General features: G+C 38.5%; 2 protein-coding genes across 7 annotated transcripts; both read right to left on the bottom strand.

Annotated features, from left to right (window-relative positions):
* Positions 1–4288: 4288 nt before the first annotated feature.
* LOC149836873 (putative inactive poly [ADP-ribose] polymerase SRO2) lies at positions 4289–8354 on the bottom strand. Of its 6 annotated transcripts, none has more exons than XM_090007166.1 (7): positions 8141–8354; positions 6706–7198; positions 6224–6465; positions 5991–6091; positions 5679–5843; positions 5496–5591; positions 4289–4979 (listed from the first exon to the last, which is right to left on the bottom strand). In XM_090007166.1, the coding sequence occupies exons 2-7, from the start codon at positions 7146–7148 to the stop codon at positions 4911–4913; spliced, it is 1116 nt and encodes a 371-aa protein (XP_089863292.1). In that variant the 5' UTR covers positions 7149–7198; positions 8141–8354; the 3' UTR covers positions 4289–4910. The 6 variants fall into 6 exon arrangements, 4 of the variants coding, with proteins under 4 accessions (XP_089863292.1, XP_089863293.1, XP_089863291.1 ...); XM_090007167.1 differs by having other exon boundaries at positions 5496–5555; positions 5679–5846; XM_090007165.1 differs by having other exon boundaries at positions 5679–5846.
* A 4361-nt stretch (positions 8355–12715) lies between these two features.
* On the bottom strand, positions 12716–38527 carry LOC149836874 (proline-rich receptor-like protein kinase PERK15). Its single transcript, XM_090005628.1, has 8 exons — positions 37201–38527; positions 36426–36887; positions 36231–36317; positions 36077–36147; positions 35887–35963; positions 35606–35753; positions 19637–19798; positions 12716–13369 (listed from the first exon to the last, which is right to left on the bottom strand). Exons 1-8 carry the CDS (start codon positions 38003–38005, stop codon positions 13040–13042), a joined length of 2142 nt encoding a protein of 713 aa, XP_089861754.1. The 5' UTR covers positions 38006–38527; the 3' UTR covers positions 12716–13039.
* Positions 38528–59104: the final 20577 nt, after the last annotated feature.

The following is a 59104-nucleotide window of genomic DNA, read 5'->3' on the forward strand; positions in this document are numbered from 1 at the left end:
GTTTAGGATTTAGCATTAGAGTTTAGGGTTTAGGGTTAGGGTTTTAGGCTTTAGGCTTTAGGTTTAGGGTATATGGGTTTAGGGTTTAGTAATATATTATAGGTTTAGTGTTTAGTGTTAAGGTTTAGTAAGATATTAAGGGTTTAGGGTTTAGGGTTAGAGTTTAGTAATATATTAAGGGTTTAGGGTATATGGTTAGGTATAGTAATATATTATGCGATATGTATATCGATTTGTAAAATATTAAGTATTTTTTAGTGTCGATTTGTTAGATATTTGTAGTATGTAATTGAAACCTGTGCGTGAGAAATTTACATTGTAGCGATATGAGGTGGTCATTTGCGTGTTCAAATCGTTGCTCATTTAGCGATTTCTATGAAAATTGCTTCAACGCGTCGTACCTGTAATTAAATAGTTGTCACGTGAATCACTATCGTCAACAAGTATAAATTGCTATTACATCAAACGTATAAACCGTTTTGCTTTAAACGTAAATAATAAATCATAATCTCAATGTTCATTATATTTTGGTACTTTACATAACCCTCATATATATCGGATTGGCGACGGGTGAGGTGGGAGAAAGAGAAACTTTGGGCTTGGGATAAGGGGTGGGAGGCACAACATCGACAAGAAGGGATGGTGGTGGTTGGAGGTTGAGGAGTTGGGAGGCATATGCGACTTGTGCGGTGGCGTTGCTGTTGTCCTCTCCATTTCAGACATCATTATCGTCGGAAAGAGAGAGAGAGAGAGAAAGCGTTTGGGGAGTGATAAGAGGAAATGTCTCTAAAAAAGCCAGTGCAATATAGCTGTTACAAACAGAAAATAAAATATTGTGGCTTTTCTCCCCTGTCAGTTTGAAATTTTAAATCAATATCCTATTCTCAACAGACAACACATAAATTTAACCGCATCATTATATCTTACAACCGCCTCCCAAAGTATATATTATTACAAATTATCACATTCGTTACACAATCACCAACATTACAAGTTGTCGCAATATTTGGCTTCATAAGTAAACATCGTAGTACGATTTAGCAAAATTAAGTACAAATCGAGGTAACTTCATAATTACAAATCGCTATTGTATCAAACGTATAAATCATTACTGCTTCAAACATACAAATCGTTATACAAATCGCACCCTTCATAAGTATATATCGTTGTAACGTTTTGACTTCATAACTAAACATCGTAGTACGATTTAGCAAACTTAAGTACAAATCGTGGTAACTTCGTGAATCATAAATACACATGACTATTGCTTCAAACATATAAATCGTTGTTGCATCGAACGTACAAATCACTGCTTTAAATATACAAATCATTGTATAAATCAAAGCATTCATAAGTATATATCGTTGTAAATCATAAATTGCTACTACATTAAATGTATAAATTGTTGTTGCTTTAAATGTATATATCATGAATCATAAACCGTAAATCGCTACTGCTTCAAACGTATAAATCGTTGCTGCATAGAATAAATCGCTACTACATTAAATATATAAATCATTGTTAAATTCAAACTTATAAATCGTTGTAAAAATTTAGCCTTCATAAGTACATATAATTGTAATGTTTGACCTTCATAAGAATAAATCGTGTGAACTATTTTTCGATGCTCAGAAGGTGGATATCTACAAATCGATTTGTTTCAGTATGAAAATAGGTGTTATTTAGCATGAATAGTACAACAAGTTGTAAGATTTAACATTCAGATTTACAAATCGATTTGTTTATATAAAACTCACTGAAAGGACACAAGTTTTACTAATTCGACAATGGAGGAGAAACACTTAGAAGGTAGATGCAACCAATGGTGGCAATGGTGCTCCGAAACTGCTTCGACGACAACAGACGACAAAAAGGGGTGCTCCGACAGCATCAGATGACAACAAAGTGGTACTCTGGCGGCAGCAGACGACATCAAAGGTTGCATCGTCAAAGGGAGCTCCTATTACAGCAGATGGTGCATCGTCAAAGGGTGATCCAGAACTATAAGGGATAACCCTATCTGGCAGGAGGACGTTTTTGTCCTTTACTCAAAACATCATTTTATGGCACCAATGGCGGGAAAGGGTACTTAGGTCTTTGAAAATGCACCAGACTCCGATGCTAAGTGATGTTGACACACATGGAGAAATGAGCCCCACGTGCTTATATACGTGGTGCTCATTCAGATCCGAGAATACGTACCTGCATGTTCCAGGGGGGAACATATAACCTGTTTCGCTAATTCCCCAGCTCTGTTATTGAAAAAAAAAACTAGCATGAGGAATCTGCCGTCAAGAGAGCGAGCGAGAGAGGAATTACTTCATCATCCTTCTCCTTGAAGTAAGTTGGCCCTTCTATTGGAAGGAATGAATTTGTTTATCATTGTACGAATCTTATTAAGTATCAACCCTCTTCCTCCAATGAAGTTGATAGATAGGATTAATCCCAATGCTTCAAGCCCTTGCATACAATGACAATTATGTGCCATTGTAGGAGGGGAACTTGATCCTCACGTTCTTTTAGGGCATGTTTGATATGTCGTTCCCAGTGGGATTCGACGAAAATCCCATTGGAAACAGCCAAATTCGACAAACGTTGGATGCGGCGGACGACATTCCGTGCGTCCGCAGCATCCATAAATGTTTGTAATTTTCAATACACCTCCCCCCTGTTACAAAAAAAAAATAGGAATGGAGGAGACGGAAAAAAATGCATTGACGGGCGTGCCACGCCTGTCGATGCGTGTCTCTCTATCTGTGCAAGGGCTCCATTGGAGTGGCGGGTGGCACCACCACCTCCGACACCAAGAGGGGGCGTCCCTTCGGCAGTGGGAGCAGTCGACCCTCTCTATCACGCCTAACCCTCTCTCTTAAAACTGTCTCTCTCCTATGTAGCAGCCGAAGGGGCGGAGCGCTCTCTCTCGACAAAGGGGCGCCAACAACCAGTGAAGGGGCGCCAGCTGCCGACGGAGGCAAGCCCGCTTGGCCCCCTTCCTCTTCTTCTTCTTCTCTTGTTCGTTCTTTTTCTTCTTTTGATTTTTGCTTAATTAGGGTTTTTTTCTAATTTCTTTGATGATGATCTTCTTCTTCATTATTCTTCTTTCTTTTTGTATTTTCTTCTTGATTAGTGCTTTCAAGAATCTCCATTGAAGCCTGTTTGGAAGAAGAATTTGTCAATTGTCTGTGGCTTCATTTTCAGGTGGGCTTTTGGAATTATCCCATCTAATACTTGCATTTCACCACAACTACCAGTGTTTGTGTATTTTACTAATAGGATAAAGGAAATGCTAATATTAAGCAAAGTGAGACTGATGATGGGATAGACTGAACTTTTGCTTGCATTATTTGTTATCTGCCACAATTTGCAGGTTTTACTGGTAGTAATAGGAAAACGATAGTATTTACCCAAAGTTTTCCCTCTCCCACATTTTTTGTTCCTTCCAAGACATATACTGGCAGTTTGGCATGACTGCTAGGGTAACTCTCTAAGGTGCGGGAAAAAAAAAAAGTGAAACCCATATATTTTTCTCCTCCACTGAGAAAAGTGAAATCCCTAGGATTTCTATGTTCTACCATTTTCCAATCGAGGGTATCCTTAAAGAAAAAGGATCCAATGGCCATGATTTGGTCCAGAAATAAATTTCTGGTCATGATTTTTTATGAGGCATTCAGAATCAGAGTTTATCAGCAACCACGGAAGTGGCAGTTTGTCTTCTGGTGGTTGTTTGATAACATGATTTCTAATAGAGGCATATGGCAAATACTGTGAGTTAGTTTTCGATGACTTTCATTGATAAATGTATTATTTTTGTGATTTTTATGAACTTATACAGGGATGTATCATAAATATTCATCAATTGAAGGTGAAAGTTTACTCTTTTGCGCCTAAACTTGTGCCCATTCCTGTCAAAACATTGCTAGATCATGAACCTGCTCTGAGCCTGTAACTTTTTGCAATTTCTGTTGCAATTTGTAACATAGCATCTGAGTACATCATCATCAAACAACGGACATTTGGAACATGGCATCCGAGTACAGTCCAAACAAATGTTGAACTTGGAACAGTTGTTACGGAACAAACATAACCAATGTTCAGTTCCATCTCTTTTGTTCATTTCCTCCAACCCTGGACAAGCCATCAAACATACCCTTATGGAAAAAAGAAAAAAGTATCAGCTCTATGCCTGCATTTGGTTTACATCCCAAAGTAGCCCTGTAAACAACTGGAAAGCGTAAACCTCAATCAGGGCGATATAAACCTTGGCATGGCTTAGCAGGAGATGGACAAATTTGATGAACCAGGCATCCATTAGCTTAGCTGGACCGTGCCTAATGGCCCCTGCCAAGCACCATTTGTTTTCAAGTAGGGGAAACCAAATGCCCATATATCTGCTCATTCTGCATCAATACAAAACATGACTAAACATTTGTACCTAAAATAGCAATACCTTCAGCAAATTTTTGCTGCAAAAAAACTACTAGTCAGCTAAGCAACTGATTCAGGAAAACTCTCAGAAAGTTTGGTAAGGAATAATTCCACACAATACAGGGAAATTTGAAGAATCAGTGACCTGTGTTGGTTGCAAGTCAAGGATCCTTCTGATTGGCTCGGCACAAGTCAGCTGGTGCTACTGAGTCGGGGAAACGACCGAGTCAACTAGCTCCTCAATCTTGTAAGCCTTTCCAATGACTAGACCAACTGGGTCCATTCAGAACTCTTAGTTTAAAACTCCACATAAGGTTATAATCCATGTTCCTGTCATTAATTCAGAAAAAAAAATGACACCATTCATTCCTGCAAATATGTACAGAGCTCCAGTCATTTCATGTATCTGCTAAGCTATTTGATTGTTCATGTTCAATGGCACTTGCATATTCAAAAGCTTTTCAACATCCAAATCATCAGAGATCTCAATTTGTCATGGAGTTTCTGGTGCAGACGCTTGTGCTGCTTGAAGAACTCTTTTCAGCTTTCACTTTCTGAAGATCAAACAAAAAAGGGTCATTATGGAGCAGCTTGTGTGTGTGTGTGAGGATGTGTGTTTGTGTGTGTGTTCTTGTGTGTGCAATGCCTAAATCAGAGCGTAAATCATAAACTTTGGCAAGTCATCTAAGTTGAGACACATCAAACAAGCGTGAAGCTGCATGCCAATGCTGTTCTCAAGTAACATGCACATTACCAACAAATTACAAGATGTTTAGTTGTGTGCTTGTGCATTTGCATGTGCATGTATGTCTGTGTGTGCGTGTGCTTGTTTTTCACAAGGCAACCCCCGACAGTGGACCTCCACCTCTTGCATGCTGGAATCAGGATGCTATTGCAGAGACACAGGCAAGACTGATCCAAGTTCTGTCACAGACCTGGACTTAAGCTACGTGTGAATGTACTTTCCCGAAAACATGAAACAATAATCTAAATGTACAATATAACCAGAAAAATGTACAATAACCAGATATGACCGAGATACTCAAGTGTTTATTAAAGAATATTCTCACCTTAGCTCTAGCAAATTTAATGGCTGCAACAATGACTTTATCTCCTGCAATTTGCCTCAACTGCCTCACAAAATTGTCCCGGGTTATTTTCCCATCCTATCATAATCCCACAAAATCTAATAAAGATAATATTTACATCAACTGTAATACCAATGGACGAGAAAAGCATCACTGTCTGGTTACCCGGTATTCACCATACTGCTTGCGAATGGTGCTAATGCTGGTTGGAGGCAACAGATTGGCAAGTACAGAAATTAACTGCACAAATGGCATCCAAGATGAAGTGGGCCCTTTAGGAGGCACCTGCATCCTATTGAAAGCCGCACTAGATGTCAATTGAGCCGGTTGCTGCTGATTATCAAGAGAAACAGAGAGCAAAAAAGCAACCATCATGATTTATCTAAAGAAAGGAACAAAACTAGTTATAATATAACTGAATCAATCTGATTAGCTACTGAAGAATGGATTATTGGAAGCACATAAAAGAGGTCTCACCTTCTTAAAAAGAGAACCTTTCTGTACCTTGTAAAAGGCAGCAGGTGATCGCTTTGATACACGCACAGAGCCCTTCTTCCAGTTGTACCCATCCCAAAATTCTGGAATCAATTGAAGGCAAATATAAACACACAAATGTTTTCCTCTCGAAAATGCAGATTCATAAATTTCTTTAAACTCTGCTGGAAGGGCCAAGATAGAAATAAACAAGTATATTGATGTAAATTACTTACCCTGCAAAGGCAGTGGCACATTGAAGCTTACTACAAACTCTGGCAAAATGTGTGTGTTCATCTGAGTACCCCACATAATGTATAATCCTGGTTTCTCCCGGTTGTCCACACCACAATCAAATTCTTCAGAACTAGGATAAAATTGCTGTGAACCAGGGCGAACCTGTTCTGCATTTCCTAAGAGGACACGACAAAGAACCATGTGCTTGATCCCATTTTCATCCACATCCGAGCACACTGCACTGCAGTTGAACAACTTATTTTGGTTTCACAACATCAACCAGATACTTGTTTATACATATAAAGAGAATATGTTTGAATTTCATGGTACCAATAAATTAAGCGAATGCTTTGTGGGTTATAAATACAAAATGAATGAATGCAGGCTTAGCCAAAGTGGCCATAATTTAAAACTTCTTCATCTAGAACTAGAGAGAAATCGTGAGAAGGAAAGGAATACAATCTTATTTGCTGCTATATACCTCCTAAGAGAGTCTTCCATGGGAGTGAGGTAGATTCCGGATCCAAATGGCACACCACATTTAATTGTCTCAAGATGCACAAAACCATAACGAGTGACTCCTGCAATCACGTCTTTAGATGCACCATACCATGCTCGTTTGATATTATTATGGCCACCATGCTTCTTCGCGATGGCCTTAGAATTCATAGTAAAAATGTCCCTGCGACCCTGTCCTGAAAGGGTACCATGAGAAACACCAGATATAGAGGTGACTTGCACATCTTTTGAATTTTTGCCCATGCCTGAAAGGAATACATTCTTGACGGCCTCATACCTAATATCTTCTCTATCCAAATTGATTAGGTGATCCCCAGAAAAATCAGAATCCAAATACACGTTCGTAGAACCCGTTTCAGTAGATTCTACAGGTGAGAACACTGAACATTTCACGCTATTCTCCATTAATAGATGGAATATTCTTGATTTCCCCGCTCTTACAGCCTTTCACCGACCTGAAGATACAAAAACAAGAACCGGATTTTAGATCAAATGTCAAGGTAAAAACAGGATGTTACAATGAATAACTTAGACCGCAATGTTATTTAAAACTAATCAGGTATAACTAGATGTTTCTTTTAATTGAGACAAGAACAGGATTTTAGATCAAAGGTCAAGGTAAAAACAGGATGTTACAATGAATAACTTAGACCGCAATGTTATTTACAATTAATCAGGTATAACTACATGTTTCCTTTAATTGAGACAACGCCTTCACTGCTAGTTAACAGAAATGAACGGCTCAGTTTGTTCTTTTCCATCCATAACAAAGAAATGATTGTAGAGTCATCGTTCTCAAACCATAGAGTTGAAAGGAAGGAAACCCAAAAAAAAACATCCATGCTAGTCATGCTCTTTTTTTATTTGCAAGCATTTTATATGTCAATTATTTAAAATATAGAAGCCATCAGAACTCAACTCTTAAATTAGTGAATCAAGTTTCATTAACTTGAAGAAAAAATGGGAAATTGCTATCACAAATCATCCATGAAGCTAATATTGTAGGATTCAATAACACCACCATCCCCAAACACCTCCCACCCTTTCCTTCTTCCCTTTATCTTTTTGTTTTTTTTTTTTCCTAGTGCGCGGGGGTGGTGAGGGGAGGAGGACCTGCGGCAGAGCGGGAAGAGGGCTTGTTTGTTTCCATTTTGAAAAATCAAGACTTAAAGCTCCCAGTTGGGATGTAAAGCCCCATATTTTCCACTTCATCAATCATTTCCCATCACAGAGAAAGGTTGTCTATCTTCAAGATTTTCATACAGAATCTATGAAGTTATAGAAAACCAAGACATATCATATAAAAAGTTCATATACTGACAAGAAAAAGGCTCGCGTCAAAGCAGAGTAGATGAACAGAGAGAGAGAGAGAGAGAGAGAGAGAGAGAGATGCCCACCTTCAGTTCTCGCTCTGACCCACCAACCACCAAACACCAAACAAGAGTGCAAGGGAAAAACCAGTCTCTCTCTCTCTCTCTCTCTCTCTTGCTCTTTCCGTCGGTCGAATTTTCCGAGATCATGAAGAGGCCTCCTCCACCGGCAATACGGGAGAGATGATACGCATTCCGCATCGATTCTTCTTCGCCATGGTCGCCAGCTCCGCCTTCCCCAAGTGTCGTTCTTCAACGGTTCAGCCATCATCATCATCATTTATCCATATACGGAGACACAGACTGACGCCGCTTGTTTGCGTTTTGTGCCTCTGCGGCGCAGCCTGTTCCCAACCAAACCGCCCGTTGTTTTGCCTCCCTTTCCTACCCCGCTCCACACGACTGTACCCTCTTCCAACTCCCGCGTTCAACGTTCAACGGTCAACTTGCACCACGGCTTGTGCGCTGTTATTATGGTACCGCCACTCAAGGCCGAACAAAGAGTCACGACTCGGGAGTGCAAATGGATCGGATCCGGTTAGAATTTCAATTCGAGTTCAACATGTTAATGGGTCTCAAAGATCGGGTTCCGAATTGGCTCTTTTCTTTAGACGGATATGTATTCCAATTCGAATGGAATCTGATTTGTTTGTACGTGTATCTGTTGAAGCGGCAATCCCATGGCCAGTTTATGATTCGGATCCATACCTGGTGGATCGAGTTTTCAGAGTCAAAGCACAACCTTTAATAGCTGCTGCTGCCGTGGTAGCAGTGTCCGATTGGTCAAGAGCAAAACGAGACATGAATGGGTCACCTAAGGCAGGGTGGTCGTGGCTCTCAGAGGTGGGTCCCTTAAGGCAGGGTGGTCGTGGGTCCCCCACCTAGGGTTTTTCTCGCTTTGGCAAGGGTTTCTCGTCATAAAAAAAAAAAATATACCCCAATAAAACTCTAGCAATGTTGTTAAAATTGAATCTGCCAAAGACAATTCAAAAGCGGCCGATTCAATTCATTTTTTTTAATAAGGAGCTAAACATTAAATATAACAAAAATTCTTTTCATTTTTAAGTTGAAATTAGAAATTTTGATGGAATATAAAACGTTAGTGCATTAAAAAACGAGCAAAAATTGAGGTGATGGGATTTTAAATTCTCAAGAACTCAAGGTCTGTTTGTTTCATTCTCATGAAGCGAGAAAAGGCTGAGCTGGCAAGAAAGCTCTGCCCTTTCTCACCAAACAGTAGCATGGAGGGATAAGAATTCAATTGCATGAATAATAAACTCACGTTTCAACTGCGTTATCAATAAGAATCTCTTTCTCTCACTTAAAAAATGCAATTATGCACTCTTTTACTTTTCAATTGAGTGCATTGCATGAAGAAAGAAATTGGAAGATGAGGTGGGGCCTACAAACAGAAAAAGTGCATGACTTAAATTTTTTTTTTTTAAGATGAGGTGGGCCTAGAGAAAGAAAAAGTGCACGACGAAAACCAATTATTTGACTCTGTGGGCCGTCAACAGATTGTGGACCAGTTGGTTCTAGACCTAGATCCAACCCAACTAGCATTATTGCCGTGTCAATTAAGCATTCAGTTCTGGATAGTAGCAACCCAAATAACCAAGTTTTTTAAGTAGTCTTTCCAAATCTGGACTATGGGCACACAAATTTGGATATCCGTTTTCATTTTGGATACAAATTCAATCCAGGTCATATCTGGATTCATATATCAGTCAGCTAGATTCATCCAATAATGCTTTAGGGCTGTTGGATCTCATGGCCACTTGTAGACCCGGATCCATTTCACATAGGATCAATAAAACATCTCGCATGTGCCAATCCACATGCATCCAATCACAATTCTCACGTTATAATTAGGGGTGTCAATGGGTCAGGTCTGACCAGGACCCAACCCGTACCAAACCCTACAGGGTCAGTGTTTGGTAATAAATGAGAAGGTTCAATTAGAATGGGGGTCGGACCCAAAGGGTCCGATTAATATTTAGAGCTGGGCACGGTTTGTGAAATTTCTTACCAGACCAAAGCCTGGCCTGAGTTCCGACTAAGATCCTAAAATTTTCAATGTAAAAAGATAAAAAAAAAAAAAATTTATTTTACCAGCTATGGTTCAGTCTGGTTCATGTAATCATTATAGGATCCAGATATGGTTTCTCTCATGATGGATCTGATTGGATCCATGACCAGACCCGACACCATCATCTCAAATCAGGCCTGGGTCTGTTTTACCTGGATCTAAACCAAAGCCGACCCATTGACACCCCTAATTATAATAATAAGAGGGCATTTTTTATGCAGTTCCGCCGCTGCTGACAGCCACCCATCTCGAGAAATGACAAGATGGATGGCTATGTGGGCAATGCATGATGCAGGGGCGCAGCATTTTATGTGTACTAAAAATAATAGTTCTGACTTAAGCAAGTGAATGTATAGCTCAATGAATATGGACCTTCAGCGAGTTTGGATCGCAGGACCTACCCAACCAGGGACAGACCTGTCCCTGCCCAGGTGCTGTCCCGCGTTTGTGCAAAGCATGCCTTAGATGAGACAAATAGAGACCCGCCACTTTGTTTTCAGTGGGGTATGGTGGCACCCCTAGGGGCACGACGCACTGGCCCTGGACAAACGCCACCTGGGTCCACCCAAGTGACCATAGGACCACATAATGCCTCTTTAAGATGCCAAGAAATGTCAGATCCAATACAATGGTGATGACTGCAACGTTGTGAAAATACATGTTGGATTTGGAGATTCTGATCTTTGGTATCTCAACTAGACCCGAGTTCGTCTTTCCACGAGTTGTAATGGAATTACCGAACAAATTGGATCACGAATGCACTAGTTGGATCCAGAAATAAAACCAAATCAATGAAGGCATTCCAAAATTAAATACGCCTCAATTTTGCTCATATTTTTAATGTATACAATAACTTTTTTTGTTTGAAAGGCAAGCTGGGGTTAGGCGGACCCCCTACCAGAACAACAGCCGTCCCATGTGGCAGAGGGATTCGATCCTGGGCCTTCAGCTTGACATAGGACCCTGCTTACCACATGGGATACCACTTTGGTGGTTTTAATGTATACAATAATGCATTGCCCATAAGTAGGGATGTAAGCGGACCGGATCCAGTATGTAATTTTTATGAATTTTGGCTCTTTCAGCCGGATTGGGGTTCAACTTTTCTATGTATTTAGCTGATCCAGATCTGATCCGTTTGCATCACTACCCATAAGGGTACCATGAACCTGACCAAGCAGGTCGGCTTAAAGAATTGAAGCTGAAAGCTGTCATGAGAACACGGGTAAAATGACACGAGACATACCATTTTTGTGCAATTTTATATTAAAAATAGTATACAAAAGGACACGACACGAGGGCAAGATGCTGTGACATAGGCTGAAAGATGTCAAGAATTGTACCAGGGGGACTGCTTTGTCCGCGCATATCAACCACCATGCCGGGACTGCGTTGTCCCCATGTGGCGTTTGTCCCACGTATCAGACCTTTTAATGGTTCAATATAAAGCATAGAATGCGAAATCGATCATGAGAATGGCCCAGATTTAAATTCAGTAAGGTTGACATAAAATCTAAACTAGATGGGAGAATGGTAAGTACAGAACTATAGACTGGCATAGCGGGGTACCTCAGATTGATGTTTCAATCGAAGTATCCCTCAAGTTAGACAATAAATTTTTAAAAAAACTACCCATTTGCGCCATGTTATTAGTCGTTTTGGTAGGTCACCATTTTGTTCTTATATACCATACACTTACCAAAGTTGCAGAGGTGACAGCCTAGTAAAAAGATGACTTGCTCTAAAAATATTTAAAAATGACAACTTACTGTGTATAATGTGATTGAGTTTTCCTTGAAATAAAAAAGGGCATTTATGTGCTTTTATAAACGCAATGAGAGGGAGAGCACACACACACACACACACATATATATATATATATATATATATATATATATATATATATATATATATATATATATATATATATATATATATATATATATATATAATGAGAACAGAACATATTAGGTCCCATTTCCCCATAGTTTTGATGTATTTAATGATAGATCTGAACAGTTAGATGTGTTTAGCATGCTCGATTTAGTGGAAATAGACTCTTGGATCATGTTTTTTCAACGAAAAAACATGTTTTTATGAGCCGGGAAAAAGTGGTACTTTCATAGCCATTGATTTTGGATAAAGGGAAACATGTTTTTATGAGCCGGGAAAAACTGGTACTTTCATAGCCATTGATTTTGGATCAACGGGAAAACCCGTATACAAGTCAGATTCCGGTGATCCAAAAACCTGTTCCCACTAAACAAAACCTATAGATCATATCTATGGTGTTAGATGTGAAAAGAATGCCAAAAACAATGATTTTTGAGGGGGCAAAACAGGGCGGAACGAGGTGGGCAGGAGCACATCTCTCTCTCTCTCTCATATATATATATATATATATATATATATATATATATATATATATATATATATTCCAAAGCTTTCAATCACTCAGGCAGGCAAATCAAGATGGCCAAAGAAGACTGAGAGACCATTTTATCACAAATGTCTACTGGGAAAAAATAGTACAGCAATGATCATCATTCATTTATAAACCAAATATGAGCTGAATTCGTCCTCTACAAACTGCTTTACCACTTAAATCGAAAAGTGAAAATGAAAACAAAGAATACTTGGAATTACAATTATATAACAAAAAAGAATTCCCTGACAAAAAAATCCGCTTTAACAGATCAAATTGGATGTCCGCTCTATCAAGAAGCCAGCAAAATCTCACTAGAAAGAATATACATCGTTGACAGCCCAGAACCGATACAGCAAGCTCAGTACCTTTCAGGCAAATGTCAGCAAGCTGATATGCGGCAAAACCTGCATTATCTGTAATTTCGTGGGTTCATGGCGATTGTCTCTGATTCACAGCTGCTCGGATATTCACTAGTCGACGCATCATCAACCCTCCACCCTTTAGGAGGCTTTGGGGAGACTTCTCTGGTGTGATGCTCACCACTAAATGCCACTGAAGATGCCTGGTCGCATTCACTCATGCTGAAGTCAGCACTATTATCACCGCTGCCGAATGCCATTCTCTGGAATTTGCTCAGGTCAGCTGAATATTGGCCAGCTTCAAAGATGGTGCTCTGGCCAGGTTTAATGCCGTTTGTAAGGTCGGACATATCAGTTTCACAGTCTAATGCTCTCACTACCTGACATTTAGAGATAAATTCCACTTATGAGAGAGAGAAAGAGGGAGGAAATTGTTAAAATGTAAAACTGTACATATATGTATATATAATAATATTATATTATTATATATATATATAAATACATTTTTAATTTCTTTCTTTTCTGTATTTTTTTCCTTTATTTTTATTTTTTGTTTTTATGTCATCTAGTTCAGTTTGAACTAGAATGACTGTTGCTAGTCAAGTCCTGTCCAGACTTGACTAGCAATAGAGCTGTTGGACTGACACAGTCCAACAGCTCTTAATAGAGCTGTTGGACTGACACATTCCAACAGCTCTAAATAGAGCTGTTGGACTGTGCCCAACAGCTCTATTGAGTCCTCTTTCAGCTGTGTATATAAAGGGGTGCAGCCCCTCTTGTATTTTACTCCAATGCTTCTTAAGCAATTGGTTTTTCATATCAATAAAGAATACATTTTTTATTTTTATTTTGTTTCCAGTTATACCCTTTTTAAGGGTTATGCTTTAGTGTCATTCTTGACACTTGCTCTTGTTAATCAAAGCTCGTGTTTCGAAGATCCCCATTTCATTTCATGGTATCAGAGCCGCGGAAGTACTAAATCTTGAGGAAAAGTTGCCTCGGTTTCCGTGCCCGTTTGCAAAAGTGTTCGCCACTTGAAGAGAAGTGTTTTATCACTTCATTGGAGAAGATTTCACATCTTGTTGTATTGTTTTTTTTTTTTTTTCTTTCTTTCTCATTTTTCTTCTTGTTTCTCTTCTATCCCTATTCTTTCTCTCCTTGTAATCGATGGATGACAATGATAAAGTCACCATCATGCCTATGAAACTAAGCGATACGAACTATGTAACATGGGCTTCAATCATGAAGCACCATATATGGGGAAAAGGCTTATGGGGGATTGTGGATGGTTCCGATTCGGAACCTAAGCTATCTCTTACTAAAAAGGAGGGAGATAAAGAGGTCCCTCTATCGGAAGAAGAGAAAATCAAGGCTATTGCCTCATACGAGAAGAAATGGAAAGAATGGAGAATATCTCATGCGAAGATAATGTCATGGCTTATCAATAGCGTTGACATTAAAAAATGCTCAAGTCTTGCCAAATTTGATCATGCCGATAAGGCATGGGAATACCTTAAGAATATGTATTCCCTTAAAGATATTGCACACGTGTGCAACCTCCAAGAAAAAGTTCGAATGATGACACAAGGAGACAAAACTATTCGTGAATATTACAATGGGTTGTCCGAACTTTGGGAAGAACTTTCCCTTTTAGAACCAAAGTGGCATTGTGCCGAAGACATCGAGCTTCGTCAGAAACAACTCGATGCTGAACATTTTTACCAGTTTATCACTGGATTAAGGCCGGAATTTGAAACCACTAAATCGGCCCTACTTCACAGGGGAAAAATTCCTTCTATTGTTGAAACTATTGAAGAGTTAACAATGGAAGAAAATCGTCTCCGGAAAGGTTCTTTAAAAATTGAAGATGATTCCGTTTTAGCCGTGTCTAGACCAGGGAATCATGTTCGATCATATAGGCCTCCTCACTTTAACCGACAAAATGGTGACTATGATAAGAAGAAAGTTATTTGTCATCACTGTCATGAACCGGGACACTACAGGCCACAATGTCCCAAACTTAAGGAACTGAGAGAAAAAAGAGCTGCAATTGCTGGATCGGAGCCTAAAGATCAGGATGCACCAGTTTCCCTGGCCCAACTAATGGAGATTCTTCAGCCTCTCATCAAAGGTGCCTCTTCCTCATCTGAAGCTTCAACCGGCGCAGCAGCCTCATCTTTTTCTGATTTAGGTAAAATTTCTTGGCTTCTTGACTCTGGTGCATCTTTTCATATGACCCCAAATAATCAAAGTCTATCCAAATGTGTTAAAAATAAAACAAGTGTGTCAAAGGTCTTTACTGCTGATGGGACTTCTCTTGAAATAGAAGGAATAGGAAATTTTGAAAAAATTTATAAAACAAAAAAATTTTTTATTCCAGAAATTAGACATGTTCCCAAATTAAATTTAAATCTTTTATCTGTATCTCAAATTTCTGATTATGGGTGTAATATTTCTTTTTCTTCTCATGGTTGTTGGGTACAGGATCGCCAGTCAGGCAAGCTGATTGGGGAAGGCCATAGAGAAGGAGGGCTCTATTACATGGATTTTTTGGAAATGCCGAAGAAAGCTTTTTGTTATAATATTCAAAAAATAGAGTTGGAACTGTGGCATAAGAGACTTGGTCACCCACATATAGCCAAAATCCAACATTTTCCAAATCTAGGGAAATTTTGTAACTCTGAATCATTTGATTGTAAAGATTGTATTCTCGGCAAAATGAAAAAATTACCATTTCAGAACAGAACCTTTTTCTCTTCAAGACCACTTGAATTAATACACTCGGATGTTTGGGGTCCTGCACCAGTAATTTCTAAAGGAGGATTTGTTTACTATGTTATTTTTGTCGATGATTTCTCCCGACATACGTGGATGTACTTTCTCAAACATAAGTCTGAAGTATTTTCATACTTTCAAACTTTTCATAATATGGTTAAAAACAAGTTTCAAAATGATATTACTATTTTTCGCACAGATTCAGGGGGAGAGTTTTTATCCACAGATTTTCAAAATTATCTTAAATTGCATGGCATCACACATCAAAGATCTTGTCCTTATACACCTCAACAAAATGGACTGGCAGAACGAAAACATCGCCATATTATAGAAACCACTAGAACTTTATTAATAGCAAATCAAGTCCCTAAAGACTTTTGGGCAGAAGCTGCCTTAACTGCCACCTATCTCATTAATAGGATGCCATCTTCTTCGTTACAAAATATCACTCCCATTGAAAAACTTATGAACATTTCTCCAGACTACTCTAGATTAAGAATATTTGGGTGCAAATGTTTCATATTTACTGACAAAAATGATAAACTTTCCCCTCGTGCGATTCCCTGTGCCTTTTTAGGATATGCTGAAAACCAGAAAGGTTATAGATGTTTTGACTTCAAAAATAATAAACTATATGTGTCTAGAAATGTTTCCTTTCTTGAAAAGGAGAGCTTCTTTGATTTTAGAAAATTAAAAGACGTCACTGAGTACTCCTTTTTGCTAGATCTAACATCAACATCTGATGAATATGACCTTGATTGTAACTTTGATGATGATCACAGAATTATTGATCTTAATGTTGAAAATGAAGAAGTTCATAGAGATACTAGTATTCAATATTCCAGGCGACAAGAGTCTAATACTCCATGTGCACTTGAGAAATATTCTAACATTCCAACTAGACAATCATCCCGAATCTCGAGGCCTCCAGAAAAGTTTGTATCATACGAGTCTTTCTCACCCACATATAGGGCAGTTATTGCATTAATTCACTCATATGAAGAACCATCCACATATTTTCAAGCAAAAAATGATATCAAATGGATAGAAGCCATGAAAGCTGAATTAGATGCACTTGAAAAGGCTTCTACATGGAATATTCAAGATCTTCCTCCAGGGAAGAAAACTATAGGATGTCGATGGGTTTATAAAATTAAAACCAAGAGTGATGGTACTCTTGAAAGATATAAAGCCCGTTTAGTAGCCAAAGGTTATGCCCAAGAATATGGGATTGATTATGAAGAAACCTTTGCTCCGGTGGCTCGTATGACTACTGTCCGAACCTTAATTGCCTTAGCTTCTATCAAAAAATGGTCTATTTTTCAAATGGATGTCAAAAATGCTTTTTTAAATGGAAAGCTAGTTGAAGAAGTATATATGGAACCCCCTCCTGGTCTAAGTATTCCTAAGGGTAAAGTCCTTCGCTTAGAAAAAGCTTTTTATGGACTTAAACAAGCACCAAAAGCTTGGTATGATAGGTTTAGTCGTGTTATGATTGATATTGGTTTTCAATTCTGTTTAACTGACACTGCTTTGTTTATTAAGAATTCTGATGCAGGGATCATTGTGCTTCTTCTCTATGTGGATGATATGATCATAACCGGAAGCGATAAACAGGGAGTTGCAACAATCAAAACACTTCTTAAATCTCATTTTGAAATGACTGATTTGGGCTTGTTGAGATATTTTTTAGGCATTGAAGTTGCTTATTCTCCTAGAGGATATTTATTATCTCAGACTAAATTTGCTTTTGATATTGTTTTCAGGTCTGGTATTACTGATGATAAGAAAGTTGACACTCCAGAAGTTGTTAATGTTAAAATGAAGATTGATGATGGAGAACTTCTTGCAGACCCTACTCCTTACAGACAGCTTGTCGGGGCACTTTCCTATCTATCCATTACCAGACCAGATATAGCACATGCTGTTCATACAGCAAGTCAATTTCAACATGCTCCTACTTCTGTTCATATGGGAGCAGTCATGCGTATTATCAGATACATCAAGTCCTCTCTTTCACGAGGACTTTTCTTATCTTCCTCCTCTTCTCTTGATTTAATTGCATATACTGATGCTGATTGGGGAGGTGATCCCAATAACAGACACTCAACCACTGGCTTTTGTGTCTTTTTAGGGGAATCATTAATCTCGTGGAGGTGTAAAAAGCAGCAGAAGGTATCTCTCTCATCCACCGAAGCTGAATACAGAGCCATGGCAACCACGACCATGGAAGTAGTTTGGCTCCGACGACTGCTTGCTGACATGGGAGTTGAAGCAACAAAGGCTTCACAAATGTGTTGTGACAACAAAAGTGCGATCTACATTGCCAGTAACAGAACATTCCACGAACGCACCAAACACATCGAAATGGATTGTCACTACGTCAGAGAGGAATATCTACACGGGATAATTGATCTGCCATATGTCACTTCAGAATATCAGTTAGCAGACTTCTTTACAAAGCCTCTCGCTGCTCCCCGATTTCACTTTCTCTTAGACAAACTTTCGCTCATTGTACCGTAAGTTTGAGGGGGAGTGTTAAAATGTAAAACTGTACATATATGTATATATAATAATATTATATTATTATATATATATATAAATACATTTTTAATTTCTTTCTTTTCTGTATTTTTTTCCTTTATTTTTATTTTTTGTTTTTATGTCATCTAGTTCAGTTTGAACTAGAATGACTGTTGCTAGTCAAGTCCTGTCCAGACTTGACTAGCAATAGAGCTGTTGGACTGACACAGTCCAACAGCTCTTAATAGAGCTGTTGGACTGACACATTCCAACAGCTCTAAATAGAGCTGTTGGACTGTGCCCAACAGCTCTATTGAGTCCTCTTTCAGCTGTGTATATAAAGGGGTGCAGCCCCTCTTGTATTTTACTCCAATGCTTCTTAAGCAATTGGTTTTTCATATCAATAAAGAATACATTTTTTATTTTTATTTTGTTTCCAGTTATACCCTTTTTAAGGGTTATGCTTTAGTGTCATTCTTGACACTTGCTCTTGTTAATCAAAGCTCGTGTTTCGAAGATCCCCATTTCATTTCAGAAATATCAGTTTCAGTCTAATGCTCTCAACACCTGATACAGTAAAATTCCACTTATTAGGACAACTTAGCCACTCAAAAAAGATGCAGCTTATAGTGTGACGGATTAGGAAGTTATTCACGGGGCAACGTTCACTAAATTTTGGACTTAACACAGGTTAACAAAATGTATTTGTATGGTTGTCAGAAAACAGGAGATTCAGTATCATGCAGATGAAATTATGTGCTGAACATAAACTTGCTGCTATCACGCATCGGGTCCAGAAGTGTATTAGATCCAACTACATAACAATACTGGGAATAAAACGTAGAAAGTTCACTCGGTGCCATTAACCTGTCATTTCTCAAGCATATGCCAAGTACATTCAGGCCCTGTTTTTTTTTTTTTTTGCTGTGCAAATCAAGCAGCATCAGAGAACAATGTCATTTTCAAGTCCTTCAATCGAGTTAGTCATCCGCTTTTCCCTATTCAATCCCAAATCAGAGTGATCTTAACTCTGAATTTTTCATTTGACCAACCCAATATTAATTGATATGCTACCAATGGATATGGATTCCCTAAGTAATCTTGACATTCTTGGAAGTACTCTTATTGTTTCCAAACAAGTTGATTTCAGGCAATGGAAAGAGAAAAGAGGCTGGCAGCCCACATATTTGCTTCCATCACAGCTCAGACTGGCTGAGCTATTGCTATGTCATGCGCCAGCTTTTTCTTGTATTGGAAAATTTTATAAAAATGTTGTAGCCATGTGACATGCTAAACATTGGTCAGTTTTTCTTTAAACAACTTCTGTTGTTGCATAAGTTTCCTCTTACCTGACTCATTCGAGGCCGCTTTTGAGATGAATGACGAACACATGCAGCAGCTGCCTCAACCATTCTGAACATCTCACTTCCCACATAATTATTCTCAAGCCTGGGATCCACTATCTCCTCCAAATTTCCAGTTTCAAGTGCCTGACTAAAGAGTGGCCTTGCCTGTTAACAAACAACTACCAAAATAAGATTAAAGCCACACCTTGTATATACAGTGCAGGAGAAAATTATCAACAAAATAATTAAAAAGCTTTTCTTCTTAGAAAGGTTCAAATATGGAAGTGCTATGAATCTCATTCAAGTCACACGATCTCTTAGATACCCAGGATGTATCGCTGAGTCATCTGAAGGAACGCTAGGCCTTAGTTGATTTGCTTGTTTCAGACTTCAAATAGAAAGTCATGGTCATGCAGGGCAGTCAATGGTTATTATTACCTTAATCAGGTCTTGACACACCAAAGCAAGTCCCATAAGCTAAATGGGTTTGGGTCTATAAACTTGAATTTGATGTGATTTGGGGCGCTTTTAAATAAGTCCCAAGATAAGGGTTTTACCCGATCAACATAGGTCTTTTTTTAAACTGTTAAAATGTAACATATACATATATAATAATAATATATATATATATTATTATATTATATATATTTTTCCCATTTTTTATTTTTTTATGTAATATATATTATCTAGTTCATATAGAACTAGATAATATATTTTGATCAAGTTCCGGTTGGAACTTGACCAAAACATCTAGTCGTTGGAACTAGTCCAACGGCTAGATTTCTAGCCATTGGACTAGTCCAACGACTAGAAGGGAGAGCTCCTTATGAGCTCTCCCTCTTGCTCTTGTATAAATAGGGGTGCAGCCCCTCTTGTAAACTCACTTCTTTAAATGCTTTTTAAGCATTTGCCTACATAAATAAAGGTGCATTATTTATTTGTGGTTTTTCATTTTTGCCCTTTTAAGGGTCTTGCTTAAAGTGTCCACATTCGTGGAAGACCACCATTTCATTACATGGTATCAAAGCCACGGGATTATTAGATCTTGGAGAAAGTACCTCGATTTCTGTGCCCCTTGTGTGAAAGGTGTGTTATCACCTTGTTCTTGCAAAGTGTTTCGTCTCTTTCCCTTCTCACATCTTTTTGTTTCTTCTCTTCTATCTTTCTTTTCTTTTCACCTCTTGTAAACGATGGATGACAATGATAAAGTCACCATCATCCTCACGAAATTAAGTGACACAAATTATGTAACGTAGGCTTCAATCATAAAGCATCACATATGGGGTAAAGGCTTATGGGGGATCGTAGATAGTTTTGATTTGGAACCCAAATTATCCCTTACCAAGAAAGAGTGAGACAAGAAGGTCCCATTATCAGAAGAGGAGAAAATCAAGGCTTTAGCCTCCTAAGAAAAAAAGCGGAAAGAGTGAAAAATGGGACATGCAAAAATAATGTCATGGCTTATCAACAGTGTTGACATTAAAAAGTGTTCTAGTCTTGCCAAGTTTGAACATGTCGATAAGGCATGGGAATACCTTAAAAATATGTATTCCCTTAAAGATATTGCACATGTGTGCAATCTTCAAGAGAAGGTTCGGACGATGACCCAAGGTGACAAATCATTTCAAGAATATTACAATGGGCTATCCGAACTCTGGGAAGAACTATCTCTTTTGGAACCAAAATGGCATTGTGCCGAAGATATCGAGCTTCGCCAAAAGCAACTCGATGCTGAACATTTTTACCAGTTTATAACTGGGTTAAAGCCAGAATTTGAATCCACCAAATCGGCCCTTCTTCATCGAGAAAAAGTTTTTACTATTGAAGAATTAACGGAGGAAAATCGTTTCTGGAAAAGTTCCTCTAAAGTTGATGATGATTCTGTCCTAGCAGTATCTAGGTCTGGGAATCATACTCGTACTTATAGGCCACCCCATTTTGGGAGGCAAAATGACGAGTTTGACAAAAGAAAAGTTATTTGTCATCACTGTCATGAATCGGGGAACTATAGGCCCCAATGTCCAAAGTTAAAGAAGAGAGATGAAAAGAAGGTTGCATCAGTTGAAACTGAGCCAAAAGATCAAAGATGCACCCGTTTCCATGGCTCAACTAAAGGAGATCCTTCAGCCTCTTCTCCAAGGGATATCCTCTTCCGTTAAAGCCTCAACTGGAGCAGCAGTCGCATCTGTATCCAGTCCAGGTAACTTTCCTTGGCTTTTAGATTCTGGTGCCTCATTTCATATGACCCCAAATTTCGAATGTTTATCCGAATGTCTTAAAAATAACTCAAATATTTCAAAAGTCTTTACAGCAGATGGAACATCTCTCGAAATAAAAGGAGTTGGATGTTTTGAAAAACCCAAAACTTTTTGTATTTCAAAAATTCGATATATCCCAAAACTAAATTTAAACCTTTTATCTGTTTCTCAAATTTCTGACTATGGATGTAATATATCATTCTCTTCTGATAGTTGCCGAATACAGGATAGTCAGTCAGAGAAGCTGATTGGGGAAGGCCATAGAGAAAGAGGGCTATATTACATAGACTATTTGGAACTACCAAAGAATGTATTTTGTTTAAATGTTCAAAAATTAGAAACAGACTTATGGCACAAAAGACTTGGCCATCCTCATATGTCTAAAATCCAATACTTTCCAAGTTTGGGAAAATTTTGTAAATCTGAAAATTTTGCTTGTAAAGACTGCATTCTTGGTAAAATGAAAAGCTTACCGTTTTCTAGTAGAACCTTTGTTTCTACAAAACCTCTTGAGTTAATACATTCAGATGTTTGGGGACCCGCACCAGTTATTTCTAAAGGTGAGTATGCATATTATGTCATCTTTGTTGATTTTTCTAGACATACCTGGATTTATTTTCTTAAACATAAATCTGAAGTTTTTGTTCACTTTCAAATATTTCATAAAATGGTCACAAACAAATTTCGAAACAATATTTTCATTTTTCGCACCGATTCAGGGGGAGAATTTATGTCTGGAGAATTTAAAAACTATCTTAATTCATATGACATTATTCATCAAGGATCTTGCCCAAACACCCCTCAAAAAAATGGTCTTACAGAACGCAAACATCGCCACATTATAGAGACCACTCGGACCTTGCTAATAGCAAGTCAAGTACTAAAAGGGTTTTGGGCTGAAGCAGCTCTAACTGCCACTTATCCCATCAATAGAATGTCATCTTCTTCTTTAGAAAATATATCTTCAATCGAAAAACTTTACGATTTAGCTTCGGACTACTCCAGATTAAGAGTGTTTTGTTGCAAATGTTTTGTATTTACAAACAACAATGATAAATTCTCCCCTCGTGCAATCCCATGTGCCTTTTTATGATATGCTGAAAATAAAAAAGGGTACAGATGCTATGATCTTCAAAATGATAAATTATGTGTCAAGAAATGTGACTTTTCTTGAAAAAAAAAATTCTTTAAAAGTGAAAATCCAAAGATTTTACTAAATATTCCTTTATAATTGATTTAACTTCAAAATCCAATGAAGAAGATTTTGAATGTAACTTTGACAATGATCAAAGTCCTACAGTCTCTGAAAATGATAGTGAAGACCAAACCAGTAGGGTTGTTGGTTTACAGTATTCAAGACGAAGAATTGATGAGCAACATCCTCCATGTGCGTTAGAAAGATTTTTTGAAGTTCCTCCTCGCAGAACTTCTAGAATTTCTAGACCTCCAGGAAAATTTGTCTCTTATGAATCTTTTTCACCCTCGTACAGAGCAGCTCTTGCATTAATTCAATCCTATGTTGAACCTTCCTCATACTTTGAAGCCAAAAATCACGTAGAATGGATTGAAGCTATGAAAATAGAATTGGATGCATTAGAGATGACTAACACTTGGTCCATCTAAGACTTACCGCTTGGAAAGAAACCTATAGGCTATAGATGGGTCTATAAAGTCAAAACCAAAAGTGATGGGACCCTAAAAAGATATAAGACACGACTTGTAGCCAAAGGTTATGCTCAAGAATATGGCATTGACTACGAAGAAACCTTTTCTCATGTGGCCCAAATGACCATTGTTCGAACTTTAATTGCTTTAGCTTCTATAAAAAATGACCTATATTTCAAATGGACGTCAAAAATGCCTTTTTAAATGGGAGTCTTGTTGAAGAAGTATACATGAAAGCTCCGCCTGGTATCAGTCTTCCTAAGTGTAAAATTCTTCGTCTTGAGAAGGCTCTTTATGGTCTTAAACAGGCACCAAAAGCCTGGTATGACAGATTTAGTCATGTTATGACTGATATTGGATTTCGTTCTTGTTTGACTGACACTGCCTTGTTTATTAAGCAATCTGATGAAAGTATCATCATTCTTCTTCTTTATGTGGATGATATGATCATCACTGGAGGTGAAAAACAGGGAGTTGCAAATATCAAAACTCTTCTTAAAACTCATTTTGAAATGTCTAACCTAAGACTATTACGATATTTTCTAGGAATAAAAGTTGCTTATTCCCCTCGTGGATATTTGATATCTCAATCTAAATTTGCTTTTGATATTGTTTGTAGGTTTGGCATTACAAATGATAAGAAAGTAGACACTCCAGAGATAGTAAATGTTAAAATGAAAATTAATAATGAAGAACGGCTTGAGGATCTCACTCCGTTTAGACAACTTGTTGGAGCACTTTTGTAAAGCCTGTTAAAAAAATATATTGGACACATGTCACGGTCTGCCCGTCGTGTCGGATCCGAGATGGACCCGGACCCGAGCCCGACCCGGCTTCTCGAACGATAGAGAAGCCTGTGTCTTTTAAAAGATAGGCGCCTCGGGCGAGGGACAAAATCCCTTGCCCCTTCTCTCTCCTCTTCGCCTCTCCCGTCTCCATCACGTGGAGGCAGGACGTCGGCGACGGAAGCCACCGACTGCCTCCGAGTTTCGGTGACGCCCTGTCCTCGGCTCCCCTTCTTTCTCGTCGGTGATCTCAGCAGACAACCCGACGACCGTTGTCGCCGACGACCTCGTTTCCCCGACGGCCACCTGCGACATCGCCGAGGACCTCTTGTCCGATCGTCGGCTGCGCTAGAGCCCCGACGCCGGAGTCGCCGGCCTCTCCTCTCCTTCGTCAGCTTCCTTGCAGACATTGGCAACCCTCGGTCGGGCTCCCCCGTCGGCAGCACCGTTCCCCTTTTTCCCGTTGAGTTTTCCTGGCGATCATCGTCGCCATCGACTGCAGCCTCCGGCGATGATGATGTCGGCATCCTCTCCCCCAGTCTCCTTTTTCTGCTTCCGCCAACGACCGACAACCACCTATGTCTGGCAACGCCTCTGCCAGACCGCTTCTTTGATCAGCACTCCGGTGAGCTACCCCTGTCACAGTCTCCTCTCGCGTTGGTAGCCTCGACCGACACCCTCTGTCCCCGACCATCGCCACCCTTGCCGAGGCAACTCGACCGACATCCGCTGTTGCTCTCCTCTGTGCTCGCATTTCGGCATCGCTCACTGGCGACATCCCCCGTCGCTGCGGTCTTCCCAGGTAAACCCCTCCCCTCTTCTTCTTCTCCTTTGTGAGGGGTTGACCGATGGGGGGGTTGAGCCCCCTGTCGTCGCCTCTCGTCGGCAAGGGGTTACCCCCTGCCTTTCTTTTGGGGTAGACCGACGAGGGGGCTGAGCCCCCTGTCGTTGCCTCTTGTCGGCAGGGAGCTCCAACCGCCCGTGTCGCTTTGTTGTTTTTCGGTAGGGGGTTCTGCCCCCGTGCCTCTTGTGGTCCTTCGGCAGGGGGCTCCACCCCCTGCCCCCATCCTGTTTTCGGCAAGGGGCTTCGCCCCCCTGCCTTGTGTTTTCCGGCAAGGAGCGAGCCCCCTGCCTTTGTTTTGCCTTCAGTAGGGGGCTTCGCCCCCCTGCCTTTTTATGTTTGCCTGCAGGGGGCGAAGCTCCCCCGACATTTGTTTCCTGGCAGGGGGGCGAGGCCCCTTGCTCTCTTGTCATTTCCTGGTAGGGGGAGAAGCTCCCTTGCCCTCTGATGCTCCCCGGCAGAGGCTGAGGCCCCCTGCCTCCTGTTGATTCCCGACAGAGGGGTCACACCTCCCTACCTCTTGTGTTTTGCCGGCAGGGGGAGCGCTCCCCCCCTATTTCTTTTGTTTTTTCCGACAGAGGGCAAAAGCCCCTGCCTCCTTTGGTTTCCCAGCAGGGGCTGAAGCCCCCTGCCTTCTTCCTGTTTTCGAGCAGAGGGCAAAGCCCCCTGCACCTCGTTTGTTCTTTGGCAAGGGGCTTTGCCCCCTTGCCTTGATCCTGTTACCGGCAGAAGCTGCCTGTCTCGTTTCCAGCAGGGGGCTGTGCCTCCTGTCCTGTTTCCTGATGAGGCAGGTTCGGCAGGGAGCCTCTACTCCCTCCCCTGCCTTTTCTGTCCCTGCCTCTGTGGCTTTTTGCCAGGCAGGGGTGAGGCCCTTGCCTCTTGCATCCTCGCGGGCAGGGTGCAGTGTCTCTGCCCCTGCCTCTGCATTTTTGGCAGTTTGGGTGCAAGCCTCCGTGTCCCGCTCGTGTGGCTGGGGGCTAAGCTCTTAGCCCTCTCTGTTGTTCGGGCATACAGGGAGCAAGGCTCCCTGCCTCTGCCACTGTTTACTGTCGGTGGTCAGCAAGGCTCTGTCAGGGGGTCATTGCTGCTCCAGCAAGTAGGGAACCCAGGACTCCCTGCCTTGCTGCCTCTGTTGCTTTTCTGAAGGGAGCTTAGCTCCCTACCTACCCTCGTACTTGGGGTCCGGTACCACTGCAGGTCTTACCAGACCCGCTTCTCGTTTGTATTATGGCATATTACTAATGTTCTAAGCATCGCAGGTTGAACGGTGGATCTAGCTCACCTTAGTGGCTCGTGCTTACTTACGCCGCAGGCGTACGAGAACTCGCAACCCCTCAAGGTAAGGGATTCTTGCGTAAAAAGACAATGAACGAATAAATGCTAAATAAAGAAAGATAACTAAAAGAGGATAATGATATATGTATACGTATAAAATATATACGTATGTCTTTTAATTCAATGACGCGGTTTCGCGATCCTTGTCATCTTTACTTTCTTGCACTTTACTTGTATATGTATGCCTTTTTACTTCAAATCCTCCTTTACGTTCTCGCACTTTACTTTCTGCATTTACTTTTGTTGTCCCGCGCTTTATGCGTCATGGCCTTACTACTTACTACCTTTCCTGTTGTAGTCGTGCTTGCTTTTGCACTTACTTTTTTTATGTGTTGTTCGTCCTTACTTTGCTGCCGCACTTCGTGTATATGCTTTGCTCGTGCATATATTCTTATCTTTATCGTATGCTCCTTTACTTGCTTACGCTTATCGTTTAATCGAGGTACAACTCCATGCCTCGCAAGTCATCTTTTGCACTTGCGTAGTCAAGATAGGATCCCATACCCCGTGAGTTGCTTACGTAGTTATCTGCTTGTGTGTTTCGATGGTCGAGGTATGATTCCATACCTCGTGTGTGGCTTGTGTGTTTTACGTTCGAGGTGTAGTTTCGCACATCGAGTCTCGCTCCTCGATTTGCCACAACACTATCCCTTGTCAACATGCACTCCCTGAGTGTAGCCTCGAGTGTATAGTGTATATTGTTTCACTTATTTGTTTTAAAAGCCACGACATACACTTATGCACTTCAGTTCTCCAAAAATGATGGTCTTAGGTGCAAACCTATTTTCAAAGATGTATAGCTTTGTAAAGCAGATTTTCGAAAGCCTTTTGCGAGATAGCGGTTGGATCTCCCAAATCGATGTATTTGGGAGAGGTGTGTTACAACTTCAGTTTGCCTATCCGATATGACTCGGATAACCCTGTTTAGGAGCCTATGCACGAATAGGGCGAGAATCCTATCGAGGTACTTGCGCCATCGCTAAATCGACATTACATCACCTCTGATGTGAAACCTAGTTTCTAGGCTTTCTGGTCAAACCAAGATAGTTGGCGCACTTCCTTCTTTCGCAAGATTATTGTTGATGGATTTCTTACGAGGAATCCATGCTCCTCCTCTTGTAGTTATAGTCTTAGTCACGTACGATATGTTTAAACTACGAAAAGCAGAACGAGAGGTCTATAGTAACCTCGAAACGTGTATTGACACTTTAAGTTAAATCTCGTTACGTTAATATTCGCATAGGCAGAATGCTTACGATTGTCTAAAGGACCCGAGCACGATAAGTTGAAACTTGAATGAGTTCACTGTGGACTTCTATAAAACAGATGTGTTGGGGGATTTCCTGCGAGAGATCCTTACCACTCTTATCGTGGTTGTACTTTTGAACATGTACGTTGCGTACTGCGGTGAGTAGGATGAGAGGTGTGTAGTTGCCTCGAACGCGTAATGGCGCGTGTAATTCACATAATGATAATTATGCGCCTTCAGAGGCAAGATGCTCGATTGAGTTGAAAGGCCAGAGCATGCAGAATGAGACGACGGTTAAGAAACCCCCCGTCGTGCCTGTTCGGGATGGTTTATCAAGAGAGATGATGGATGATACAAAACTTCGATGGACAGACCATTAATGGCTATTACGGGCAAAGGTCCAGCTTCCTTAGTCATCGGAGGTTAGGGGAAATGGGGCTACCATAATTATCCTAGGTGGTAGTCGCCTGGCACTTCTGCAGAAGTTGGATGCATCTTAGGCCCTATATTTGTCTTTGGGGACTTACTCTCTTGGCCACTGGTTGTCTCCTTAGGAGCGGACTCAGTCACTCATTCGGGGTATAATAAAATACATAGCATAATGGACCCTCGAATCGATCTCGTTTGTTTCTACGTTTTTGCCTTGTGAGTACCCACAATGGCCTACTCATGATGAGAACAAGATATAACTTACGCATATTATGAAATATGTGTGTTGTGACGTGGATTGATTACTTGCTTACTCGGTAGTTCAGTATGCTACTCGTTGAGCTATGCACGCCTGTCGAGGCGTTACTCTAGTTTGTTAAACTGCTTACGCAGTTCTTTGCTTAGTAATAACTAGTTTCTCATACTAGTTAAATGCTTATTCGTTGGCATGCGCGTCTTATGATTGATGTGATTGCATACAACTCGTAATTTATGAACTGGTGGCAACTAGGACTGATGTAGCCGCTTGTCTTATAAGCTGCTTACATATTGTGATATAACTGCTACCGTATGATTGCTTATCTTGTGTAGCTTATGAATTGCTTGTGATGCAATAGCTTGTGCTTTACGATTAATGTAATTACTTACCGATTGACTGAACCATCTAATAGTAATTGTATTGTATTGCGAGCATTGTTATGAATGTTTGTCTTATTCAGTTGTATTGTTGTTTGTTAAGCACTATGGTCCTTACTGCCCGTGTATTTAACTATTTGTTTTACTAGAGTTTTGATTACTCCACAGTACGTTTGGTTAGATCTGCCAGTCTTGTTTTTTCCTGCTTGATCTAGCGAATATCTTGCTTATTGTAGCATTTGTACATTCTTGTCTTTTGCACACCTACTAGTCTGTTGTGAGACTGCCCCATTTCATGGGCAGGTGGTGGACAGGTTGAGACAGCTTACGATGGCACGATGACGTGATGCATTCAAGGCGAGACCCTTTCCCTGACGTTGCGCTCCTAAGGACACTTTTGGTAAATATGGTATAAAGTTCTTTGAAGACATCTCTTATGATTAAAATTCTGGATTACTAAAACTGTATTACTAAAACTTTGTTCTTCTTTTTATTTTAATAAAATATATATTCGAATTGCAAAACAGTTTGTAAAGGGAAGTTTGCGCTGTAATGCGCCCAAGGTCCAGGGACTTGCTATTTCAAACATGATTTTCCGCTGAACTTCTGTTTTAAACTCTGATAAGTAATCAATTTCAAAGCTTTCAACCTTTTTCATAAAAGGTTTCAAGTCCACGATTTTGGGGCGTTACAACGTTCCTAACTCTCCATTACTCGACCAAACATCGCCCATGTTGTTCACACAGCTAGCCAGTTTCAGCATGCTCCCACCTTTGTTCGCATGGGAGCAGTTTTACGTATTATTAAATATTTAAAGAGTTCTCTTTCACGCGGACTCTTTTTGTCTGAATCGTAACAATTATGCTATATATGCAAATGTTGTAACATGCTATAATTGCAATGATGTTAACATGCTTTTAAGATGCAGACTCATTTATGTCGAATAACCATGTGCATGAATTAAAACATTCATAAGCATATGTTCACAACATTCATGTGCATGTGGTTTCATGAAATACTAATATCAGATCTACACACGAACCACATGCTGTATGTGATATACCAATATCGGATGATTCTTAAGTTATCAACCTTTTCATGTAAGAAAGCAACTCAGCATGCCAGCCATGTTTGGACCCAACTCATTGAACACAACAAAAATATACTTCATTCAAAGGCTTATTCCTAAGCCCAAACAAGCAACAGCAAAGTTGAATTTAGACAAGCCATGAATGTATAGGTTTATTTCCAATACCAGACCCATGACAACAACCATGGATGATTTACAAGCATCTTCTGCTAGATCAAAGTCAAACCACTAAAATGTAGATACAATCATTTAGATATGTTTGACTGACATGTAGATAACCTGTGATACTTGTCCTTGAAGAAAGTACAATTTTCACAACTTATATTTTGTTAGCATAACAATGCCCTAAAAATAGCCATAGATATTCATAAAACACGCAAATAGTGAATAAGCACAAGTGTCAAGCAACGTCACATGGGTTCAGATGCTGGTATGAAGAATGACAAGGGTACAGCTGGTACAACATGCTTGTTTTCCAAACTAATATGTAAATGAATATGCTGGGCTCGGTTCTGTCGAGCCTGGCAGGGCCTGCGACCAGCCAGCCCAGTCTGGCAGCACCCTACGAGTGCTGCCAGGCTTGGCCAGCACCAGCCAAGCTGCTGGTCGCCAAGGTCTGGGTCTTGCACATATGCATATGTTTATTTTCCAGGGTTTCAAACATATGCATATGCAAAGACTTTTCATGCAAGCATAGTTTTACAACAAACTATGCTTATGCATGCAGATTCGCAACCGAAATAAACATGTATATGAATATCCACATTCAAGAATATGTACACCTTTGTAGCTGCATAGATTCTTAAGCCAAAACACATGCTTGGGCAGATTTATATGATGATTTTCATGGAACATTAATTTACCATGGAATATACATTCATATCATGATCAAAATCAAGTATGCATTGGTACGTGAGATGCTTATGCAAACTTCTTATGAAAATATACATGCTTACACAGATTTTCCTTTCATAACCACCATATATGCACCCAACATCATTTGTGTGTGTGTATATATATATATATATATATATATATATATATTGGGCACAAATGTAGGAATCAAATCTTCTATGAAATAAGTGCATGAATGCCATCTTTAACATCAAACCAAATTTTGTTTTAGCAAAAAGACACCATGTACAGAAATTTATTTGAGAGAAGATTAAAAGAATCACAAATACATTCATGAATGAGGATCCATGAATCCTCCTCCATATATTTTAGTGTAAACATCCATATTTACATGTTCTTCATGGATCTTCATCAAAATATTGCATGGAATCCAACCTAATATCAATTTCTCACTTGATTCAAGAGAGAAAACCCATACCATGAATAAAAACTTGAAGAAAAACGATGGTGAAAGTTGAAAAACGTGGGTAAATGGTTGGAAATGGCCCACACTCCTCTTCTTCCTCCTTTTTCCTCTATTTTCCTCACTTTATCTCTCTCTTTTTTCCTTCTCTTTCTCTTTTCTCTCTCTTTTTTGTGGTCTTTTTATAAGCCCCATAGGGGAGGTCGCCCCTCCTTCTCCAGCCCCTTCTAGATGGGCGGGAGAGGGGGGAGCTACTTCATTTGAGACTTTTCTCTCCCTTGGTTTTCCGAAAATCTTGGACTTTATAGTTGACTTTTCAAAAAAAAAATCCAAGAGGACTCTAAGTCTCTCAAACCTTCTTAGAGTCTTCATAACTTCAATAAAGACTCTATCTAGGAGTCCTAAACAAACATAAAAATTAAATTTCGGAATTAATAAAAATTAATTAATTAATTAAATATTTTCAAAATTCCAAAGATAGATTAATCACTTTAGGAGTCTTCTTAACATTTATAAACCCCAATTTAAAGGTTTTTGATGAATTTAAAGTTGAAAAAATCATTGGGCATGGATTTAGATCCGGATCCAAGATCCAAATCCATCTCAAAAATCCAAATGGGTCTTGGGCTGGATCAATACCAGATTAATATGGGTCTTGGATAGAGTCCAAATCCATATTAATTTGGATCAAGTCCATCAGATCCGGTCTGATCCAAGTCTGAATCTGAATCGACAAACTGCTCAATTTTTGAAAAAATGTGTTTTTCGAGCCAACCGTAGCCCGAATCAAGGAAAATAAAATATCACACGAATATCGGATTCCAAATTTCGCCTGAAAATAATCTGAATTTTGCTTGAATTTAAAAGTCGAAAATAAAACTCTTTATCTCGCTTCGATTGGCTGGTTACGACCTTGTCAATGGACCTGGGTCAAGCTCAGACTCAAAAACATCAGTGTAAAAATCGAGCCTCAAACGATTTTTCTCCCAGACTTAGCCAAATTTTCGACAAAATTATACAATGACTAAGTACTAAAATACGTGATATTACACTGATGTTGATAGGAGAAAAAATCTCAATGATAGAATCTCAACGACATGTTTTTTAGAAGATTTTCTAATATCGTGGAGGTGCAAGAAGCAGCAAAAAGTATCATTATCTTCAACCGAAGCGAAATATCGTGCAATGACTACAACAACAATGGAGCTTGTGTGGCTAAAAAGACTTCTAAGATATATGGGTGTCATCGTCTCAAAACCTTCGAAGATGTGTTGTGACAATAAGAGTGCAATCTACATTACAAGTAACCACACCTTCCATGAGCGAACAAAACACATAGAGATAGATTGTCATTATGTACATGATGAGTACCTGAAATGAACTATTATGTTGTCATATGTCACATCCAAGTATTAACTTGCAAAATTTTTTACCAAAGCTCTTCCTCCACCTCGATTTCTTTTTCTCCTTAGCAAACTTTCGGTCAATTCACCGTAAGTTTGAGTGAGGTGTTAAAATATATATATTCATATATATTCAGTTTTGTAATAGCTAATGCCCATTAGGGGCATTTTTGTCATTTCACATATGTAATAAATAATTGTTTTACAAAACAGTTATTTCTTTCTTTCTTTTATTTTTATTTTTTATATTTTGTATTTAAATAAGCCTTGGGGGCTCTATGGTCATTTGACCATACGTTGGGGGCTCCCAACGTCTCTATGTGGGAGCCTCCAATGGCTCTCACTCTCTCCTTTATGATGTATATAAATAGGGGTGTTTCCCCCTATTCTTTTATGCTTTTCACTAAAGCATTCAATCAATAACATATTTTTTATTATTCTCTTGTGTTGCCCTTTGTTGGCTATTGTGTTGTCCATTAGTGGGCTCATGTTCGTGCACTTTGTGATCTTGTAAGCCTTTAGTGGCATTGATTTTATATTTTCTGCTATTTCATTACAGGGAATGTGTCCGAAAGGATCTATCTTTGAGGCAATATCATGTTGGCTCAATTTTATCCTCTGGATATTTGTAATTTTTTTTGTTTTAACCTTGCATGAATTTTCAATTTAATGGGGACCTTTCTTTTCCGCAATATAGACAGAGTTAAAAGTCGTAGCAATTCATGGATGTTACCAAGTTCACTATATATCCCTAACAAATTAAAAAATGATTTGATGCTTGCATGCATTAATTGTCTTCATCATGAGCATTTTCTGTAATTTTATAAATAATAAATGACACTATATATATATATAGATAGATAGAGAGAGACACACACACACACACAACCTATAAATGAATCTCTTTCTTGGACTTGTCCGCTCCTACCTACTGTAAACTGAGTAAGCCGTACTCATCTCTACCCATCCTAAGCAACCATTAACCTATATCATCACTATTCTCTAGCTCCATTTATCTATAAGGGTTTCATTGAGAAGGGTAAGTGTTCCTAATCCACCTTATTCTTTATTTTGGTGTTCACAACCGGATTAATGAAGAGCAAAAGGACTTCCGTTCATTTTCACTGATAATGCTAGTGTCCTTTCAATGTATTTCTACACCATTCTTGGATATCAATGTTAGTGATAAGTAGTAATAGATGGAAGAACTCACTCTATAAGAATTAATTGTTTGTATTACAGGTTAGTGGTCGATAATTTAATCCTACAATTCACATATGCTTCTACCTCTAAGCAATGTGATCCTCAAGCACATCCTTTATCTCAACCAAGTTAGAAGAAATCAGAAAAATATGATTGTCAGCTCAAAAGCTTTGATTAGATTCACAGGTTTGAATTGACATTTGTCAACCATAGATTCCCCTACTTGGTATGGTTCAGCATATTCAGAGATCAATAAGTTACCGGGATATGAGATGAGTTGCACTCAGCAATTCCATAACATTGACCAATCTCTCTTGAACCAAGGGGTTAATGAGGAGAATAAGAGGTTCTCCAATAATATCAAGCAAAACAGGGTTAGAGTGGAGTTTCTTGTCTAGCACATTCCATTTTGGAACTCAATGTAATGAGCAAAGAGATAAAGCAGACCCAAATCCATCTCCTCAACACGTGGGAGAAAATTCTGTCCACTCCAGCAAAAAAGAAGGATCTGAAAATCCTTATAAAATTTTCTCTAAATCAAAGGTGAGCTTCCTTTCCGGGTATCAAGGGAGGAATTACTTCAAACAGCCAAGCCTCCATTTGTACTTTTCCAACCATGGACAAAAGCCACTTGGCAGAAGGAGATGAGGTTGGCATAGCCTTCTTAGGCTTCACACTTTCAAGATATTTTTACACAGGCTGCCCAAAAATAAAAAGGGAATTTGTTAAACCTACAAGCACACACTTATTAGGGACTAAGCACAAGGGATCAATTTACTCAGCTATCCAAGATGAACACCATTTGCACGAACCTCCTAAAACAACAGGATTATATTTGGCTTAAGCACTTGAGAGAAATGGCTCAAAGTAACATGAAAACAATCAGAAGCTGCCTAGTCTTCAACTCTGTTTTTGTGTAACAACCAAATGGCACATTTAGATTGCTCCTGAAAGGGTCCTTGAAAAGTGTATTAATATGCCCCAAGTCTTAGAACATCCAAATTCGCAAGACAGATACCTATTTCCAATGTCATAAACACAAGGGATCCTGATAAAAAAATATTTGTTGAACTATACCAACAAACCTAATCGTAAAATGCATCGAAAACATTTCCTAGCATGATAAGACTACTTTAGCTTACAACAGCCTTTTTAAGATAGACTTTTCTTAATTAAGATAGCCTTCAATAAGCCCAAGAGGTTGCCGTATAGACATTCCTTAGTTTTCATTGAAGAAATGAAATCTTGACACTTAATCATTCTAGGTTCTAAGAACCAACAATAAATTAGTAACAGAAAAAGAAAATCTGAGTGACTTTTGCTTTCATATTTGGGTTAAAAGTACAAATTTCTTATAATTTGACTTTTAAATAGGACATACATGCACATGTCTGCACGATCCAGTTCACAAGTTCCTTTTTCTTAATTGCAGGGCCAAAATCGAAACAAAGAGTGATTTCAACATCTAAATTAGCAGTTTTATGCTTTGAATCTTTTATTTTGTTCAAACTGCCTTGATATAGCCTATGATAGCCTATAACAACCATTTCACATTAAAGTCCCAAGACCCACAGCCTCAGGCCACGTCAAAACTACTTCAGGCCCCAATACAGAAGTAAAATCTCAGAGAACTACAACAATGTTAATCAGCTTCAATATTGATTACATTACAAAAATGGCCTAATGAATTGGATCATGTGGAAAAAATAAAATTAGCAGCTGAAGTTGTTTAAATTATGCTTTCAGTGAATAGTACTTACCCACTCAACCAAGCTTTCATCTCCCAAAGGTCGAGAAGCATCAATTGGTTTCTGTCCAGTCACAAGCTCCAAAAGCACAACCCCGAAGGAGAACACATCAGACCTATCAGTTACTTTTCCACTTGAAGCATATTCTGGTGCCAAATACCTGAAAATTGCAGCAGATTTATCCTGGGAGTTATTGAACACATTTCCATATCCACAAGTCACTCAGTAGGATGCACTTTATCCAACTCATGCACGAAAACAACATAAATTTAGATGACTCACTAATGACGTACCCAAATGTACCCACGACGCGTGTTGAGACATGGGTGTGAGTATCATTTGTTAATTTTGCAAGTCCAAAATCTGCAACCTATTATTTGGAGTACAGCAGCAACATTAACCCAGAAAGTAGAGGAAAGGAAAATAAATTGCAATTGGGCATTCAAAAGAACAGAAACAATGGCATTATCCATGGAACCATGCCTGAGCTTCAAAAGCGTTATCCAAGAGAATGTTTGCTGTCTTTATGTCCCTATGGATAATTCGAGGATGGCCTGGAGAGAAGCAAAAGGGCGAAAAATATCAGAAGTTGCAGCAAATAAAAGAATGTGAATGGCATAGGAAAATGAGGAAATACAATCTTCATGTAGATATGCCAATCCTCGAGCAGCGCCAAGAGCAATTTTGAGCCTTGTAGGCCAATCCATTACAGGTTGTCCTTTACCTAGATAATGAAAAGCACAAATGTTACAAAACTAAATCTATCAAGCAAGAGCAACACCAAAATGTGAAAAATGAAGTCACTAGCTTAAGGATCACCCTAGCACCCTACCATGAAGATGATGCTCAAGAGTATTATTCGGAACAAACTCATAGACGAGTAATCTCTGATTCTCTGCTATGCAGTAGCCAACCAGAGACACCAAATGCCGGTGGTGGACTCGGCTAATAATTTCAACTTCTGCTCTAAATTCTCGCTCTCCCTGTCCACCACCAGACTTGAGCTGCTTCACTGCCACTTCTCTTCCATCTGACAGACACCCCTTGTAGACACAACCGAACCCACCCTCGCCCAAAAGTGTTTCTTTTGAAAACCCGTTTGTAATTGCAATCAATTCTTCATAACTAAAACATGATTTAGAATTCATGAATCCAGCGTCTGGTGGAGATAGTTGGGGTCCATGACCTCCATATCCGACGGATGAATATGGAGAAGATCCTGACGGTTTTGGATAGTAAAAGTCTGAACGAGATGAATTTCCTGTAAGTCCTGCCTGAGAATAGTAATAGCCATCTGGACCAAAATATAGCAACAGCTATAAATATTTGAAAGCAAAATGTAAAAGAACACTAATTTCAGGGAAAATATGAAAAAGATTAAGAGGGATAAAGATGAGGGAAGCTCATGAAGCACTTAAACAAACATCAAGAAGAACACAAAATCAGATGTGATTTTTGGATCTTCCCTTTCATTAAAGTTTTACATCATCAAGAACTCAAAATCAACGCATCCAAACAAAATAAAGCTAAGCAACCAAGACATGAAAACAAACGGCTGAGTAATTCAATTATGGTGAGAAGTATCAGATGGTGACGAAGGCTCAGACCTGGATTTCCCGGGTAGCCGCCCTGAGGCCGATACATGTCGGTAATTGGTCTTCTCTTCTTCTTCCTCCTCGTGCAAATGAAACACAAAGCAATGAATGCCAGCACTACAACACCTGCTACTGCTACACCAATAACTATTCCATTGTTCGAACCTCCACTGGAATTCAAACTAGACTCATTAGTACCAGAAGGTGATGTACGGGCCGTCCGAGGGGGTGGTGGAGAAGCTGAGCCAGGTGTTGTACTAGTAGATGACGGAGGAGAAGGACTCGGAGGTGAACTAGATGGGAGTGGGACATCTGGAGGCGGCGGACTTGCAGAAGGGGGAGTCTGTGGAGCCGGCGGAGATGGCGTATGTGGAGCTCCCGATTTTGGTGCCGGTGGCGGAGGGTGCTGAACGGGAGGTGGGGGATGGGGCAAGGACGGCGGAGCAGGCGTGGCAGGTGAGGTGGGTGGAGGTGTGTCCGGTGGGGGAGGTGAAGCGGAAACTGGCGCAGGTGGAGGCGTAGAAACATGGGCAGGCGGAGGAGACGAAGAAGGGGGCGGTGATAGGACGGGAGCGGGGGGAGGTGATGATGGTGGTGGAGAGGAAGGAACATCCGGGGGCGGAGGCGAGGAGATCGGGCCCGGAGGAGGCGAACTCGGAGGCGGTGAACTGGGAGGCGGGGACTTTGGAGGTGGCGAGCTCGGAGGCGGTGAACTGGGTGGCGGGGATTGCACTGGAGTTGATGGTGGTGGGGATAGACTTGAAGGTGGAGGAGAAGAGGCAGGAGTACTTGAATTGCTAGGAGGAGAACTTGACATTCTGACCAACCAAAAGTTTCCTTCCTCTGTTTCTCTTACAGTGGTGGTTTGTGTTTGTCAGATTCAGGCAAAAAATTCTAAATTCCACAATTCTCTGATTCAGCCAGAATCTACGTTCCACAATTTACAAATCATAAAAGATCAAGAGGAAGAGAAACAGACAACACCCACATCAGGAAATATCAAGAACTTGGCACTTCTCAATTCAAAAGACATGCATAAAGCGCGTCCAAAAAGACTAGTCCCAAATCCCTATCTCTGTCATTCAAGAGACCATACCAGATCTTCATTCACCATCTCCTGTATTTGGTGTTGATTGAATATGGTGGCATCGTATTAAATGGGTCTCCATCACCAAAGTCTTGGTCTCACCTCCACCATCAATTCCTCCGATCAAAGAATATGAAATCCGGGAATTTCTTTGGAGAGAGAGACTAATGTTCTCCGCATTGCGCGTCAAACCCACCTTCTAATTCCTCGGAAAGAAACCACCACCAAATTTGGACAGACCCCCGACCCCCAGATTTGCCCCCCGACCCTTAAACACGTTTAACATTAACCCCTGCCAACTTTGTTCCTGTTAGAATTCCTCCTGCCAACTCTGTATTCCTCAAGAGTTACCCTCTCTCTCTAGAATTTCCTCACCTAATTTTATATATTTTTAACTGATGGATTAATTAAATGATGTTGTTAACTATATTCTTTTGGTCATTCAAAATTTATTGTAAATTGCGTTCACATTCCTAAAATTATATATCATACCATACGTTATATAAAGGCAGAAGCTGGGGCATTTATGACATTTTCTTTTTCATTTTAACATTTTGTAGAATGACAAGGTTATTAAGTTTTTAACTCGATTGTTCATAGAATTTTATACTTGTTCTGCCTTTTACGTTGCTTGGTAAAAATGTGATTTTTTTTCTATTGTAACATTTTGTAAAATGATAAGGTTTTGCGCTTGTTTATCGTCAGAAATTAAACATATTCTGCATTTTATGTGGTTTTATGAAATTGTTGAGTGCAAGCCCAATCGTGGTTGAGCAACCAAATGGTATTCATCAAATGGCACATCCTCTCCTTGTAGATTTTTAAAAAACTATAATTTTCAAATGTAAAACATTACTCATTTTGGTGAGATAATGTTTATGGCTACCAAAAATCAATTTATGTTGTTGGATCGAACCTAGGGATGTAAATGGTTCAGATTTGGGTTTGAGTTGGATATCTGACAGAGAGTCCATTTAGTTGAATTGGTAAGCAAAACAGATTTGTATGCTAATCAGACAGGTTCAGTTGTAACATTCTCACATCTGAGTCCAAACCCCAATCCGAGATCAACAAGTTCCAACCAGATTACAAGCATATGTTTGATGTATTAGGGTATATACTCTAATCGGATCTGAGTTCGGTATAGGCTCTATGCATCTGAGTTCGACTCCAATTATATCTGACCCGGTTCCAACCCTTTTACATCCCTATTCGGACCTTGATCCACACTTTAGTTGTAGTTAATGCATCTTTTGCCACTGCTTGGAATAATCATTTGGAAGGAATAAGGGCCGATCATCTCTAATAGGACAAGCACGAACGAACAATGGGTATCTGCAATTTTTTGCTAATATTTGTTGGCCAATGCTTGATATATGACTGAGTTCTGCACAGAGAGCTGTAGTGATGCCAATGAACCGGATTTTATCAGATATCTGACCGAATTCGAAATTAGTTGTATTTGGTAAGCCGAAACAATATCCTATTATAATGGGATGTGGATATGGTTTTGATTTTTTGCTATCTAATTTGACAGATATCGGGATATGTTTACTTATAAAAAAAGCAAATCTGGTATGAGCTTGTCACCATCCAAATCTGATTCAGAATTCAATTAATCTAATATGGTATTGGTCACTCGAACCGTTTACATTCCTGGAGAGCCATGTTAAAAATCATTGCACCCATGACAAAGGGTGTGATTGCTTTATTTCATCGTTCCATGAATAAGAGCTGTTGTGGTATGCCAATATAAGGATATTCATGTCTAGAAAGTGAAATGTCTGAATATGTTAGGTCCCTAGCATGAGATGAATTTCATGGTTAACATTCAGAAATCAAGTAAATTAAACGAAGCATACATTTTGTGTATTCATTAAGTTCATGCGAAACAGGTGGCGTGAAAGATATAAGTTGTTTTAAGTAGTAGATCTAGTTAAGAAGGAATACAGAAAACAAAACGGAAAATAACAGTACAGTATGTCAAAAATTACATGTTTATCAAAATGGTCTACAATTTTCAAAATCCGCCAGATGTCCAAATTGGTAAATTTTCATTTATAAAATGACCTTTTTACTTTCACACAAGAATTTCGCTTGGATATGCAAATTTTCTCTTAGATATTTAAATATGCAATTTTTTTCTTAAATATGTGAATTTCTTCCCAAATATGCAAATTTTCTTCAAAGTATGAAAATATAAGAATTATCTCGCAAATATGCAAATTTTCTAATAAATAGCAAAACTCATGAAGCCAACCTCATGTAGTGAGAGAGAGAGAGATTCAATGATCAGATCGAGTACTCGATCCCATTAGTGGATGCCACACATCCACTTTGATGCAGGAGGGAGAGGAGAGGGTGTGGGATCCTGATCCAAGTAGCCATGCAAATTTCAAAAAGGTCTCATGGGATAAGGTCAAAGGTGGGCTCACTCTCATCTTATCGTATAGAATCTCCACCAAAGGTCGTTCATAAACTACTTGCACACCGAGATTATCCCCAAGATAGTTTTTTCTCTTTATGCGGGAAAATCGTGAAGCAATCCGAGATTGCTAGGCAACGGCTACCCAAGGGAGAAGGAGATCCCAGGAAATTGCCCTCTCTGTAAGAGGGCATTCACATCGATAACTCAAATCATATGAGATACTTATCGACAGTGATAAAGCCCCCTAAAGCAAGTCATCTACCAAAAAAAAAACCTCTTTGTTCTCTCTCCCTCAACCACTATACACCTCAGAGCAATTCTAACGAGATCCATCAGTGGTCAGAGCCATACCTGTAGTGTCTTCATCTGTTGCCCACTAGGGGTGGAAACTTCTGATACGACCCACCAACCTGACCCGCAAACCCGCTTCTTAGCCGGGTTCGGGTTTGGATTAAACGGGTTTGTGTCATGAACGGGTCGACCCACCTAACCCGTTTATTAAACGGGTCGGGTTCTTGTTAGGGGTATGCCAACCCGTTTAATAAACGAGTTAGGCGGGTGGGTCAACCCGTTAACCCGATTCTGACCCGCCAACCTGCTCGCTAACCTGCCAACCCGTAAACTTTTCAATGTAAAACCTTGAACCCGACCCGCCAACCTGTTTAGCCGACCCATTTATTAAACGGGTTAACGGTGTCGTGTTGAGTTACCCATTTAATAAATGGGTCGGGTTCGTGTTTGCCATAGCCGACCCATTTAATAAACGGGTCGGGTTCGTGTGGTTATGGTGACTCTGACAATGTCTCTTGAAGTGTCCAGGTTTTCCACCCTTGAAATACTTCTCCTGAAAGGCAGTTTTCAGTGGCTTGCATATTGTTGGACCATTTTTCTTATCAATTTTGCTAAAATGTTTAAATGACTTTCTTTTAAATTGTGGGTGTCTAGAGGGACCACGATTGTTGTTAGGAGCATCTCTAACAAAATGTAACTCGTTCGTTTTATCCTGCAATATGTGTTGTTGCTCAATTTTCAATTGACCGGACAACTCATCAGGTGTTAAGTTTTTAGAGTTTATCCTAAGAGCAATGATAATTGTCCTCTATGAATGAGGTAGGCTCTGCATGATAGTTGATATCTGCATACGATATTGGATTACATTGTCAACAATGACTAAGTCTTAAGTCATTACAAGCATCTTGTTGACATGATCAACTACATCATCTTTCTCTTGCATTTTGCATGAGCTATATTGCTCTAAAAGCAACTGAATATGTATTTTCGAGGTAGTGTCATATTTAGAAGCTATGGCTTCAAACGTAGATTTAGATATGGGGAAATCCTCAAATACCCTAATTGGGTCATCATCCATATAGGTGAGCATAATAGTTCTAGCCATTTTATCTTTCTTTTTTTTATTTTTTATATTTATTCTTTTTTACTTCTATAGCAGCTTCTCCAAGGTCTTGCATTTCTATTTGCAGGACATTCTCAATTCCCTCGATTGTCAAAACAAAAGGAATCCTCCACTTCCAAGTTTGAAAATTTGTGCCATTCAGTTTGTATGTTTTTGCAAGTTTGGTAGTACATACCTTACTAGTTATTTTTCTGCTATTTGTTATTATATATTGGTAAATTGTGATAAAAATATGTCCAATATCTAAAAAAAAGATAAACAACATAACATTAGCCATGAATGCCTAAAATACCATGTTTATAATAAAAAAATACTTTATATAAGACATTTTATTATGCAAATATAAAAAAAAATGAAAGACAATAAAATCCTAACTTATTTAAGTTTAAATAAGGATTTATGAGGCAAACTGCATAAACTAACCACTTTTCTTCAATTTCAAAAAAGTCAACAGCCAGTTCTATGAAAAAAATAGAACCCTTAAAAGTAAACAAAGATGTTCAACGACAAAACAGTAAATAAATTAATGAAGAAATTTACAAAAATCTAAAAGTGCAATATCATAAATTAGCTATAAGAGGGATGTGACCAAATTTTTTGCAAAAGATCAGGGGTAGAATGGTAATTTTATTTTCAAAATATGAAATCGAAAAACTCGATTGAGAAAACCCTAAGGTCAAATTTTTTTCTTTCAAAATCGATGTCATGTGTTTTGTTTATTCCTCCTACGTCTAGATGCAAACCTCGATTTGGGGTCAACCTGATCTTTTCAAAAAAGGAGAAAAAAAAAAGAGGGCTTTTCCCTCTGCCTAGATGGCAGCAGTCTCTACCAGAATCTGAAGGGATCGGCGCCCCTGCAACCACTTTTGACCTAGATGGTTAGAAAATTCTTTTTTTAATTTGATTTGCTGCATAAACAGGGGTTGCCAAAATTCAACAAACTTTTGACGAAAGGAGGGGTTTTGCCTCGCTCCTTCCTTTGATTTATTGCATAACAGAGGGGTTGTTGTGATCCAGTGATCTTCTATTTTTTTTATATATAAGTGGCACGTGATGAGAGGGGTGCTTCCCTCTGCTGTTGTAAGTTGGCAGCCACCAACAGGTGAAAGGGCTTTTTCTCTACTCGTATTTAAAAAAAAGTTTTTCGATGAGAGGGTGGCCGGTTGTAAGGCAATATCCTTGAAATTGAGAAAAAGGAGAAAAATACTGACCAATTAAATTTGCTTTACTGTTTAGATTTCTTATGGATTTAAGCCATCGATGATCGATGGTTTTGAGCGACGATCAACAACTCTGAACGGTGACTGGTGGGCAATAGGGGTGGCAATCGGTCGGGTTGGCGGGTCATGTCGGCGGGTTTGTGGGTCAGCATAACAAGAATAACAAATTTGGAAGACAACAAGAGAGACATGAGTCTGCATGATATTAGAGTATTCATATGCAGACTAGGAGCTTTCTGGCATATGGATTCTGGAGCAACACAACATATAGCTAAGACCAAGGAAGGCGTACATGAATGAGTATAAACCCTTGAAACATCAGGTATATATGGGCAACAATACTTATTCTGATGTTATGGATGTTGAAACTTGTCGTATAAAAATACTTAAAAATAATATTTTATTAACTGATGTACTTTATGTATCATTCATGCAATGAAATTTGGTGTCTTTTCCAGCCCTGAGTAATAAAGACTTTGAAGTTAGGTGTTTTCGGGAAAGATTATTGTGGGACAACATTGTCGAGTTATGTTTGGTGGCAACTTTGACAAAGACCATGGGTTATTTAAACTTAATGTTTCTGATTTGAATAAAATTGTATTTACTTCTACTTATATTGATAATGTCTTTAATGTGCATGTGAATGTCTGACACCAAATATTAGGACATATTTGTCTAAATAAAATAAAATAAAACTTATCAAATTAAATTTAATACCTAATTTTGAAACAACATTCGTTTATAGATGTGAATCATGTTTTTATAAAAAAATGATAAGAAAATCAATTTCAACTGAAGTAACTAGAGCATTTGAATTGTTAAAAATTATTCATATAGATATTTATGGTCCCTTTAGAACAAAAACTCACAAAAGAATGCAATATTGTATATCTTTTATTGATGATTATTCAAGATATAGTTGTATATATCTTATAACACATAAGTCTGAGGTATTAGAGAAATTTAAAGAATATCATCAAGAAGTTGAAAACCAACTGAAAAAAAAGATTAAGGTCTTGAGGTCTAACCGAGGAAGAGAATACACTTCAAATGAATTTTTTGAATATTGTAAAGCAAACATAATCAAACCTTAAATAACAACACATGTAACACCACAACAAAATGGTGTGGTTAAAAAATATAATAGGACTATGCTTGGCATGGTTAGATGCATGTTGTCTCATGCTTCATTGCCCAAGATATTTTGCGAAGAAGTTATTTATACAATAACATATATTTTGAATATGATTCCATGTAAGGCCCTTGTCTCTACACCTTATGAGTTATGGACTAGAAAAAAACCAGACCTAAGTCATCTTCAAAGATGGGGTTCAGTAGCCCATATAAAAGTTATAGATCGATCTAAGGATAAACTAGATAGCATATCTATAAGATATACATTTATTGGATATCCAAAAGTATTCAAAGGTTAGAGATTATTTCATTCTGATAAGGGTTTAATCTAAAGTAGAGATATTATATTCTTGGAATATCAAAACAGTAATTTATTAATCAAATGAAGATGATCCATTTGATTTCATTCTAATGATTCAGATTTACATTAGATGGATGTTAAAACTGCATTTTTAAATGATGAGCTTAAGAAAACTATTTTTATGGAACAAGCTAAAGGTTATGTTGTAAAAGGTTAAGAGGATAAAGAGTATAGGTTGAAAAAATTTATATACGAACTCAAACAATCACTACGCCAGTGATACTTAAAGTTTCATAAGCAATTACTTTGTTGGGATTTGTAGCAAATAGATTTGACCAGTGTGTTTATGTTTGAAAAAGTGAAATTAAATTGTCAATTCTCTCAGTGTATATAGATGGCATTCTCTTAACTGAAAACGATAATAATATGACTGTCAAAACCAAGTCATGGTTAAATTCTCAATTCAAGATAAAAGACATGGAAGAAGCATCCTATGTTCTTGGAATTAAAATCACTTGACATAAAAATTTTAAACTTTTGAGCTTGAATCAAGAAAGGTATATTAATCATATACTTAAGAAGTTTAGAACGAGTGATTGCAAGCATGTTAGAATACATGCGATAAAAGGTGTAAAATGAAGTACGACTAATTGTCCGGATGAAAGACAAGAAAGGTTGAATGCCCCTTATGCACAAGATGTTGCAAGATTGAGGTATGCTATGCTATGCAGGAGACCTGATATCAGTTTTGATGTTGGTCTCATTAGTTGATACCATAGTAATCCTAGTTGGCCTCACTGGCAAACATTGAAGAAAATATTTTGATATTTGAAAGGGACTAAGAGCTTAAAATTATGTTTTCAAAAGGATACTTTGAAACTGACTGGATATTCTGATGTTGATTTTGCAGGCATCAGAGATAGTAAATTCACTTTTGGATATAGCTTTTCCTTAGAAGGAGGCACAATTTTTTGATCTTGCATGAAACAAATTTGTGTAGCTCAACACACTCAAGAAGCTAATTATGTTGCCCACAATGTTGTTGATACTTTTACCATTTGGATAAGTTGCTTCATAACTGATTTGAAATAGGATGTAACGAACGAGTCAATATAAATTTACTATGATAATCAAGCAACACTCACTCTTATAATGAGTAAAGCAAATAGCTCTAAAAGTAAATGCATAATGATAAAATATCATTATATTCATAACAAGATTCAAAATAATGAAGTTATAGTCAGTTACTTACCTACCTCTGATATAATTAATGATCCTTTAATAAAAGGCATATCAGAAGAATTATTTTCAAAACATATATCCTGTATGGGATTACGGTATGTATAAGTAAGACATTCATATGGATGGTTAATAGCAAATTACTTGTTGATATATTGTTGATGTCTATGTAAAACTCTTATAGTAAGAAGAAAAATCTGGCATCATGACTCGATATGCATGGCCAAGTGGGAGATGTTGGATCCAAATAAGATTCAAATCTAGGTGGCCATGCGAATTTTAAATAGGTCCCATGAGATAAGGTCAGAGGTGGGCCCTCTCACTTTATCGCATAGGATCCCCACCAAAGGCAGTTCGTAAACTGCTTGCACACTGAGGTTATCTCCAACACGATTTTTTTCTTTATGCAGGAAAATCGTAAAGCAATCCGAGATTGTTGAGAAACGACTATCCAAGGGAGGAGGAGATTCTAGCAAACTACCCTTTCTATAAGAGGGCATTCACATCAATAACTCAGATAATTTGAGATACTTATCGATAGTGGTAAAAACCCTTTGAAGCAGGTCATCTACCAAAAATAAAACCCACTTTGTTCTCTCTCTGTCAACTATTATGCACCTCAGTGCAATCCTAGCGAGATCCATGATGGGGAGGGAGAGCAGTGAGGGATCTATGGCATCCACTCACTCGCACTTTTGCAAAGTGCTCGGCCAAGTATTGAATCTACTCCCCATGTAGTTGTGGCATGGCATGATGATGGTTAAGTTCATGTGAAACCTATGTTTGTGACAACCAATAAAGTTATAATCAATCAAGCCTAATGTTTAAGTTTGTCATCCTTCAAATTTTTTTTTTATATTTACACAAAGAAACCACCCCGATGATCATAGACCTAGCTCTTTTTCCATTTAGTATACAAAAAAATTGCACCTAGAATAAGAAAATGGGTTCTATTTGTCTTTAGATTGTCATACATATGGGGTTGTTTGATGGTGCATCTGAGGGTAATTTGGGATGGTGTGGCCACAAATCATGTCATCGCGAACAATCAATGGATGCACAGAACCCACGTCTGCCTCATCTGTTTCACCCCTTGTTATATTGGGAATAGGACGCAAGGAACAATGAATCACCAAAAAAAATGAGTGGGCATCGAGGGTAACCCCAACGCCCTCTCATGTCTCCCCTTCTGACCCCTCTTTTCGTTGTTCTTCTCCCTATCTTGTCCCCGATCCTCTCTCTCTCTCTCTCATGTGCATCAATCGAAAAGGTGAAAGGCTGCTCTTTCTCTCTCCCTTCTTCGTTCCTCTCTCTTCTTTCATTCTCTTTCTTCACCATCTTCTTTGTTCTTTTTCTTCTTCTTTTTCTCTCTCTCTTTGATTAGGGCTGTCAATCAAATATTTTATTTGATTAGGGTTTTTTTCTTTAATTAGGGTTTGAATCAAATTTCTTTAATTAGGGATTTTTATAGTTAATTTGATTATAACTTTTCTTGTATTTGATTAGGGCTACTTTTCTTTGAATTTATTTGAATAGGGTTTGAATTTATGTTTTATTTTTCTTGTAATTTGATTAAGGCTTTTCTTGTATTTGATTATGGCTATTTTTTTTTCTTTTATTAGGGTTTGAATTATAGTTTTTATATTTTTATTATATTTTCTTAAATTTTATATCTTATTTATAGTTTATTTTTCTTGTAGTTTAGAGTTTTTTGGTTTATTTGTGATTTATTTTCTTGCATTTTAGGGTTTTATAATTTATTTATGGGTTTCGCATTTGTATATAAAAATTCTGAATTCTTATTTTTTCTCAAATTACTCAAAATTTAAACATTATTTTTCGTACTTAGATCTAGTTTGAGATCCATATTTGGGACTAAAATCCATAATTTTTGACAAACTTTTATAATTAGATCCAATATGACACCAACTAAAGCATTTATATATTAAAAATATCAAATCTTATTTTTCTAAAATTACCAAAATTTTGAACATTTTTTAGTTTTTAGATCCAATTCAAGATCCATATCTGAGGTTAAAATCCATAATAAATATGTCAAGACATGAATAATTGTGGGATGAGACGTGTCGTATGATCATGCGTGTCCAAGTTGTCATAAATCAAACAACCGACATAAGGAACACAACTTTTGTATATGGTGGAAACAAACATTGGACGGAGTACATTGTTGCATAACAGACAAAACGTGTGTTTTGTCTATTTTGTTTGTTGATTCCACCGAATCTGTATAAGCCATTAAACATATCCTACGGTCATCATCCAGACAATGTAAAACTTCATGAGCCCCTCTTGATCCTCAATGAGCCTCATACTTCACCTTGCAGAACGGGACTCCCACACGAGCACTTTAACTCTGGATAAGGGGAGACCTCCTTATCGAACGAGCCCCACACCATGTAGACGACCCATTTGGCTCAACATACCATAGTTTTACCTTGCAGGGAGGGAACCGGTTCTCCTTCGTCATAAAAAAAAGTTAATGTGATTTAATCGTAGGGTTTTGATGCAGAGCAAATATGCATGTATGTTAAGTTCATCATACAAACCATCTCTAGCCATAAATAAAGAAAATAGTGGCCCAGGCTCATCCTAGAAAAATGCAACTAACAAAATCTGTAATGTTTTATTTATTTTTGTTTTTTAAAGGCAAGCTGGGGTTAGGCAGACCCCTACCAGTTGTACAAACTATACCATTGGGTTTTGAACCTGCAACATCCCAACACAAGGTGATGTGTACTAGCTGCTCCTACCAAACAAGCGGAGCCCCCTTTGGTTGTTATTAGGTGTGTCAACCAGTTGGGTTTGGTTCAGACCTAGGTGGAACCATACTTAGGATCAGATTTTCGGGTATGGTATCAGGTTTGGGCCAAAGTCTAATCAGGTCTACTATAAAAAAAAAAAAACCATACCCGGACCCAATAAGAGCTACATGAACCAAACTCGAACCATACCCAATAAAACCATATTTTTAATTATTTTTACATTAAAAAATTGCAGCACTCGGGTCTGGTATAAACTTTCACAAACTATACCCGGGTCCATGTATTAATCAGACCTTCGGGTTCGGACCTGATTCTTAATGGGTCTTCTTATTTATCACCATACCAGGCCCTATAAAGTTTAGTTCGGGTCGGGTCGGGTCCGGCTAAACCAGGCCCATTGATACCCCTAGTTGTTTGTTAGTGTTCTTTCACGCTACAACATTTCCCCCATTCAGATCTTTATTTAAACAAATTCAAAATCAGTGTGGTTAACCATTAAATAAGAAAATACACGCAAAGAATAACGCTATTTTTAAAAAGGAAATAGTTGTCTTCATGTTAAAACTAGAAAGGAAGCTGACGTCTTTCTGTAGACGTGAAGACGACTCCCGCACAACTTGCAATGTAGAATCAGTCCGGTCATGAAATGAAGAGCCAGAATTCCTATCTAGTCCTCAATTGATGAATCTAGAAAACTAATATAAAATCTAGAATTTCTTGGATTATTGAAGTTCCTAGTAGTAACTGGAAAACCTGAGTAATGAGATCTCGTTATTTCCTGATATTCAAGGTAATTAGATGCCAATTTAGAAAACCAATATGAAATCTAGAATTTCTTGGATTATTGAAGTTCCTAGTAGTAACTGGAAAACCTGGGTAAGGAGATCTCGTTATTTCCTGATATTCAAGGTAATTAGATGCCATCGGCCAGTAGAAGTTCCCGGATTTTTACGGCTCTGTCTGGTACTAAGAAATTCAAAGATCCTGGACTTTCTTTTTCTATTTTTGGTCACACTTTGGGTTGGGCAACGGGCCGGGATGGCTCGATGGGCCAAGCCGACCCGGCCGGCCATGAGCTGGATTTGGGTCATGATTTTAGACCTGGGCCCGTTAGGTATCGGGATGAAAACTCGGCCCATTATATACATGGGCTGGGTTCGAGCCCACGGACTATTGGGCCGGCCCGATGGGCTTGATCAGTTATTTATTAATTTTTTTAATAATATAAATTTTTTTAAAATTAACTATTACATAATAACTTGGATAGCTATTATTATTTACCTAATTAGTTGCATGAGAACTTACTATTTGTTAATTATTATTATTTACCTTTCTTACATGGTGTAGCATCATACATGGTGCTCTGACCTTTGTAGGAATTTTTGGGCATCATAATAATAACATGAGTGGATGTAGATTTTGCATCCATAGCATAAAACCCATAATTGAACCCATTTCAATTTGTATATCTCTTATTTTGGAAATATCATAGCATGATACCAAAACACTTTTAAATGTTTTGTTATTTTGAATTTTATATTTTTTTTATTTAATTTATTTTTTGTATTTTAAGAATTAATATATTAATTTTATTAAAAAATAACTTATAAATGGGTTGGAGCCGGATCCAGCCCGCATCACATTGGCTTGTTGGTCCCATAGTCTGGGCTATGGGCTTCTCTTCAAACCCAAGCCCATTAAGAGTCGGGCCAAAACCCGGCTCATTAGTAAACGGGTTGAGCCAGCCCGATGCCCAACCCCTAATTACACTAAGGGTATAATTGGTTGCATCTCATGTGATTTGGAAAAATGAATCTCATTTAAACAATACTTCAAAAGCAATAAAACATAAAACTTTTTGACACAACTCAAAAGAAAGCTTTATAAAAAATGAGTTAACACGTAACTTCTTTAAAATTTAAAAAGTGAATCTAGTTTGTGTGAGATTCATTTTCTCATGAGGTCTCATGAGATTTTGAAAGTGAATATCTTTTTAATAATATTTTTACTTTTATTTTTACTTTTTAATAATATTTTTTTCTTTTTTCTCGTAAGATTCACTTTCAAATACACTTTAAAAAGTGAATCTCATTTAAACTGTGTTCCAAAAATAACAAACATAAGACTTTTTTTGTGCATAACTCCAAAAAATAAGTTTTATAAAAAAATTAATTGGCACGTAACCCAAGGATGAGATTTAGAAAGTGAATGGCTTTTGAAGAGTATTTTCACTTTTAAAAAACACAACCAAACTTATCCTAAATAATGCTTCCCATTTCCATTAGATACAATAGTACCAATCTTGCAAACTGTAAGGATGAAAATAGTAATTTCGGTTGACCACCTAATGAATGACTCCAATATTTTTTTTAATAACTACAATAAAAAATTTTGAATAACAAGTGTGACTAATAATCAAGTAATGAGATGATGATGTAGCTTGGCAGTTGAGGACCATTACAAAATTCCTCTTACACTATCTGAGGCGCACCATGGTTAGTCCCAATCCATCAAATTTTCAAGGTCAAATTGGAAATTTGCAAAATGTCAAGTGACAATTATTTCTATTTTTTCAAGGTTTTTTTCAGTCAAATAAATTTTGATGTGAACCACGTTGTTGTTGATCTCCTAGAGTTTGACCATATATATTACATTATTTAGCTCAAAAAAAGACTATGCGTGTGCTTGACTTATATATATATATATATATATATATATATATATATATATATATATATATATATATTACATTTTATATTATGGTGCAAGTGGGGGTATGTTGAGCATTTTGAAGTTGCCTAGATCGGGAAGGTTCATCAAGTCAGGTTTACTTGGTCCCACAAGTCATAAAATATTCTATGCTTGTGAAAAGGCTTGCATGTTACCTTCAATATTATATGTATGCACTACTCAGGAGAGAGAGAGAGAGAGAGAGAGGTGGCGATAACGTGGTTTTTTATATGCACTACTCAGGAGAGAGAGAGAGGTAGGTGGCCGTATCTTAAGTGTGAAACGTGGTTTTTTTAATTAATACCTTGTTCACAAGCAACCAAAGAATAATCTGTACATATATAATACAGATGAATACAAAGAAGCACATGTACAGATAACTACAAACGACTAAAGGCTCAATGAGCCAATATAGATTTTGTTGGTAGGCCTTTTGAGGTATATTTGGCATCACATGAAGGGGGATAATTATCAAGAAAATAATATGTAGTATCAGTACATGGTGGCCCACAAGGGCTCCACATACCTGGCTAGATGGGTCGCCCATTCAAGTTGAAGGATGTTAATATTTGGATGTTTGGGGTGCATGTGTTCGGCTTTAAAATCGAAGTGAAAGACTCTCCAATTGATGAGAGGAGCGGCCGAGGGGTTTTAACTGCTTGAGAATGGGCCATTATATGTGTGTTTCTCCCGTGCCCCACCACCTGAATGTGTGTTTTCCCTTGTTAAATATCAAAAATATCAGTAGGCTGTGTTGATACAAAACTGAGGCTTAATTATGCTAGGGATTACAGTGGATTGGGGAAAATGAGGATTCATCTGAACCCGCCCCATTTGGGGCCGGGATGAAGGACATGAAATGGGGAATGAAGCGAAAATCAAAACCCTTGCAGAGATCGGAGGTGGAGTTACTCTTTCTCTTGCTCCATTCTGTTATTAAAATTACTAATATACTCTTAATATTTTATAAAATAATATTTAAATCATTTATATATATATATATATATATATATATATATATATATATATATATACATGCATACATATATATTTTTGTTTCCTAACCCTGAGTTCTATGACCCCTTTCTCTCCTCTCTTGAGAATCCATCTAAACCCGTCGCATTTGAGATGGGGATGGAGGACATGAAATGAGGAATAAAACCGAAGATGAAAGTGAAAATCAAAACCAGTACGAGGATGAAAGGTAAAATTTTGAGACAGAACGGAGGTGGAGAGCTTGTCCCCCGGCGCCAGTCCACTGCCATCCCTAGCTTTATGTTGAGAATGTTCCATTGACATGATTATTAATAATAGTGCAGTGAGCATAAAAATGCTCGAGGGTTGTATTTAAGATATGTGGTTGCTTTCAATTTCTACAGAGTTGAGTCATGACCATTATTCATCAACAGGGTTTAATTCATTCAAGCAAAGTTCTTAAAAGGAAAAGGTGAGAGAGGATCCCCTTGCGTTAGGCCCCTTATCAGATGGACGAAGCATAAATGGTAAGCAGTCCTGTCAAATTTTCAGGCATACGAGATCTCGGTGACTTCAAATTCAAGAAACTCAATATTTCATGTTGACTTGTCCAAAATGTTAAAAACCACCACATCTTTTTTTTTTTAATTCTTGAACTGGGGGATTAAGGCTTCCCTCGGCTGTGCAATTACTGGGTATTAGAGTATACCTCCTAATCAGAGTTTGGGGGTTTATTTTTTCACAGGATGCATTCCTCGTTATGTGCTATACAAAAAAAAAAAAGGTTAGCGGTCATGTTATTTGTCTGTTTAACAAAAAAAAAAAGATGCAGGAGTAGAGCAAAAGACCCGGGTCCATAAAGATTCATTTGGATTTAATTTCATTAGGTTTTTTATTTAGATTTTTTACGTAGAATTGCATTTTTTTATGTAATAGATCCATCTTGGATCAAAAGTAGACCTTGGGTTTATCGTGTTTTCTCATAAATACATATTACAGGGTAGAGAGTTGATGAATGAAAATTATTGTTTTTTTTAGTTTATGCAATTTCTAATTTTTTCGGTTTTTCATGATTTTCATGCATAAGAGTACTCTAATGTAGTTTTCTCATCAATCAAGCTCTTTCTATTTTATATCATTTTAGTATCAGAGCAAGGTTCTTTGCCTCTATTTCGGGTGTTCACATGTGAGGTAAAATTATTCTAGACATGAGGTGATTCGATTGAATTCTTGAAATAACCATATTTAGTCGCAAGCCATCCATCATTGTCTTCTCCATCGTCCACTTTTCTGGTTCCCAACCCATCGTCACTTACATCTTCTTCTTCCTTGCCCCCATCGCCTACCCGCCTACTACAACCCAACGTAGCAACAACCATCCCCTTGTCTATCGTTATCACCAGCATCCTCCTTTCCTTTTCCTCTGTCGACCCTCACCGACTTCCAACCTGAACCATCCACGATTGCCCCATGATTTGACTCAATCGGACCACCAACCACACTGCCTCTTCTTCTTTCCATCAAATTTAGACAATGGAGGGCCTTCCTACGTACGGACCCACCACCATCCGGTGACTTACCGTCGGACGGAGCATGTCATCAGGAGCCCCTTCTCCAGGCGGGAACCACCGGCGGTGGGATCCCTACCCATCGAGCAATGGGTTTCTCCCCTTTCTAACCATATCTGGTGGAGGGAGGGCACCCCACCGAACGAGAACAGTTTGACCATCATCAGTCGAACGATGCAGGGAGGTGGGATTCCTACCCACCCCCAGCGAGGCCCCCCCAACTGTTGGCGAGCGGCGCTTCTCCACCTACCCAGGAGGGTGGGGAGCTCCACCCGTGGTTTCCCAACATAGGTGGAGTCCCACCCGGTGGGTGTTCGGGAAGAACCAGTTCAACCCCCAAACCGGGTTTCATGTTGATTTTCAAACCCAAAGCCCGGTTTCAGGTGTTTTAGGCCCGATTTTGACCAAAAACCCACAAGTTTCCGCCCATGGGCCACTGGTTCCTGCTCCAATGAACCCTGTTCACTACTCCAGTCCACAGGGTTGGATACGTACTTTATTTTCTTGCCCTGTTACTACTCAAACTCAAACCCCTTATTTGCATCCCGTTCATGTGAAACTGACCCGGTTTGACCCAAACCTCAACCTCTCTAACTCATATCCAACCCAGAATACTCATGTGTCAAACCCAAAACCTATTTTAACCTATTTTAATTTTTTTTTTTACGTGAACCAACCCCAAACCCCACCTCACTCTATTTGGATACTATTGTATCAAAATTTACCAGATTGAACCCATTGGAACCCAAATACTCACTATGAATAACCTACCCATCCAAATCTATCAGACAATATTTAAATCTCCCATTACTATATACAGACCCTAGCCTGGTCCAAGATCAACAACAAGACTAAACTCTGACCTTAACCAAGCACCCAAGACTTGCACAAGTCCCAAAACCTAAACATTCATCAAAACCCTAAAATAATACCTAGAGCATTACATTCATGATGAATATGATGAAGAGTTTTGTATTTCAAAGTTCACATGTTGTTGTGATCTGAATATATTCTTTTATTGGATTCAAAAAATGGAGCGGATCTTCAAAGAAAACCAGATCCTGGAGTATCGAAAAAACACTCTTAACTAGGCTTGCATTGTGTAAGAGGCTAGAAGATGGTTCATGAACATTCAAATTGCTGGTATAAGAAGAGCGAACAAACGATCTTACATGAATTGACTTGAAGCAACTGATGCAAGTACTTTTTGTAGGTCCAATACCTCTTGCTTTTGGCCCAAAAATATCCAAAATTAATTAAAGCTCATTCAATTCTAAATCCAACTAAAGAAGATTTAGATACAAAATCATGTGATAAGTCCAAATCTATTTTGTTGGGTCTTTTTAAACCTATCTTGGACTCTCATAGCCTCATATCCAAAAACCATATCATAAAAGGAAACCTAAGCCTATTTAACATAATTCCAAAAAAATCAATACATTCACCACTTTCTATCCAAACCCAAACTTCACTCATACCCACTTCAACTAAACCAAGTCTACCTCAGAACCCGAGCCTACTTAGGGTGCAACATCAGCAGAATGTGAAACATGATATGATGCAGCCAAAGATCCAAATTATTTTTTTCATAGACTACTTCAAATTGGATCAAACAAGTCTTGAATTCATTTGATACAGATCTTCAAAAAGTGGCAGTCTAGTCGAGGATTGTGGATGGTTCAGGAAGAATGTATTGGAACAGGTCATGCTTGATTTACTCAGTTTGTGGTGCGATATAAGGATCCAATTTTATATTGTAGGCTCATAACATACAAAGTGGAACGAGAATGAAAAAAGCACAAGCGGGATTTAGCCTTGAGGCCAAGTCTTCTCCAACCCGGAGAGAATGATGTAGGAGCAGAGCAAAGGTCCATAAAGATTCATTTAGATCTAATTTCATTAGTTTTTTTATTTGGATTTCTTATGTAGAATTGGATCTTTTTATGTAATGGATTCATCTCAGATCCAAAGTAGACCTAATGTTTAGCATGTTTTCCTATAAATGCTTATTATATGTTTTTTGTAACATAGAAAGTGGAGAATGAAAATTATTATTTTTCTTGAATTTATGCAATTTTCAGTTTTTTTTAGTTTTCTTGATTTTTGTGCATAAAAGTAGCATAACATAGATTTAGCGTAAATCAAGCTCTCTTGATTTACATCAATTCTCTTGAATCGATTGAAAATTTTATCACTTATGTACTTTAAAAAAGTCCTGAGCTTTAATAAACACAGACAATTCAAGTTTTCCATACCATATCTCTTTCACCATATTCTCCATCTCGAAAACATGATTCAACTATCTAGATTGTTAGTACTGCTGATTAAACTGTGGGGTGCAGGAATGCAAACTAAGGTGGGCGCAAATGCATATACACACACGATTGGGCATAATAGTGAACTTCCAATCGTTAGACGTGCGAGGCGCATCTGATTTTTTTTTTTTGTGATTTTAGGCTTTAGCGGCAGTCTTGACCTCCTCTAAAAGAGTAAAAGGCATTAAACACTGGACGCCCTACTCTCTCTCTCTCTCTCTCTCTCTCTCTCTCTATATATATATATATATATATATATATATATATATATATGTGTGTGTGTGTGTGTGTGTGTGTGTGTGCACGCGCATGTGTATAACTGAATCCAAATTTGGTAAACAATGAAGCATCATATTAACAATCCAATTTAGATTCAATGCTATCTTATGCTAACCCTATCGAAATCCAGTACTATTCCTTTTTCATATGAAACTGAAATTTGAATGAGAATTTGAATCTTATTAGGTTGGATTCAGCAAAGGTTACATCCGAACTAAATCTTTCTCTTTGACATTTGTATGTATGTTTAGATTTGTAGGGTAGGCTTGCAAACGGATCCATTTTTCAATAAGTGGGGCGGCCTAATCTTGCATGTGGCAAAGTTATGGATCCAGATGTGATCCAACTCTCTCACACTAAATTTGCAAAAAACAGGTCAACTGTATTGGTTTTTTCATAGAATATATAAAATGGGTTGGATCATGCCGAGTTCTCAACATATTTATTTGCCCATTTCTAACTCAAATCCGAGTAAATCACACACTACTCAAATTGAATTAGACCCATTTGATAAACGAGCCTTATTTTAATAAACATTCGGGCCGGGGTGGGGGACAGGTGTTTTGGGGCAGGGTGAGCACTGCCCACCCTTCCTTGACAATGTGCTTTTGTTTCAATTATTTTGGTAGACAGATAAGATGAAATAATAAGAAAAACCAGTAAACAGCCAAAAAAAAAGAAAATAGTAGAGATATCCAAATATTTTGCTTGTTTTTAAATATTATATAAACCAAGATTTTACAGATATTTTCCTGAGAAATACTCTCTTTTTAAAAATCTTTTGAGAATTTTCTTTTGCCAGAATAAAAACCCAAAAAATGAGATTTGTAACTAAACTACGGTGATCATACCATATCATGGTATACATTGGATGGAAATATCTTCCGGTTGGACATTTTGGATTGGGTGACACAAAGCACACTTAATGAAAGACCTCAGTGAGGTGGAGGTTACGTGAATGTGAAAGGTTCACATACATGAATAAATTGCATGTAGCTCCCACTATCCTCCCACCTATATAAAGAGAGGTGTGGTTGCTTGATGGGCACCACCAAAGTGCTCTTTTTTTTCATTTGGGTTCTAGGGTCTTGCTTACCTTTGACTTGATGGCTTTCGAGGAGGACGCCGAATACCCGCGTCAATGCTCCCTTCATCCAAATAAACTCCGAATCAACTACGACAGCTTCCATTGTATTCTGGTTCTCCTTGCCGGTTTACATCAACACTTTGTACATTGCTTATGGATAAAGATTTGTTCCATGAGTTTGCATCGATCCAAAAATTGTATTCTTTTGATTTCTCTCAACCCCTGCATCGAAATTGACCCATGGCAGATCCCTCATTTGCTTCATGCAGGGAAGCAACAAAGTGCCCTTAAGAGATTGCAAAGGAGTGAAGCAGCTATGACATGATATTTGCCACCTATAGGTAGGTGGCGAATGTATGACGTTTGGAGTTGTCATTCTCACACTTGTCCCCAATGGTACATGGACTCAACCATGCCCCATGGATCTTGCTATCACTAGGCCAGCGCAACTAGGTCTTCATGCTAGGTGCAGTTAGTTTCTTCAGGTTATAAATAATAATAAAAAATTGTCTTTGAACACCGTTTTTGTTCATTAATATGGATTAGTTAAAGGGAAAGAAAATGGAATCATGCCAAAAGCTTTAGGCATCATTTGATTGCCAAGTGATGTTAAAATGGAGACGGCTATCAAAAAACAGTGGGGCTTGATAGTTCTTCTAAAAACCCAAGACACATGGAGGAAGTCTATCTAGATATAGTTGTCTAAACCTCTTGAGATCAAACTTTTTGTCTTTAGAAAACTGTGTATGAGTATTTCACAAAAAGACCTCTAAATTTAAAGCAAACATGCCAAAAACAAATGAGACACATTTTACTGGACAATTATCATTTGGACAAGGGGGCTGATAATTAGGAGTGTTAATGGGTTGGGTTTGACCCAGACCTGACCCGCACCAAACCCTATAGGGTCAGGGTTTGGTAATAAATGAGAATATCTGATTAGAATCTCAGTTGGACCCGAAGGGTGCGATTAGTATATGAATCTAAGTTGGACCCGCACCTGGGTGGTGACCTTGTCCTTTTACTAAAATAGCAAAGGTTACTACTATGACTTATTAGTGCTACAATTATACATAATGTCTAGGTGCCATCGACAGCATCATGTGCCCTATGCCTTCGTCTATATGCTTGCAGCCAGAATTGCCAACTAGACCTTAGGAGATGATTCTTTAGGCCCTGATTGGATGATTTGGGCAAAAACCTAGGTTTTTAGAAATCCAGTTCTGCCCTTAACCATGATTTTGGTAAGTGCAATTTGATAAAGACCTGAGATCTTTCACGTTCAGATAATCATTTTGCAGTGTTTGGTTGCCAAAAACACAAAAAATAAAAAGAACAGAAAAAAAAGGTCCAGCC

The sequence above is a fragment of the Nuphar pumila genome, chromosome 5, assembly GCF_984573655.1.
Source record: "Nuphar pumila chromosome 5, dmNupPumi1.hap1.1, whole genome shotgun sequence".
Taxonomy (NCBI): domain Eukaryota; kingdom Viridiplantae; phylum Streptophyta; class Magnoliopsida; order Nymphaeales; family Nymphaeaceae; genus Nuphar; species Nuphar pumila.

Bases quoted from the DNA above. Each gene is read 5' to 3' on its own strand.
- LOC149836873 (XM_090007165.1), bottom strand. From the start codon at position 7,148: ATGGAGAATAGCGTGAAATGTTCAGTGTTCTCACCTGTAGAATCTACT. The intron at 5,847-5,990 runs GTGAGACCTCTT...CTTGATAATCAG, and splicing joins AAGGTTCTCTTTTTAAGAAG to CAGCAACCGGCTCAATTGAC. The intron at 5,592-5,678 runs GTAACCAGACAG...GGATTATGATAG, and splicing joins AGCAGTATGGTGAATACCGG to GATGGGAAAATAACCCGGGA.
- LOC149836874 (XM_090005628.1), bottom strand. From the start codon at position 38,005: ATGTCAAGTTCTCCTCCTAGCAATTCAAGTACTCCTGCCTCTTCTCCT. The intron at 36,318-36,425 runs GTAGGGTGCTAG...TTCATTATCTAG, and splicing joins TCTTGAGCATCATCTTCATG to GTAAAGGACAACCTGTAATG. The intron at 19,799-35,605 runs GTAAGTACTATT...GTTTGTTAACAG, and splicing joins ATGAAAGCTTGGTTGAGTGG to GCAAGGCCACTCTTTAGTCA.